General features: G+C 30.8%; 5 protein-coding genes across 5 annotated transcripts; 2 read left to right on the forward strand and 3 right to left on the reverse strand.

Annotated features, from left to right (window-relative positions):
* Nucleotides 1–19455: 19455 nt before the first annotated feature.
* Nucleotides 19456–21715, reverse strand: LOC110633997 (uncharacterized). The gene is made up of 4 exons (XM_021782860.2): nt 21191–21715; nt 20897–20961; nt 20393–20457; nt 19456–20290 (listed from the first exon to the last, which is right to left on the reverse strand). The coding sequence occupies exons 1-4, from the start codon at nt 21461–21463 to the stop codon at nt 19647–19649; spliced, it is 1047 nt and encodes a 348-aa protein (XP_021638552.2). The 5' UTR covers nt 21464–21715; the 3' UTR covers nt 19456–19646.
* A 4287-nt stretch (nt 21716–26002) lies between these two features.
* LOC110633994 (ribosomal protein S10, mitochondrial) lies at nt 26003–27395 on the reverse strand. The gene is made up of 2 exons (XM_021782856.2): nt 27222–27395; nt 26003–26549 (listed from the first exon to the last, which is right to left on the reverse strand). The coding sequence occupies exons 1-2, from the start codon at nt 27254–27256 to the stop codon at nt 26174–26176; spliced, it is 411 nt and encodes a 136-aa protein (XP_021638548.2). The 5' UTR covers nt 27257–27395; the 3' UTR covers nt 26003–26173.
* Nucleotides 27396–44991: 17596 nt separating this feature from the next.
* LOC110634037 (uncharacterized) lies at nt 44992–46704 on the reverse strand. The gene is made up of 3 exons (XM_058143224.1): nt 45460–46704; nt 45220–45310; nt 44992–45092 (listed from the first exon to the last, which is right to left on the reverse strand). The coding sequence occupies exons 1-3, from the start codon at nt 46702–46704 to the stop codon at nt 44992–44994; spliced, it is 1437 nt and encodes a 478-aa protein (XP_057999207.1).
* Nucleotides 46705–51876: 5172 nt separating this feature from the next.
* LOC131178488 (short chain aldehyde dehydrogenase 1-like) lies at nt 51877–53105 on the forward strand. The gene is made up of 2 exons (XM_058143453.1): nt 51877–52020; nt 52161–53105. The coding sequence occupies exons 1-2, from the start codon at nt 51983–51985 to the stop codon at nt 52894–52896; spliced, it is 774 nt and encodes a 257-aa protein (XP_057999436.1). The 5' UTR covers nt 51877–51982; the 3' UTR covers nt 52897–53105.
* An 11253-nt stretch (nt 53106–64358) lies between these two features.
* On the forward strand, nt 64359–65595 carry LOC110663844 (short chain aldehyde dehydrogenase 1). Its single transcript, XM_021823285.2, has 2 exons — nt 64359–64507; nt 64648–65595. Exons 1-2 carry the CDS (start codon nt 64470–64472, stop codon nt 65381–65383), a joined length of 774 nt encoding a protein of 257 aa, XP_021678977.2. The 5' UTR covers nt 64359–64469; the 3' UTR covers nt 65384–65595.
* Nucleotides 65596–72089: the final 6494 nt, after the last annotated feature.

Below are 72089 nucleotides of genomic sequence, written 5' to 3' on the forward strand. Positions count from 1 at the left end.
TAGATAGAGGCGCCCATGACTTTGACTAAGCCGGGGTTCCCTTGGGTGGAATGATTCCTTTCCAGTGATTGGATCAGGAGCTAAGCGCCCCGAGAAAGCGTCCTAAAAGTAGGACCAGAAGACTCTCCTTCCACATTGGAAGAGATCGAAGGAGGCGAGGGAGGCAAAAGTTCGATCTACTGAGGAGGAGGAATGACGACCTCTACTTCTGGGATTGGTTGCTCCTGAGGTCGGGGAGGGGAGCTTAGTACTCCTACCAATTCTCGCTGAGGAGTCTGAGTAGCAGTAATAGTGGCCTTCTTCATCGCCCACACCTTTTGGGAGACCTCCCTCTTTCGCTTGCGGCTCTCCTTGGAAGTGTCGCCACCCACCATACCTGCACAGAGAAGAAGTCGATGAGTTCGCTAAGATTCAGAGGCCAGAGATCGGGAATGTACCAGGATGGGTCAGAGAGCTAAATCTCATAGTTTTATTCGGTGACCAGCCGCATCATCCACCACTTCAGTTCGGCCATAACTATGTCTAAACATGAGAATTTGTGGGTGGATGCTTGAGTCTTTAACTCTTTCACCATGGCGTCTTTGTCCTTATTCAAAGTGATCTCCTTTAGAATAGAAGCGACCAAGTATTGCCAACTCCGAGGGAAACCTTCAAAGCCATTCGGAATCTTGCTCCTCAATATAAAAAACCGGTCCTTCCAATTCTTTAATGAAGAAGGGAGATCGATAAAAAGTGAGCAGTTTGGCTTAGCTTGAAAGAACCAGAACTCGTTATCCTTCCTTTGGGCAAGCCTATGTAGCTCGGCAAAGACTTTATCTGTGGGTTCCAGTCCCTTAGCTCGGCAGAGGCCCCAGAAGGCTATCAAAGCTCGCCAGGAGTTCGTATGCACTTGAGCTACCGAGACGTGGTAGAGCTTTAGGATGGCCTTGTAAAACTCGTCTAAAGGAAAACGGAGTCCAACCTTCAGCTGTTCTTCTTATACTATGAGGAGATCGCCTTCATCAAAGAAGTGATCGGCTAGAAGGTCTCCATGGTACTTGATCAGCTCAAAAGAGTCGATCCGCAGATTGTACTCTTGGCTTATAGATTGGAGATCGGTTTCCCTCAAAACTGAAGGCAACTCATCCACTGGCAGGTTTTCTCTTATGGAAGACGCTCATCGCCTTGGTCTGGCAGCTAGACCAGTAATAGGAACGATGGCTGTACTGGGGCTTCCGCTTGGCCTTGTTGCATCACTTTCTTTCGAGTTCCATGAAATATGGACGAAAGGCAGGCTAGCAGCTCTCTGACCCCCAGCACCGCTCATTTTCAGGAAAACAAAAGAAATTAACCAAGAAAAAAATCAAAATCCTTACCGGAATGTGATCGATGCCTGAAAAAAACTTGAGAAAACGAAAGAAAAAGCTGGGATTGCTAGAGAGGTTTTGAAAATGATATAAGGAAATGACTAACGTGCCTCTCCCCTATTTATACCCGTATGAGCATTAAATGTTCGTAAAGTCCCAAGCGACGTATCGGTTAGCGGAACCGGTGTGCCTCCTTGACACATCGCAAGAAGGTTAGAGAAAACATAATAAAATCGAATAAATGAGATCGGTTAGCCGAGGTCTTCGGATCGAACAAACTGTCGAAAACCACGGATCGGCTAATGGTGATTCGTTTAAGGATCAGATCGAACATGCATATCACATATCTGAAAATAACTAATGCAATAATAAAATAAAAACCTTTAAATAAAATTTCATTTCATTTCCAAATGATCGGATTACATTATTTGGGCGATCTCAAGAGATCGGATTACATCATTGGGAGAATCTTTAAAGATCGGATTACATCATTTGGGCGATCTCTAAAGATCAGCACTACACCTTACCTAGTAATGGCCTATGTCAAGGCCTAGTCTTGTGGCTGAATCAAAAGATGTGTTTGATCAGAAAGACAGCCACAAATGTTGGATAGATATGCAGCTCAGATGGGGTGACTATGACTCTCATGATATTGAGTGGAATTATCGCCGATGTCATCGACCAGAACCGAGCTACAGTCAGGACGCCCGATGTGGATGGGAGCCAAATGAACTTCAAGAGGCGGTCACCGATATTATGATTGAAATTAGCAGTCCTCTTGCCCGAGATTGATCCATCGATTATACCAGTAGATCGATTCGAGATCGGCACGATCGTCACTTTCGATCTTAATCAGTAAATTAGTCTGGTTCCCTCACTGTCATCAGATAATGTCCTTATGGTTCTCCGATTGCCAGGGTCATAAATTTTCAGGCGAAGGGTGAAGAAAACAGTCGGAAAAACATCAAAAGCAGCCACCATAATCAGAATTATCACAAGAGAAGCTAGAATTGGAGAAATATAGCATTGAAAAAACTTAAGGAGGAAAATTGAAGTGTGAAGGGGATTAGTGCATATATATAGGGCTTAGGCATTTATTGCATACAGAAATCGAAGTGGATGCATCGATAACTGAAGAATTAATTGCTTTGACTAAGGTAAGTCAGATAAAGAGGAAAAATGTAGAATGGTAGAGATCGAGAAATGAGGGGGAACCCGATACGAGGGAGATCAGAAAAGGAGAGGATCATAATAGGGAGATCAAAAGAAATAGAGATCGGAAAGCACAAAGAGATTAAATAACTTTCAATCAGCTCTCTTCATAATCAGAGCCGAGTTAGTTAAAGCATTGCAGGCGTGATCAAATCTTCACCACACGCCTCATTTGCAGAAACGCCTACCTAGCTGACAGACGCTAAAACAGTTATGGCAGTCCTGTACATTTCAATCTCCACAGATGATCATAATTATAAGGATGGACCCGGAGCCCTTAGATCAAAAAGCAGACGACAGGTTTGACGCTTTTTATTCTCAGCCTTTGGATTCATCTTGTAAGGCAAGACCCTGCATCACTGGATTAAAAGAAGAAAGGACGAATATTCTGAATGGAATCCCAACCCTCCATTTTGATTCTCTTTAATTCTCAGACATCAGATTATGTCCTTTTGAATCTAAACCCTCCATCTCCCCTGGTGAGATCCTGACCCTCCATGATGAGCACCCATTCCCTATAAATACCTGCATGCAATACTGTAGAAGGAAAACAAAAAAAAAAGGTGGTGGTGATTATAGTGGAAAGACTCTAAAATTTGATTCAGTCTTGCTACTTCACCATTTTGAGCTTTCGTAGTATTGAGAAACTTTAGAAACCAGTTTTCTTAAGTATCTTCATCGAAGGAGTTCTGAACCCTGAAATTTTCATTTTCAGTGCCTGTTCATTGCTCTGTAAGGCTTTTTTTTTTATTTTCATTCTCACTGCCTAATATCAGTACATTACTCTCCAAGCTTAACTTCATTCCGACCTGGTTCCCATTACTTTGAGTAAGTACTAGTCTTTCGCCCGTCTGCTTTCACTTCTGCAAGATTTGTGGATTCCGAAGTTATTCCATCCGTCTCCTCAACTTCCCACAGGTAAGCGTCTAAATTGTAATTTTGTTGAATGCCCTTATTTATTTTCTCCAGCTTTCTTTTGAAATTTCTTTTATATTCAGTCACACTAAAATCTCAAAGTAGATCATCCAGGCCAATAGTTATTTTCCTGGGTCTTCTTTTTCTATTCATTCGTAAACTCTATTTATCTCCTCTTAGTTTTCATTTCCTTCTAGAATAAACGTTCAGGTCGTGGATGACTTGTAGATAATCTAAAAGATATAAGTAGAAGTATCTTAACCTGAGAGCTTCGGGTTTCTCCAGCTTTCTTTTGAAATTTCTTTTATATTCAGTCACACTAAAATCTCAAAGTAGATCATCCAGGCCAATAGTTATTTTCCTGGGTCTTCTTTTTCTATTCATTCGTAAACTCTATTTATCTCCTCTTAGTTTTCATTTCCTTCTAGAATAAACGTTCAGGTCGTGGATGACTTGTAGATAATCTAAAAGATATAAGTAGAAGTATCTTAACCTGAGAGCTTCGGGCCTGAATGAATAAAAAGTGATAAAAGATAGGCATAGCAAAAAGTCAAATAGATCAGAAATAAGAATAGGTCAAATAAACAAGTTGTGAGATCGAGCCTCAGAACGAAACTAGGCAAAAATACAATAGATCGAGAATTAAGATGAGATCGGATACTGGACTAGCGACAAAAGAGATCGGATATCACTAATCGAAGAGTTTTAATAAAATGATCAGGTAGAAGATCGGCAAAGAGTTCAATCTTTCGTCCACTATCTAGTTATAAGGTCCCGTAGGCTAGGAAAAGCTTTACCCGGACTTCCTGTGTCTTCCGTACTCTATTCCCATAAAGGGGGAGGTCCAGAAAGACCCTTACCTGAATCCTTAGTTCTAAGTTCTTACAAAACTCCATTGTAATGAATACTGTAAGAGATCGGGAGAGAGTTCTTACCCGATTCTCATCCGAAATTTTAATAAAAATGTGGAGATCAGAGGAGAGTTCTTATCCGAGATCCTTTACTTAAAACTTTAAACAGAATACTTTAAGAGATCGGGGGAGAGTTCTTACTCGATTCTCGTCCGAAATTTTAATAAAAATGTGGAGATCGGATGAGAGTTCTTATCCGAGATCCTTCACTTAAAACTTCATACAGAATACTTTAAGAGATTGGGGGAGAGTTCTTACTCAATTCTCGTCCAAAATTTCAATAAAAATATGTGGAGATCGGAGGAGAGTTCTTATCCAAAATCCTTCACTTAAAACTTCAAACAGAATACTTTAAGAGATCGGGAGAGAGTTCTTATCCGATTCTCGTCCAAAATTTCAATAAAATATGTGGAGATCGAAGGAGAGTTCTTATCCAAATTCCTTCTCTTAAAACTTTAAACATAATACTTTGAGAGATCGGGGAGAGTTCTTACTCGATTCTCAGCCAAAATTTTAATAAAAAATGTGGAGATCGAAGGAGAGTTCTTATCCAAAATCTCCCACTTAAATTAATACATCAAGAGATCGGGAGAGAGTCCTTACCCGAGTTCTCTTAATTAAAGCCCATATTAAAATATCACAAGTTCAATACACAAAGTAACCCCTAAACAAAATCCGCTACACGATACCTACTCACTAAGGGTCATCTCATGTACTCATGTTCTTGGGCAGCCTTGAAAAGTGAAATATCAAATATTCCTTTTATCCATACGAAGGATTAACATCATCACTCCACCCCCCCCCCCCCCCCCCCCAATTACCTGTTTTAATTTATGAAGAGCATAAAGTTAAATCTGCTTACCCTCGTTGAGCGACGAGGTGGGGTGCCTAACACCTTCCCCACCCGTATACGGACTCCGAACTTAGAATCTCTGTTTTCAAAGTGGTTTCTTTTTAATTTACCTTTACAAATGGTTTTCTTTAATTTCTCTCAAAATTAAAGTGGTGACTCCTCACTTTTTTCACTTCGGTGAGAACTCGTCCAGGCGACCGCAAAAACCCTTGCGACATACTCAATATATCTTCAAGTATATCAACTCAATCTATTCAATCAATCATTCAATATCATGCATAGAAATTAAATTATACAAAAGTAAAGAGATTAAGGTTAGAGAAATCAAACATAATGATTTTTATAGTGGTTCGGCTTAACTAACCTACATCCACTCTCTCAAAGAACCCTCTTTGAGTCTTCTCTCTACTATTTACTCTTTTAAAGGCAAGAGACCAAAAGCTCTTTACAACTTTTTCAACACCAAGCCTTTACCAAGGTAGCTTGAACCCTTAACAAGTGCTATCTCAAGCACTCACACTCTCAAGCTTCAATAGGTGCTTGTACAACATCTCTTAAATGCAATTTAATGTTTTAACACTCACTCTCACTCAATACAAATTAAACTATAAAGAAGAGATGAGTTGATTTGCCAATGGTAGCTCAAACACTTTAAAGCTCTTGAATGAAAGCAATAAATGAAAAATCAAGATTGAAGTACAATTGTAAGCTTTCATCAAGTGTAAAATGAAGTAAAGAAGGTGTATTTATAGTCCCAAATCATTTTAAACCGTTTGAAACCTTTTTGGAACGTTATACACTCTGTTCTAGGCAAAATAGCCATTATTTTGTCTTTTTGTACGAAGTTGAGCAACTTTGATCATTTAGCAAACTAATGAAATTTTGGCGACAGTGGTAAACTAGTTAGCAAACTAATATTTTAGCAAACACATTAGCAAACTAATATTTTAGCAAACAAGTTAGCAAACTAATTTACCAGATGCCTGTTTCAACTTGTAATATTTAAAAATCTAATTCAGACCTTAAGAAAAATACATATTCTAAGGGGCAATATCCAAGGTCATGATGAGAGAAAATTTTATAAAGTAATTGAAAGAAAAATTAATTTTGAGCTCCATTTGACTAAACTTTCATTTATTCTTTTTACATAAGTTCTAGGACTCAATTCCTAACTCTATGACTTTCATACCTTTACTTTGAGTTTTAGCTTTCATAATCTTGTTCATTCTCATCTTGAGATGCCTTTGAGTATTCTTCTTCCTTAGATGCAACTTCAAAGATTCTTCATGGATAAGAGAAAGAATCTACACATCACTAAAAATTGAGTTAGATGGATTCTATTTGAGTTTTGTTATCATCAAAATCAATGCTCATTTTGAGCTACACGGGGTCAACAAATCTCATATCAAATGCCCCATAAAGAGTATAAGTACTAGCCGTGATCTGGTTAGAGGAAAATCATGTCATGTGTATGTGAAGATTAGACACATTTCTACCAAGAACAAACCTAGCTAGTCCATTGTAAAATAAGGTGTTGTAGTAATATTAGGTTAGGACATGTGATGAAATCTTATTTGAGGCTTATTTTATACCTCAAAATTTAAAACACTTATTGTTTTAATGGAGATTTTGAGTTATGGTAAATTATAAAATATACTCAACGTGTTGAAAATAATGTATTAACTCTTGGGGGATTGATTTAGGTGGTAAGAAAGATTCATTTATTCTGAGAAATCTCAAGTTTGAACTTCGTCATTGACATCTTGGTGTGGCAGCAAATCTACATCCGATTAACCTCATCTAGGAAAATATCCTAAACTTTGGCTCAAACATATGTGTGGTGGAGGTATTTCTAAATGTGTAAGGGTGTGAAAGACATAATGTTTCTTATCAACCTATCTATATACTCATTTTTATTTATGAAAAATAAATAATTTATTAATATTTATAAAAGTAATTAATTTTTAAATTTTAAACATGAGACTCACATCAATGTGAGTAAAGGTGTACATGCACCAAGTGTAATAATTTTTCATCAATCATGCCTTCCATACCATTGTCTCTATGCCTTTTTCTTGGAGAAATCGAATAATTTTTATTTAATATGTAATGCTCCTGCTCTAACCACTAGAGAAATTGTCCGCTTTGGCCCACCCCATCCTGAGCCTCATGGTTTTGTCCCATAGGTGGAATAGAGAACTTCCCAAGAGGTCACCCATCTTAGGATTTCTCTTAAGTGAGCACGCTTAACCCCGGAGTTCTTCTAACTCTCCAGGCCATTTCACCAAAAGGCACCTCTAATGATTAGTTTTCACAATTTCAATGCATGATTCGGTTAATTCTTACCCCCCATTTGGTCAAGGTCTCAAATGAGGCCTCGCCTCTAACCATAGATTATTTCCCCTTGCCACACAGGATGTTACAAGCCCACCAGTTTCTGCCTAGTTCATCCCCAAACCAGACATCTACTAGAGGGGGTCCGGCTCTGATATCATCTGTAATGCCCATGCTCCAACCACTACAGAAATTGTCCGCTTTGACCCACCTCATCCTGAGCCTTACGGTTTTGTCCCATAGGTGGATGGAGAACTTTCCAGGAGGTAGGATTTCTCTCAAGCGAGCGCGCTTAACCTTGGAGTCTTTCAACTTTCCAAGCCATTCCATCAAAAGGAGCCTCTAATGATTAATTTTCCCTATTTCAATATATGATTCGGTTCATTCTTGCCTCCCATTTAGTCAAGGTCTCAAGCGAAGCCTCACCTCCAGCCACAGATTATTTTCCCTTGCCGCACGGGATGTTATATAATAATTATATATATATATATATATAATATTAATATTCTCAATCATAAAATTTCACTCCTTTAAAAATAATAATAAAATAAAAATCTTATTCTACATAAATATATTCTTTTATTTAATTTCCCACTTAAATTAAAAAAAAAATATTCTCCAAATTTGATTAAGATTTTGATTCATAACTTATATTTGCAATTTCCTAAATCTCTCTACTACCTTGGGAAGTACTAATTAGAATAATGAATCCGTATATATACTTGACTAAGAATAATAAGGATATGGATTTCCAAATTTTTGGAAAATTTATCTTCTTTTTACCAAGCAGTATATATAGTCAAATTATTTATAACATCCACTATATTAAATTTTATTATTATAAGTATACTATTATATATAGAGAGAGACTTTAATAAAATCTCCAAATTAACCATCAAATTAGCTATGATTCTCTCATTTTGCAAGGGACATCATCCCCCCCATTTATTAGTTATTAAGAACTTTATCCTGAGCCTTCCTCTCATTCGCGTTAGTATGATATAGATACATATTTTTTTTAATTTTGTTTTATAGGAGAACTTTGATGAATTAAATAATAATTATTAATGAATTATATAATGAAAGGCAATCCTTACCTTTAAATAATTCTCACCACAAAATTAATAAATTTATAATTAATAATTAAGGAAATTTAAGTTAAAGAAAATAATGATGACTGTAGCAACTAATTATACAATATATCAGAAGCACTAAAAATAATACTTTTTTAAACATAAATTTTTTACTTTTTCATATTTGTAAAATGTAAAATTCATAATTTTATATAAAGGGATCATATATTCCAATAACACACAATAATTTCTTGCAAAACTATAATTTTTAGTTTCCAGGAATCGAAATTGAATTAGTAATAAATATTCCTTTCTATCTGGATCGATACCTTAAAACAAGAATTACAATGACAGAGAATGAGAATAAAGGAACAGCAGCACAATGATCATTATTTACGTCACCATAAATAGAATTAAAATTTTCAATTTTTGAGTGTTCTATATTATTTACTACTGAACTATATATAAAAGGATCATAATTAGGTGATCAATTAGATCCATAATTAATGTAGATTAAAAGATTTTCAGCAATATAAAATGTTTTGTTTATCCTTTATATTTTTTGAGGTAAAAATTTCCTCTGTCCTTTATTCTTTCCTCTTTCAATACTTTCCCTCTAACTACATCATCTTTTTCAGCAAATAGTAATAAACTATGCTTTCATTTTCAAGAAAGAAAAATAAATTTCTTCTCTACACTTATTTTCTTTACACAAATTGAAGAAAACATGTATAATTATCTAAATTTTAATAACATATACTTAATATTTAAATTTTAATTTTGAAAATTTATTTTAATTTTACTTTATTAAAGTTTTAAAGAATACAATCCACATGTACTTTTTCCTTTAGCCAATATTTGTGATGAAATAGTTTTCTCTTAGTCAATTTTTATCGTTTGGAAGCTTTTTTATTTTTTTTCCTCAACTCTATACCAATTGACAAAAATTATTTATATTGCATAAAACATGTAAGGTATAACATGTCTAATTTTTTGCCATTTAATCTAGCTAGTTTAGTTAAAAAAAAAAAAAAGGCCAGTTAATGTTAGGATTAATTTTAATTAAATCAAATTATTCATCTCACTTTTAATTTTAATTTCTTACTTTAATTAAATTTAATTATTTGATTTTTAAACAAAAATGATTTTAATTTAAATTAAATTAATTAATTATTATTTAATTTAAAATTAATTTAAATTTGACCTATGATACGAAATTGAGTTAGACAGTGACAGATAAATTAATGTGCTTGTTTGGTTTGAGTAAATCTATACGAATTCAATTCAATATATGTTTTAATCAATCAAATAAATTAAACACGTGATATGTCACATTAATTGTATCAATTGCAAAAATTATAATTTAATTGATTCAATTTAATATATATTTGAGTCAGCTGAATCAATTTGAGTATTTGATATATCATATTGATTATATATTTTAGTCAATTATGCTTTTAATTGAGTCAATTGAATCAATTGATTACGTGCAATATCACATTAATCATATATATTTAAATCAATTGTGAAATTATAATTCAGTTGATTCAATTGAATGTATATATTGATTCAATTGAATGTATATACTGAAGTCAATTGAATTAATTTGAGTATGTTGCATGTTACATTAATCATATATTTTAGGTGATTGAGTTTTTAATTGAGTCAATTAAATCAAATTGATTATGTGTAATGTCACACTAATTATATATATTTGAGTCAATTGTAAAAATTATAATTTAATTGAATATATATTTGAGTATGTGACATGTCACATTGATCATATATATTTGAGCCAATTGCGAAAATTATCATTTAACTGATTTAATTGAATATATATTTAAATTAATTGAATTAATTTGAGTATGTAACATGTCACTTCAATAATTTATTTTAGTCAATTGAGCCTTTAATTGAGTTAATTGAATCAATTGATTATATGTAATATCACATTGATCATATATGTTTGAGTCAATTATAACAATTATTATTTAATTGATTCAATATAATATATATATTTAAATCAATTGAATGAGTATATGACATATCACATTGATCATATACTTTAGTCAATTGAATATTTAATTGAGTAAATTGAATCAATTGATTATATACAATATTACATTAATCATATATATTTTAGGTTAATTGTGACAATTATCACTTAAGTGATTCAATGAAATATATATTTTAGTTAATTGAATTAATTGAGTATGTGATATATCACATTGATTATATATTTTAGTTAATTGAATCAATTGAGTATGTAACATATTACATTAATCATATATTTTTGTCAACTGAGCCCTTAATTGAGTAAATTGAATCAATTGATTATGTAACACATCACATTATGTTAACTGACCATATATATTTTGAGTCAATTGAATCAGCTAACCATATATATTTTGAGTCAATTGTGATGATTATTATTAGTCCAGCCCTTAATTGAGTAAATTGAACCAATTGATTACTTAACATGTCACATTATGTCAATTGACCATATATATTTTGAGTCAATTGAATCAATAGAATTAACTAACCACATATACTTTGAGTTAATTGTGACGATTATTATTTAAATATTTAATTGAATATATATTTTAGCTAATTAAATCAATTGAGTATGCGACATGTCACATTATGTGATATTATTCATATATATTTAGATTAATTATAACAATTATTATTTAAATAATTCAATTGAATATATATTTCAGTCAATTGAATCAATTAAATATGTGATATGTTAGATTAATCATATATTTTAGTGAATTAATTATTTAATTGATTCAATTGAGTAAAAATATATAATTTATTTATATGAATTTTTTTTTAATTAAGTCAATTGTATTCATTTGAAATTATAATATTAATTCATTATTTATTATTATATATACATTAATCGAATCAATTGAATCGATTTATATTGTTAGTTTAATTGAGTTAATTTAATCAATTTAAATTCATATTAATCATTTGTTTAATTATAATAAAGTAATATATATTGTATTTTTTTAATATTAATTTACACATAAAGTTAAAAATATATTATTTATTTTTATTTTTATTTTTAAGTTTTTTTTTTTAATTTACATAAATAACTTTTTATTTTCTAAATGTGCAAACCTAGTTTAAAAAAAAAAAAAGAAAATTATTGATTAAAGAAAAGAGGAGAGAAAGAGCAAGTAAATGAAACTTTTAATTTGTATTGAAATTTGTAGCTATAATAAATACAATAGACATAATTTAAAATTTAAATTTTAAATTTATGCATTCTCAAATAAAAATAGTTTAAAAGATATTTTAGTAAAATGACTTAATTTTTTTTACATAAAATGACTTTATTATCCCTATTGTTTCACATTTAATACAGATCCACTTGATCCCTCAAGCTTTTTCCTATATAAAAAAAAAGAATTAATTATTTTGTTGTATAAATCTTATGGAGATTATATATATGGATATAGATTTACTACATCTTATCTCTGCCTTTGGCAATAAGAGATCATCAAATCACTAGAACACACTCTATATGTAGAAATTAACTACTAATTAATGAAACTTTCACAAAATTAGTAAAAAGAAAAAAAATCCTAATATAAATTTTATACCAAATAAATATTCTAATATATAACTAGGAATTCTAATATATATATATATATATATATATATATAATAATTGAAGATTTGTTCAGTGCAATCGTTGTATGTAAAATAAGTACATTCTGATAATTGATTATGATGAGATTCACATGAAATTTACCATGATCATTAATGATCATAATACAATTGTTGTATGTATAACGATTTTATTTTAAGATTTCCTAAATTGAAAATAAAAAATTCTTATTTAAACTCGATCCATCATAAATTTAAATATGTGAGATTCCAATCTATCATAAATCTAAAATACTATGAGATTTAAGTATTTAATAAGTAAGTTTCACTATATATCTTATATCTTAAGTTTATAGTGAAATGGAATTTATAAAAAATTGAAGAGAAAATTGCTGAATATAGGCCAATAACAAAAAGAAATAGAAAAAAAGGAGTAAGAAATTTACAAACTAGTAATTAATAAGGGATACTGAGCTGGAAAAGAAGGAAGACAATTCATGAGAAGAAACTAAAGTGGTTTACAACTTTTGTGTGTATGTGTTCCACTACAACATAAACCATCATAATTAATATATATGCATGCTGGACTTTGTACTAAATATGACAAGAACATCATACGGATTTGGAAAATGCAATCTCAACTTAATTTTTCGCATGTGTAATAAACATATCATGTGTTTCAACTTTTGTTCCACTTCATTTCGGATATATATGGTGATAAGATGCTCAAGCTTAGGTATGAAAGTTTCGTTTTATTTATTTATTTATTTATTTTTAAAGATTTTTTCTTTTCTTAAATCTAATCTATACCATGCATAAACTCAAGACACAGAAATGTATGATAAGGTCTATCTATTAAATATATGAAATCCATATTTTTTTTTATTCATGGTAAATTGAGTTTAGACAATAATCTAGAGAAATTGTTATATGCTCAAGCACTTGTTCCTTTTATACAAAATTAAGAGTTTCACTCCCTATTAATTTGAAAAATATGAAAATTTATGTATGAGGGAGCACTAAAATTTAGTGCTTTCAATATATTGTATTACTAACCTAATTTCTATACTTTTCTTTGATATTAAAGTTCATCAATAATAACCAACAGAGGTTAGGTCAAGTGAAATGGACTCGATTCTCCTTAAGTAAGGTCTTGAGTTTGATCTTGTAAAAGGAAAAAAATCATACTAGAAGAGCTCCCTATAACTTGCCTAATAAGGATATTGAAATTATTTGATTTCAATGAAAGGTTGATGAATTAGAGTTTATAAAAAAAATAGAGAGAGAAATAAAAATAATTAATAAATGGACAGAGAGAAATAAAGGTTTTTTTTTTTTTTCATATTGTCAATTTTGTTTTCAGAAAGTGATTAAAGATAAAGATTTCACTAAATTAAATTAGAAGTTTAAGTGTGATATTATTTAAACAAAAATTATAAATTATTTTAAAGAAAAAAACTAAAATTCGATATTTTTATGGAATTTTTGTATTTTAAGGTTGATCAATATTATCAATATTTGCTTATTTCTCATTTGGAATGGGCAATAATCTAGTGATTAATTATTTATCTCATAAAATTAAAAATTAGAGATTGAAAATCCGATTTAATTGCATGACAATGACTATTTGATATCAATTTGCTAATTTTAAAAAGAAAATTATTATTTAGTTTCTATATTAAAAATTAATTATTTAATTCTCTATTTTAAAAATATATGATTTTAGTGCATAAATTATTTAATCACTTTTATTATTTTAAAATAATTTTTTTTCAAGTCAATTATTCAATCTATATAATTTAAAAAATATAACTATTTGGTTTTATAATTTTAAATTTATTGATTCTGTAATCAATGTCTATAATTATTTTCTCTTTTTTAATAAACTTAATTAACAGAAAAATTAATAAAATAATTATATAATTTACCATTAAAATTAGAAGGCTAAATAATATAATTTTTTAAATAAAATTAATTAAATTTGTGTGAATTAAATATTAATTTTTTTTCCAAATAGAAGAGAGAAATACAAAAGGGTTACAAAAATAAAAATATGGCAACAGCTGGGTGGTCCATAGGACCCACAACCCATTAATTTCTCCACCCTGGCGCTGTCGTACTAGTCGTTTTCATTTCCCGTTGGCCGGTTGCTCTCAAAATCGGTGCAAGCTCCGCCACACGTGCTTGCCCTTCCCTACCTTCCACTGCCCTTTCCTTCTTCCTGTGCACTGTTTGCGACTGTAATGCTTATGCTGGGGGAATAAAGTTGCAGAAAGAAAAAGAAAACAAATTATGAAGTTTCCCTTCAATTTTTTTTCTTTATTTTTTTAAAGAAATTTGTAGAATTATATTGAGAGAATACGGCAAGTGGGTCTTTATTTATCTTAAAATCGATTAGTTTAACTTCATAATTGAAACGAAATGGGTAATTAAGGATCCGTTGGAACTAGTGACTTACTCGACAATGCAATTCTTGAAAGCTGTGCTGCTTTTGTTCACTAATCTTTATGGGATATTCCACGTTCCTCCTTCCCTTCATCAGTTTCTTGGTCATCTTTTTCATGGAACAAAGATCTGGACCGGATTAGCTATTGGGTATCAACATACAACTACAGATCGAAGCTGCCATTTGTATAATATCTATATGGTGACGTCACTCAACGATCTTGGTAGGCCAGAAACTTAATTATCCTTTTGCCAGAAGCTCCGAGCCACCTTTCCTGGAGGAAAAACAAAAGCAAATGTCCTAACCCTTCTGATATTTTCGCTGCTATCCTATCTCTGATGTATCTTTTAAGTTTTAACCTTTAACACAGCTTTTCTCTGTGCAGATCCATAACCCTAAATGGATCGCTCTTGCTTGCTAAAACCATTGTGATAAATAGTACTGCAAACCCTAAACACCATAGGAGAGATGGATTTCACCGATTTGTACATGTTCTCGGGTCAATATATCAGACCCATAACAAGTTACTGAGGTAAGCAGGTGCAGGTTGCAGCCTATAGACTGCGTGAACCATATCGGATATACATCAGCTATTATGTCAGCTACCATCCCGTTCCCATAAACAAATTAGAACAGGTTTTTTTTTTTTCATAAATTAAACTTGCTGCTTTACATTGGTGATCTCCTCAAGATAGAATATGGGATGTTTTATATATAGAGAGAGTGACTAATTAAAAAGGATTTAAAGCATAAGGGTCCACGAGCAGCTAAAGTTGAATCAATCATCCAATGATTGTGATTTTAATGATGATTAACAGACAATGTCCACTTTTCTATTACATTTGCATTTGTATTTTGTGCTCAGCTCCAGCCTGTCTCTCTAAGCTATCACCTTTTATATATCTATGAAGGCTTCCCATTTGCTTAACTTTTGTATCTTCTGCTGGCTGCTACTTTAATTAATATCCACACCACAAACCATAAATATAAAAAATTAGCAAATATGGTGATTAATTAACCAATGTATAGATAACCAGGTTGTACTCATATATTTATCTACCTCTATTCTGGTTAAAGGTAGCTGTAGAGAGCTAGATATATGGAGTTTATCAATGTGGAAATGAGGTTCAGCTATGGTCTCCATCTTGAGAAATCTGTATAACATTTAATGGGCTAAGTCACGAGGGCAACTGTCTCAACAATTAAAACTACCAAATTTAATTCATATAGGGGACTTTTTTTTTAATGGTAAATTAAAATAAGGGAAGAAACACAAAGAAAAACTACATCAAACACTCTCTTAAATAAGAAACTCCATTCATGTCGTGAGCAAGCCATTGCAGAATACCATCCGGAGGCCGAAGTAGATCATGAACACTAACAGCTAGAGTAGACGCATATGTAGCCAACCAATCTGTACTAAATTTAGCCTGATGTCGAAAGACCTGCCGAACCTGCGCATTCCAATTCCCTCAAAGCAAACACTTGACCCAGGAAACTGAGTAAAGTCTTAAATTTGAATTTCAATCAGAGTCGATTATATTTTTAAAAGAAAAATCTTGAGCCTTTATACCGTTGAGTTGTCACGTACATTGAGATCATCATTTTATCCTTTGTGTAGCCTGCAATCCATGGAAATGAGAAAACAACACTTCAACTACAATGCTGACTTCTAAGCAGTAAAACTTAATAGCCTAAATGCAATCCAACAACTTATCTCTATGTGAACAATATATGTAGTGCAATTCACCGTCTCTTAAATGCTTCAAGTCATGAACAAACCCATTAGCCTAACACCTATATATACCCTTTTTTTTTTTTTTTTTTCTGTAAGAACATTAACAGCCAATGTGGCCCAAATTTAGCTAGGGCCCATCCATAGGACACATGATGGGTTAAAGAAAAAGGGTATTCTTAGGCATCACTCATACCACATTATCACAATGGGAGACAGAAATTCTTGTTTGGCGCTTAGATATGAAGCTTACTGTACTAGTCAAACCCTAATGAAACTTAATTATGACTAAAACTAACCTAACAATTTTATTATGTATTTTGTTAACTTTAGTAATAATACAGATTTTTCTTATTTAAATTTGATGTATTATAAATTCAAGACACAAAATATATGGTGAAATTCACCTATTAAATACATGAATTTCACATATTTCTGTCTTGAGTCTATGATGAACTCGATTTAGGCAAAAATTTCCCATTAAATATATAAACTCAATTTTCTAAGCAAGATTTTCCTTGCTTATATATATTTTATTATAAAATTAAGACATAAAATATATACTAAAATTCTATTATTAAATATATAAGTCTTATCTATTTATATATTAAATTTATAATAAATTGAATTTAGATAAAATTTTCTATATGTATACTCAGTCGGGTTGTTGGGAAGCATTTATATATCCCTTTAATTACATTATTTTAATTATGATGACTTTCTGTCTTAAAGTAGAAGAGACACCATCTTAAACATTCAACTCTCCAACTCCTAGAAGGATTAGCCTTCTTTTTTTATTTTTAATTTATTTCATCATATGATTTGATATAATTAATTTATGGAAATTTATTTTTATTTTTAAAGTGCATATAATTAATCTGTAGCGGTATTTCTCATAAGATCAATCTATATGTCATATATTAATCATGTAAATTTGAAAAAAAAAAAAACGGATATTTTGAACCACAAATCTATTAAAGGTTTTCGCATGCAGAGCCTATAGTAGCAGAGCTACCCCACCCACGTCTGGCCGCTGGTTGTGGAGACGAATTATCCACTAAAATGGTATCAAGGACTGAGCGCAATGTGTCGAGTTTTTGAGAAGGGCCCTTCCAGTAAAAATCTATTGGCTGGGTACATAACACTTCTAAATTTTTGGTGATGGAGGGCCCTTCCAAGTTCATCTCTTTCTTTGAGTCTCGACACGTTCATTTCCACTATCTGCAAGACTAATAACTAATATCAACTCTCTTCATGGAAGGCAAATTATGCTTGCATGATTATTATGTTGAAATATATATATATATATACGCTGCACGCTGAAATTTATCTCCAATATATATAGATAATGAAATTTGGAAGAGAAAATTAAAGTTCTTTTGAAAATGTAGATAATATTTTAATTGCATCGTGTAGTTGAGAATGAAATTATGAAGGAAAAAGGTCCTTACTAGTCTTAAATAAAGAACAAATTTATTATAAAATTCATAAGTTAGCTTATTATTAGTTGAATATAGGATCATTTTTATAGATTCTTTTAATTTTGTCTTATGTTTCAATTATGTACTTTAATTTTAATATGTTACTAAAAAATTCTTAAACTTTAATTTTATTTTATAAAAAATCCCTCCAACCTGTGATATTTACAAATATAGTTTCAGTACTTTTCAGTGAAGGGTAAATTTTCTATTTTTTTAAGAAATAAATCGCTATAATGACACTAATATTTTTATATTAGATCCAAACTGTGGTTAAAATGGTTGTTTTTTTTTAGTGTAGATAAAAAGAATTAAAAAGGTAATTTATTTTTTTTTAATTGAAAGCAGGTTAGAGAGATTTTTTATAAAATAAAAATAAAATTTAAAAGTTTTTTAGTAACAAAATAAAATTAAAAGATGAAGAGTGAAACACAAGGCAAAAATTCATAACAAAACTATAAAAATTGTCAATGGAATATATCATGCATTGTTGTGTAAGAGATTATAGATTTAAATTATGATATTTGCATTTTCCTTTAACTATTTTTGGAGTAAACAAAATTAATAAGATTTTGCCAAATTGACAATCATTTTAGTCTATTATTAACAAATCAATTTTGCGGGTGCGTCTATGTATCCTTAGCTTTTGTAAATTAATTAATGTATGTATGCTTTAATTTGTCTATTTATTTGTTTATTTTCTTTATTATGATAATGTGTTGATTTTTCTTTAATATATTTAACTATTTCGAATTATCAGTGATGAATTTATACTTTTAATTACTTTGGCCGGAGGAAGGAGATGATATGAAATTTAAATCTTTGCCCAAATTAAAAGGATGTAACTAGTTAACAATAAGATTTGTAAAAATAAATCTTTGCATCTCTATTTTAAAAATTAAAAATTTTAATGTTACAGAAGTTGATATTATATTTTATACTGTATGAATATATCTATAAAAATAATATATTAAAATTTATTTTAATGTAGGTACAGTAAAAATAATCTCTTTATATGTAATATAATTTTCTTATTAGAATTTTGCTTGTTTTACAAAAAAATAACTTATATTTATGAAAATTATTTTTTAAAAAATAAAATTTTTTTTCATTGTTGTGTTATATTTTAATCTGATTGTTATAATTTAAGAAATGACTTTTTTTTCTTTAAAAGAGTAAGTTATTTTTCTTAAAAAATGATTTAATTTTTTATTTAATCAAATAAAAAATGCGAATTAAGAAATACTCAGAGTCTAAAATATGAAATAATTTATTTATCTTAATTTTTTCTTAAAAAAAAAATTGCACTAACTAGGCAAGTTAAGTCTAGGAGTGCTTGGCGCACCTTGGTCAAAAGATATTGAAATGTGGTTCCCCACATTTTTATATAGTATTAATCATTGTATATAATAATAAATATTAGCAGATAAAGTGTATATTTACTCCTTAAACCTAAGATAAATTTCCAACTGGTACTTTAACTAATATTTTAAATCCCCATTGCCCATAAAGAGAGCACTAGACAAAACACTAACAATGGAAAGAAACTTATATTAAGAAAAACACTTTATCAAGCATCCATTTGTTCTTCTTAAAGAATCTCAAGCACCAAATGACTTAAAAATTGTTGCACTAGGTGCAATATGAGCCTCAATTCTTCACTTTCTTTCAAATAAGAACATGTAATGATCCTGATTCTGCGTTCAAACTTTGCTGCAAGTCCTACAAGTTATTCTCAGCTGCTGCAATTGCATGGTTTTCTTGGCCTAACAAGCTGCTTATTGATCTAGCTTTCACTATGCCTAGTTTCATTTTCTTCTTTGAAATAATTAATGGTTTCTTTTCGTCATTGCCTTCTTCAACTTCGCCATCAAGTTTATTGTCTGACAAAAGATGTTTTTGTTCTTTTTCTTCTGATGATAATGAGGTTCTTGCTGGTAATGGCTGGAATGACATGACCTTCTTTGATGCGGTACTTGCCACGGCTCGGCTACGTACGCTGGTCATGCTTCTTAGCCTTCCTTTTCCCAGATGATGTTCACAAAGAGAGTATCCCACAAGGGTTTGTTGGCAACATCTCCATCCTCTCCCATTCACACGACTGCACCTCGATCCCTCCATAAGTCCACCGCCTCTAACTCTCTTTTTAACAGTACTGGTATTAGCAGCATCAATACCCTCTTTGGTTTCCTTGTCTTCTTTATCTACTACTTCTGGATTGGCATTTCGTTGCAGGCATTTCTTGTTCATTTTTGTCTTCATTTTCTTATCTTTCGCTGCTGTTGTTTCTTCTTTTGATCTTTCAAAGTTCCCTCTCCTCTTCTTTAATGGAAATGCTTTCTCTCCCTCACACCACCTCCCGACTTCTATAGTACAACCAAACAGCAACAAAAACAATAACAATAATTAAGCTTCTTGGTAGTATTTTTGTGGGATATGGAATTCACAGCTTTCTACACAATCTCTACCTTGATGGGACGAATTTGATAGTTGATGAACCACAATTTCTCTTTCAGGAACCAAGAAACTTCCCCTTCGAAAGATAAAAAGAGACCCAGAAGATGGATTTTGCACAACCACATTCATTAAATTTTACAGCAACAAGAAAACAAATGCGAATCAGTGCAAGTGTAGAGCAAGATGCGAATATTATAGGGGACCAGCATACCATGTTAAAATGCAACGCATGGGCATCTCTTCACCAACCAAAATAGAGGGAGAGAGAGAGAGAGAGAGAGAGAGAGGAAAAATTAAAAAGAAAATTACTAAGATTGGATCAGATTGGTAAGGTGAGGTTTGTAGCTAACGCCGATAAAGAACAGCTAAACAGTATTTCCACTTACAGTATTTTTATTTCTTGGTAAAATTAATTTATGGGTCTCTCCCTCTTTTCACCTTTTTTCTTATTTTTACTACAAGATTTCATGAGAGAAGAGAAGAACAAGGATTTAACTTTACGCTTTCTTTCTTACCTGGTATTATTACTCCTTTCACCTTCTACTCCTCCACCTCCTCTCTCATCTTTCTGCAACAAAACCTACAATAAAACCACAACAGATAGAGGATCCACCCAATCAGACTTGTGATTGATGCAACTCTTGTGGGTGCAAATTAACCAACAAATTAAAGTAAATCCGACAAAATGTCTTTCTAGGTCGCGTTGAGGACAAGTGCAGTCCTACAGCTATAGGCATTAGGCACCCAAGAAATTATTCAAAGAACAGAAACTATAAAAGTGTTTAATTTGCAGTTGTTAATTCACTAACCGGAAAATCTTTGGCCTCCTTCTTGAGCTCCTGAGCTCCAGAACCATCAGAGCAAGCCTGGGGGTTGCTTCCACCTCCGATCGGTTGATTTTGTTGATGAAAAGACTGAGGATCGAAAAAGGCAGGTGTGTGATCTTGTTGACGGAGATTCTGAGGTGGGTTTATGTTAAGTTGAAGTTGCACCACCGGAGAACGGCTGAAGTGGGGATCTGAGACAGGCAGTGGAGAAAGAGGAGAGAGAGGAAACGGCACCTGTCTTTTCCTAATCCTCATGAGTGCAAGAAAGATTTCTCTCTATGAACAAGATTCGATCTCAGAAGGAAAGAAAGAAAGAGAGCAAGCTAACAAAGAGCACGAGAGAAGCCGGAAGTGATCTTTCAAGGTCAGATTTCATCAGAGAGAGAGAGAGGGAGAGAGAGGGAAGCTAAGTGTGCAAAACCAAACAATACCATAACAACACCAAGACCAAGAAAAAATATTTATCCTTGAATAAGTGAGAGTTTCTCTCTCTAACTTTTATTTGTTGCACCACAGAAAGGAAAGGGAATAAGAATAGTAAAGAAGTGTGGAGTGACGACGCACGTGCGATTGGGGGGGCACGTGTGGGGATGAAGTGGGTAAATAGGTGGCCCCTGCTGGCGACAGCAGATAAGTAAATCAAAGAAGAAGGAGGGGACAGGGTAAAGACGAGGAGTGCCAGGGTGGAAGAAAGAGAATTCAAAATGATGGGAGTTGGGCTGTTTTATCGTTTCTTCATTTTCAGTTGGCCCTGTGGGCCCCATCTTCCATCCTCAACAACAACGACCCTCTTGTTCTCTTTCTTCTTATGCTTAAAATAATAATAATTACTATTTAATTTTTATTTTAAAATTTTATTATTTTAATTATTATATTTAGTTCTCCACCAAATTTTATGTTAATTATACGAATCAAATTATTATTATACGAATCAAATTATTATTTTGTGTTTTTATTTTAACAAAATTAATTAATTAATTATATATTTTAAAAAATAATAACGCATTATTATATAAAAAATAAAAATTTTATTGTGTATAAAGATTATATTTGAATTTATATATTTTTAAATTGTTTAAGTATAATTCTATTTGATTTTTTATATATTATTTTTGTGTTTTATTTGGTGAGACTCAATTTTCTTAGATTATTGCTTTAATTACTTAGATATCTAGATAAGTATTATTTCTTAATATGGAAAATATAAAAATAATTTTCAATGAATTAAATGAAAATATTGAAATAATTTAAAAAATATAAATTTAGATTTAATTTCAACAAAACAAAATTTTTATTTTCCATTTAGGAATAATTTTTTTAAAATATAAGAATCTGTTAATTAGTTTTACTAAAATAAATTGATTAAATAGTTGAGTTTCTTCAAAATACATAAATAAATTAATTAATTTCATTAAAATAGAAATATTAAATAATAATTTGACTAAATAAAAATTAGTTAAATAATAAAAAATATATTGAGAGACTAAACCTTTTAATGGATTAAAATAAAAAATTAAATAGTATATTTTTTAAAATATATATATATTAAATAATAATTAAAAAAAACTGTTGAAAATTTTAATTTTTAATAGTACTAGTTATTACTTTGAACACAAAATAATGCCTTTTAGGGGAAAAAATTAAGATAAATTATAAATTAATTTTTTAATCATAAGTCAATCCTTTTATTTTGAATTAGAAACAAGGGAATCTCTGATATTTTATTTTATTATGAAAACGTTTATTCTATTAAAAATTTAATGAATTAACTCTTAGTAAAAATAATAAAAGAAAATTCTAAAATTTAGTTTCACAATTTAATCTTCCTATTTTTTTATGAGAAATAAATTAATTTTTAAGTTATTTTTCCATTATAAAACAATCTTTTCAATATATATATATATATATATATTAAAATAATAGAAATGAGTATAAAAAATAATTTTTATTAGAAAATAATCATTAATAAAATATTTAATGAAATATAAGTTTAAATTAATTAATATAAAATAAATTTATTTTTTTTTTGGGTTAACGTAAAATAAATGTAATCTAATAGTTAGAAAATTGATTAACTATTGAATCCAACAAAAAAAGAATTGAAAAAGAAGATTAAGGTAGTGTTTAGTATAAATAAATTCTATAAAATTTTATGTAATTTATTTTTAAATAAAGATTTTAGTATTTAATTTAAATAAAAATTTATTTAAAATTTTTAATAATTAATTTTATAAAATTTATTATAATTAAATTAAATTTCATCAAAATTGATAAAATTTATAAATAATTTTTAAATTTAAAATCATATATATTTCAAGTGATAAAATTATTATCTTATTATATATTATTTTATTTTATTTATTCTAAATATAAAATTTATTTTATTTTAAATAAATTTCATATTTAATATAAATATATTAAATAAAGAAATTAATTCGTAAATAAATTTTATTATGCAATTTATTTACCAATCAAATAAATTTTATTATAAAATTAAATTAAATAGAGTCTAAATATTACGAAATTAATTGAAAATTTTAATCACTAAAATTAGAATTTTTTTTAACCAAGTCTATAACTAATTTTGGTATTAACTGGTAGAATTTTATAAAAGTTAAATTTAATTATTTTTTTATTAATTTTCATATTTAAGTTGAAAAATTTTATTTTTTTAATAATTTTAAAATAAATAAAAATAAAAATAAAATAGAAATAGAAAACAGTACCTGGGACTACTGCTGCGTATCATTTGTCTCCTAAATTATTATTATTATTTTTTAAATGTCAATCAAAAGATTAGCCCAATAGTCAATCCCTACCTCATGGACCCATCTCATAACCTCATGGCCTATATATATATATATATGAAATTGCAAATAAAAAAAAATAAATGAGAAATTATTAGATTTTAATCAATGATTAGTAATGGAGAAAGATAAATGTTGAGTGAAAATGGATAAAATCTAATTTTGTCCTTTTTTTTTTTGTTAATATTTAATTTATTTAAAAATAAAATTTTTAATTTAAGTTTAAATTTGTTCTTTTCGGATTGAGTGAGTTACACGTGCGTAAATAAAAAATATTTAATTATTTCTTTTATTTTAATATGAAAATATTTTTTAATTTTATTAAAAATAATTTAAATATTTAATTTAATTAAATATCATTTTAATTTTTATTACCCAAGAATATTTTTATGTATAAATTATAATTTAATACCTGAAGTTTAATAAAATTTATAGATTAATTTTTACATTTTTAAAATACATCCATCTAGTCACTATATTTTAATAAATCCATAAAATAAACCCTGACAAAGTAAAATTAAAAATTTTAATTATATAAAAATTAAAAATTATAAATTACGTATTAAAATTTTTAACATAATTAATATAATTAATTCTACAAAATAACTATTAATTATAAAATTAATTACTTATTAAAATCTTAAAAATTAAATACATAAATTTTAAAAATACAAGAATTAACATGTAAATTTTACTTAATTTTAAAAATAAATTATAATTTATTCATTTTTAATTAGGGATTTACTTATAATTAAATAAAGTTTTTTAAAGATATTAAAATAATTACCATTTTAATTTTGATTAAAAAAAAGAAACAATGTTTTTAACCAACCAAAATTTTAAAAATTTTAAATAAATAATTCATATTTTAATTAATTAATATTAAAAAAAAACTCACGCACTGCTTAATCGCATGAGAGGTAAATTTGAACTTAAATTAAAATATTGGGATAAATTAAATTAAAAATTAAAAAATAAATAAAATTGAACAGGGCAAAAATAAGCATTCTTCCAGTGAAAATCTCTAACAATCCAAGCCTGGAAATTAATTTGCAATGGATTACCAGTGGGCACTCCTCATTTTTACTTGCTGGATGCTGGTACCGATAGAGAGTCCGTTTGATATTTCTGTTAAAATTATCTTTAAACAAATTATTTTTTAAATATATTAATTAAAAAATATTAAAAAATAATTTAAAATTAAATTTAATTAATTTTAAACATAAAAAAAATTAAAATAATAAAATAATTTTTTTCAAATTATTTTGTCCAACAACATCAACAACATCCAAAACCATACTTTTATTCAAAAAAGTAATTCTAATTTTCATCACTCATGCCATGCCAAACAGGCTGAGAGTAGAAGAGAACATTAAAGACAACAACGAGTCAACAAAATCAAAAAATGGTCAGACGAATATTTTAAAAGCTCTTAGCAGCTAAAATAATTATACTCAAAATTATGACATTGATTATGATATTACCCTTGCTCTTGTAATTTGAGTTGATATTTTCTCCTGATTCTTTCTCAACAATACTTAGTTTGAGATAAATCTATGCATCCTACAACAATTCCAAGCGTAAGAAATTGTGAAGCGTGCGGAACCTTGGGTATGAAGGGCAAGGAATTATGTGTATAGCCTTCTAAACAATCCTGCAAGTAATCACAGATTTCAGATAAATCCAGTCCTTCCAAATTTCTTATGATCCACAAACTCAGATTTGATTTGTTCCATAAAACCCATTGAAAAAAAATCAATTTCCACTAATTATTTCCCCTTCACTGGAGAACCAACCAAAAAACAGTAGAAAGTCATGGCAAAGAATACAGGAAAATCAGTTTAGACCTACTGTATTAGGCAGGAATGCCAAGGCAGGGTGGAGAAGGTGGAGACAGAATAATTTGACATCCAATTTTGAATCTTTCATCTAATTATTGCAGTCACATGAATAAGTTGAATAGATGTTTGGTTGAAATGCAACACAATAAGCAAATAATACCACCTATATAAAACTTGTTTCAGGAAAAAACAGAGCATTTGGTCAAATTTTACAAAGATTGAGAGCTTGGCTAGTGATCCAAATCCTTTCCTTATTCAACCCACTAATCAAGAACACCAACCCCATTCTAGTTCAGAAAAGGACCAACGCAAGGATCTTACTTACAAAGTAATTTTTGGAGTTTTTCCTTATCCAAAGTTGTCTTGCAAGACAATATGATTTCACATTGAGCTCCAAACAATCGCTGGCGTTTTAACCAAAACAACTTATTGCGCAATTCATGCGTTTCTGCTTTCATGACTACAAATTTCTTCTTAATTTCCATGAAAAATTGTTCTCTGGACTTTTTATCAATATGAGGTGATCGTAACACAGTATACAAGACTCGTGATTGAGGCAATCCAATCTTCGACGCACCTGGAGTATTAAAATAGGCATCTTCTGATTCACTGCTTTTTCCACCAGCTTGTGAAAAAATATTTCGCTTCACCATAGAGAACTCTGAACAACAAACTTGACTCAATCCCCGGAAGCTGACAATAGAAGCAATATGTTAAAATTATCACTTATAATTAATAAAAATGAAATTGAAAGATAAAATTGACCAAAAGACAAGTAATGCCAACAAAACAAAAAGGGGTTTCCAGGCAAAAGGCAAAACAAAGGAACTTTACCAAATGAGATACCTAAGCGTATCCGATTCTAATACAGGAACTGTTCAAAGTTCCAAACTTCATACCGAGATGTTATCAGAAATCATAATTACCGTACTCTAACACGGCACTACAGGTGATGAAAAAGCAATGAAGCCTTGCACATCCCCTTGTGTATCAAAAAGAATAAGAACTGGTTGTAATTCTGTCCAACTCTTTTTCTTTTTCATTCATAGAAATCAGAACCAAAATAAAATAAAAGCCTTACAGAAGAAGAACAAGCCAATTACAATAATTTACTGAAATATAATTAATTGTTGCAACTTGAAAAGAAAAGAACTAAAATTTTTATAAATTTTCTGCTCAAAGAAAATCCCACCCTGAAAAATCACCAAGTTTTCAAGAAGAATACCATTTACTTTGTTAGTAATCAAATCAAGATCAATCAAAAGAAACCCACAAAAAAAAAAAAGATCAAATGGTAAAATATAAATTTCTTCTAAACAGAGAAAGTAATATATGTAGACAGAGAAAGACAAGAGAGGAATTTACTTGAGAGGATTGGAAGCTGGACGAATAGCCCACATAGTGAATAGCTGGTTTCAATGAAGAGAGAGATTTGAAAGGAAAAGAAAAACAAAGAAGAGGAGGAAACAAATTCTTTCAGTTGATAGATGAGATGGACTTTGAGAGCGGCTAGGGTTTAGAAGTGTAATTGCAGACCATGGAACTCGTACCCACGATAAAAATTACAATTTAAGCGCTGATGCCACAATGCCATCAAAAATTTGGGCTTTCTTGTGTTTGGGCTTTAGCCTTGCATCTGTTAACCAATTTTATGATTGTATTACTATGCCTATTCAAGGCCCATCAATGAAATTTACCTTCAGAATTTAATAATAATAATAATAACAATAATAATAATATACTTTAGTGCAATGGTAGTTGTTAATAGTATGATATAGTCAATGCATTTAATTTTATATGTTTTAATTAATAATTTATATAAAAATATTTTTATTAATAATTTATATTTAAAATTAATTATATTATATAATATTTAAATTCTATTTATTTAAAATATAATATTTAAAATTTGTTAACATATTTTTTATATTTAATTACTTATTTATATAAATAGATTAGAGCGATATAGACACTTAATTCATAAAATATGAATTCAACACAAGTATTATTTTTAAATCTGAATAAGTTCTAAACTTATCTTAATAAAATTCATTCGAATAGAATCAATTATTTAAAAATATCAGACTCGTAATTATTTTTAATTAAATTCATTATATTATATTTAAAAGTATAAATTCTAAAATATCAGATATTTAATACATAAAAATTCATCAATAAGAAGGAATAACTTTATAAGAGCTAGAAATATATACTTAGATCTATTAATAAGGGTAAATTTAAAGATTTATTTAATCAAAATCTATAAACAATAATAGATAATAAATATAAAGAGGTATATTCAAAATCTGTGATAGATAATTATATGTATGAGAATTAATAAAATAAATAATAAAAAAACGATGAACGGAGGACAGGACACGGGGAAAATTTTCATTTGTCAAAACACGCAGCTGACTACCTGACACGGGGAAAATTTTCAAACATAACTAACGCTGTCTGAATGTCATTGTCATCAAGCATCGTCAAGATTAGTCGGCATGATAACTTGTAATTGTAATCTAATTATCCTTTGTAGTTCACTTTTATTTTTAATTTTACAATTACAAATCAGAAATTAATTTTCTAAAATTTATTGTAAATCAAAATTATCATTTTTTATTAACAGTGAGAGCGTACGGTTTTATTTTAATATGGATTTACTTAAGAATTAAAATCAAATTAAAATTTTGATATGATTTCGATTTTGTTCTTCATTATTTCGATTTTAATTTGATATAGTTCTCGATTATTCGATTCAATTTTTAATTTTTAAAATAATTTTATATAATTATTTTTTTAAAATATCATACTTGAATTAGCATTTAAGTTTTGAATCAGGTTATTACTGTATAGTATGTTGTATAATATATCTCTTAACTATTTCTAAATTATATAATTTTTAATTATAAAATGCATAGATAGTTTAGGATTAAATATATTATATATATATAATAGAATAAGTATATTATATAATAATATTTTAATTATTTATTAATTATATAATATTTAACTATGAATTAATATATATAGTATAATAATATATTTATAATTAAAAATTATATATACACATATAAATATATATAATTATATTAAAAAATTAAGACGTTATGTAATTTAATCGCGATTAACTTTTTAAAACATTATGCTATGAAAAATCTTACTTTCTCAAATTCTAACACTTAATTTTCACTTATATTAGTATGAAGATAAAAAAATTTAAAATTTGATACGTAAATATCAAATATTTTGAGTGCTTTATATTTAGTTAATAAATGATTAATGATATGTATTAAATGTTATTATTAGTTTTATGTGGCTTGAATTTTGAATATGTTTTTATGAATTCGAATTGAGATATATGAGTATGGGGCAACACTCAAACGGTATGAACCAATATAAATATTATAATATTTTACTATTTACAGTAGAGTTAAGAGATATTTTGAAAACACAAGTGTTTGAGAATTCTGAGTAATTATATCTTTTATTATAGTGAAATTTTTTCTTTTGTCTTACCCGTGGATGTAAACCTTATAGTCAAACCACGAAAATCTGTGTTATTATTTTTTTTTTCTTACACTATATAATTGTGCAATTATATGTGTACCTTAAATTTACGTAACAGCCATAATAATTATACACTTTAATTTATATAAAAAAATATTAAAATTTAATTTAAGATAATTTAATGTCCCTCTAGCCATATTCTTCTTTGATTTAGACATATTTAAGTGAATTATAAATAATAAAAAAATAAGTCAAGATTTAATTTATCTAAACATAAAAAAAATAAATAAAATTAAATATATTATAGTATCCACTATACTATATTTAAAAAATATAAATTCTAAAATATGAGATACTTAATACATAAAAATTCATTAATAAGGAGGAATAATTTTATAAGAGGAGAGAAATATACACTCAGATTTATTAATAAGGAAAGATTTGAAGATTTATTTAATTAAAATCTATAAATAATAATAAATAATATATTTCAAGAGACACATTTAAAATCTGTTATAAATAAATATAAATATGAAAATTAATAAAAATAATAATAATAAAAAAAAGGAGAAGATGACCATTAGCATGAACACCCAGCTGAGTACCTGAACGAAAATCAAAAGGATGAACGGAGGACAGGACAGGACAGGACAGGACAGAGAGAAAATTTTCAAACATCACAAACGTTGTCTGAATGTCATTGTCATCAAGCATCGTCAAGATTAGTGGGCATGATAACTTGTAATTATAATCTAATTATCCTTCGTAGTTCACTTTTATTTTTAATTTTACAATTACAAATCAGAAATTAATTTTCTAAAATTTATTGTAAATCAAAATTATTATTTTTTATTAAAAGTAAGAGCACACGGTTTTGACTTAATATGGGTTTACTTAAGAATCAAAATCGAGCTAAAATTTTGGTATAATTTTGATTTTGTTCTTCGTTATTTTGATTTTGGCTTGATACGATTCTCAATTATTCAGTTTAATTATCAGTTTTTGAAATAATTTTATATAATTATTTCTTTAAAATGTCATATTTAAATTAGCATTCAAGTTTTAAATTAGGTTAATACTGTATAATATGTTGTATAATATATATTTTATCTATTTCTAAATTATATAATTTTTAATTATAAGGCGCGTAGATAATTTAGGATTAAATATATTATATATATAATAGAATAAGTATGTTATACAATAATATTTTAACTATTTATTAATTATATAATATTTAACTATGAATTAACATATGTATAGTATAATAGTATATTTATAATTAAAAATTATATATACACATATAAATATATATAATTATATTAAAAGTATATCCTACATCTAAAAAATATTAAAAAACAAATGTATAAATTCAATTTTTGATTCGATATAGTTCTGATTCGATTTCGGTACAATTTTAATTTGGTTCTTAATGAAAAATCAAAATCAAAATCAAACTATCAAAATAACTTTGATTCAGCACGATTTAGAATCCTCAAAAACTGTGCACAACCCTAATTAAAAGTAGTTCATTTATATCACATAACTAAGTGATAGCATGAAAGTATAATGCTTCTTATAGTTTTTATTTTCCTTGTCGCTAAACTTATATTTTAGCAATGGGTTCCATATTCTCACTAAAAAAATGTTTTTGTAAATTTAAAATAATTTAATTTAACTTAAATTATTTTGAATAAAAATGTTAGTAAAAAATTTCATTTTTACTAATGAATATTAGTTTAATATCATTGAATAAGACTGTAATATCTTAAGTTTAAATTTTAATTGGAACTAATTGTATTAAATTTTAATTGGAACTAATTGTACTAAAAAAATTAAGGATATTTTTAATAAAATTAAAAAAAAATAACTAAAATTGAAAATACAAAATAAAATTTAAATATTTTTAATCTTTTGATATTTTTATAATACACACTTTGAATTTGCACTGTTCAAAATTGAAAATTTTAATCACCAATTTTTTTAAAAAATTCAATATTTTAGTTATTAATTATAAAATTTTAGTTGTATTTTAATTATAATGTTTTAAATTAGAAATTACAATGTAATTATAAGTTATGTAATTTAATCGTGATTTATTTTTTAAAACATTGTGTTATGAAAAATCTTACTTTCTCAAATTCTAATACTTACTTTTCACTTATATTAGTATGAAGATAAAAAATTTAAGATTTGATATATAAATATCAAATATTTTGAGTGCTTTATATTTAGTTAATAAATGATTAATGATATGTATTAAATGTTATTGTTAGTTTTATGTGGCTTGAATTTTGGATATGTTTTCATAGACTCGAATTGTGATCTGATTCGAAACCTTTTTATAGTGACCTGATTGAAATAAAAAGTGTAATATATGAGTATGAGGCAACACCCCTACGGTATGGACCAGTATAAATATTATGATATTTTACTTTTTGCAGTAAAGTTGTGAGATATTCGGGAAATACAAGAGTTTGAGAGTTCTGAGTGATTATATCTTGCTCTTTTCATTATAGTGTAACTTTTTCTCTTATCTTGCCAATGGACGTAAATCTTATAGTTGAACCACGTAAATCTGTATTATTATTATTATTATTATTATTATTATTATTATTATTATTATTATGATTGTGCGATTATATGTATATCTTAACTTTACGTAACTGCCATAATAATTATACAACTTTAATTTATATTAAAAAATATTAAAATTTAATTTAAGATAATTTAATGTCCCTCTAACCATATTCAATTTAATGTCCCTCTAACCATATTCTTCTTTGGCTGATTTGGACATATTTAAGTGAATTACTCAACTCAGCTCAACTTAACTAAGCCTCTATCTTAAGAATTTGGGGTCGGCTATATGGATTCTCTTTCTCCATTCTAAACGATTTTGGGTTAAATCCTCAGAAATTTGTAATGCTTCTAGGTCATGTTGTACTACTCTTCTCCAAGTCAATTTAGGTCTACCCCTTCTTTTCTTTCTATCCTCTAATCTAATGTGCTCTACTTGTCTAACTGGAGCCTCTGTATGTCTACGCTTCACATAACCTGTAACACCCCTATTTGCATGACCTGGTATATTTTACTGTTCCGGTGACCGGTGTCGGTCCGGACAATTGAGGGGATTAGAACCACACTTAAGACAACTAGATAAACTCTGAACACAAATAATTAGTAATTGTCAATTAGTTAAGTATAAATAAGAAAAACAGAACACAAGAAGTTAAATGAGCCAAGAGTCACAGCGATGAGTGACCTTATCGGGAAGGACTGCGAGGTCGATTTAAACTCAAATTTCGAACCGTAAAATGTGACGCCGCGGTCCTTAGGAGTATTGCGAACACAGAAGAAAAGAGAAAATCACGAAAAAGAATTGTTAAGCCAGTTAAATAATTAGGTCAGGGATTCGAAAGAAATATTGAATTATTTGCAAACCGGGTCGAACCAACGAGAGACAATTTGGTCAATTGACCTCTGAAGCTGACTCCTGACCTGACTGTCAAATAAAATCGGAGAAAAGAAAATTTTGGGATCAAGAATTAAATTAAAAAACTAAAGAAAAAAAAATGAAAAAGAAAAAAAAAGTGAAAAAAAGTTATTACATCATGCATGACATCATGCATGATGCAATAAACTTAATAATAAAAAAAAAATTTGAAAATTCATTGGATGATTGTGGATTAAAGTGGATTAAAAACACAAAAAAGAAAAGAAAAAAAATAATAAGTCTTCATCTTCTTCCATATGCCGTCTCCCATTTCTCTCTTGGCTCTCTCTCAACAATCCTCCATAACCAAGCTTGCTCAAGCTTTCAAACTCCTAACCTCACTCTAAAATTACATAAATTATCCACTAAACACCCTTAATTAGACTTTGGTGAGAAGCTTGGAACAAGAAAGAAGGGGAGAAAGTGAAAGAAATAGAGGATTGGAAATTCAAGAAGAGGTTAGTAATCTAAACATTGAATTTTTAGTTTAATTGTTGTGTTTATAGTTGCATTAACCTAGAAATATACTTAAAATTAAAAGAAAATTATCCTTGAGGGACCATATGTGAATTCGGCCAGCAGTAAATTTAGGTTGAAATGAGTGAATTTGATGTATTTAAATGGTTGTTTAAATTGAATATTGAAGATAAACTATGGATTGGTGTTTGGAATGCATTAAAGTTGAATTGCATGAAAGTTAGGGTTTGCACCTAGGGTTTGAAAGACAAAAGTGTAAAAATGTGTTAAATGGTGTATTTGACTTTGTTTGAGGTGAGAAATGGTCATTTGTGACCAATTGGTGTATGTTGAAAGTGTTAGAACCAATTAGAAATTCGGACTGGTTATGGGTAGTATGCAGGTAGCATGACCAAGGTTCCTTTCAGGGATCAAAACTGAAAATTTACAAGCCCAATTGGTGTGAGGCCAATTAGGAATGAAACTAGACACAAAATTACACATTTTTCATTTAGAAATCATGCCCAAAAAGTGATTAAAACCTAGTGAACAAATTGGCCAAATCCGGACATAGGCAATCTGACCTATACAAAAATGACCAAATGAATAGTGTTGTTCATTTGGCCATAACTTGGGCTAGGCAGGTCTAAATGACCTGAAATTTTACCAGTGGAAAGCTAAGATATAAACCTAAACTTTCATGAAGAACACAAACCCAAACCCAAATTATGCCCTTAATTAAGTCATTTGGCCACCCAAATTTGGTGACATAAAACTGCCAGAACCAGTTTGGTGCCCAGAAATATGGGTTAAGTCCATCCGGCAGCCATGATTCAAATGGCTATAATGTGAGCTACAAAACTCCAATTGGAGTGATTCAAAAAGGAGAATAAAGTTAAGACCATAAGAAACAATTTCTATGAAGAAAACTTAGCCAAATTGTAACAGCAAAATGACCAATAGAACAGTGCAACATAAGATACCAAAACTGAAAATTTGCAATTTTACCTAAAAGACCTAAGTTTTGAGAAAACAACCAAAACTAACAAAATTGGTGACTAAAATGTAGTATGTGAATATAGTTGGAGTTTTCATACCTTTTAAGTATAAGAAAGTCAATATTTTGACTTGAATAGTACCATAAATAGTAACCTCAACATGAAAATTTGTAAGAATGTAAGTTTAAACATATTGGAATTAGTTATTGGAATTGTTATAAAGTAAAGATACTGAGACACTATAAATTTTGTGTTTCAGCTGAAAAAGACTCGGAAGGTCTAAGAGACTGAGTCAAGGCCTAGAGGCGACTCACGTCAGGTTTATGCACAATAAACCTTATTTGAGCATTTTGTCATTGAAAAATTGATTTAGTATGATTTATGAAAATTTGATATTAATCATGAATTGTGTTGCCACCTTGTGAATGAAATTATGACTTTAGAAATTTATTGGATTTCTCATGAATTATTTGAATAAAATGTTTAAAATTGATTTCTGATTCACACTTAGCATGACAGTGCCTTATTATTCCTCCTCCACTTATGGGGTGAGATCGATTATTTTTCCTCCCTCTCTGGTTTACCAGTTGAGGTTGTAGATCGGATGAGTACTCATTAGCTAGCTAGCCACCTCCCTCATTGATTTTGATTAGTGGGGTTGTAGATCGCTTTGTCGTGGTGTACAACACGGCATTGATCGAAAAATTTGTGTCATGGGTTAAGTTGTGTATGAATTGGCAACACTATGTTTATTAAATTGTTTGACCAAAATTGTGCTATAATGAGTTTTGATGATTTGTGTAATATTTAAATTGTGATTTATCAATGAATGTTTTATGTACTGTATTTCAAATTTTTATTGTGCACCACTGAGTATTTTTATACTCAACGATAGCTTATTTTGCTGTCGCAGATAGGAGCAAGGAAAAAGCAGCAGAGTGAGCTGCTGAACTGGAAAAGCCTTCGCTGATTTTGTACGGGTATTATTTTATACCCAATGTAATTTAGTTTGATGTAAATAAATATTATTCATATGTATTAATGTAAAGTTAAGCAATAGTATTTATAAATTGTAATAATATTATTTTTGGATTTTATATCTGTAAATTAAACTTGTGAATGTAAATTAGCTTTATTAAATGCAATGTTGATGGAATTATTTTGAAGTGGTTTGATTTAAGAATTTTAAGTTGATTTGGGTTGACAATTGTGGAAAAATTTATTGGAAGTGTTTTTTCCAGGTATTTGAAGAACTGTTTTCTCAAAATACAGACGGCACTCTGCCAAAATTTTTATAAAATTTGTGAAAAAATAAAATGAGACAAAAATTTTAAGTAGTTTTAAAACTTCGAATAAATGTTTTTAATTCCTACCAAAATGCTTACTACTTTCAAAATATAAGAAAATGGTTTTAAAATCCCTTGTAGGACACTTAATGAGTTATCGGTAGGTGAAGTTCGGTAGTTCATTAGGTATTCTACGCGATCATGTTATGCCTTATAGAGGGGTGAGGTGTGACATGTTGTAGTGGCATCAGAGCATGGTTTTTAAATAAATTTTGACTATGTGTATGAATATTTCTTTGATAAGTACAACTGCTCAAGTGTCTTTAATTGATACATATGACATATTTTCATCATGAATATGCACTAACGGAGGTCAACCTCCTTGTGTTTGATCTCAGAAAGTAGAAATTTTTGAGAAATGGAATGGAAGAAGGAGATCATTCCATAGAATAATCTGTTGAGGCTGAGGTCCAAAGGGAAGCCCCAGCACTCCAGAACGTGTGTGGATCAGCTACTCCAGCTCCTACTTTAGCGCCGCAGTTTCCTACTCAGTTTGCATAGCAGATGGTTGTATTTTTCCAATAAATGGCGGGAAATGTTCCACCTCAAGCTCAGATGCAAGCACCCATAGCACAACCACAACTCTCGGCTTGGCAATATGAAAAATTAATGAAATTTGGAGCCACCAAGTTTAAGGGTAATGTGGATCCACTAGAGACTGAACAGTGGCTAGAAAGAATGGAAAGGATATTCAGAAAACTACAGTGTGCTGAAGAATTAAAATTTGAATATTCAGTATCTCTTCTACAAGGGGATGCATATGAATGGTGGAAGACCATCCCCCACAGCCTAGTTAAGCCACCTGTACTGACATGGACAGACTTCCTGAGGGAATTCAGGCAGAAATGGGTTCCTGATGCGTATGTAGATATAAAATTACAAGAATTCTTGAGTCTGAAGCAAGGAGACAGAACAATAGCGGAGTATGAGCGGGACTTTTCAAGGCTAAGCCACTATGCGGGAAGCTTAGTCTCCACCCCCAGAGATAGATGTAAGAGGTTTGGGGCTGGGTTAAGGCCGAATCTGAGAATGCAAGTTGTGGGATTCAGACACCAGAATTTTTCTGAGCTGATTTCACAGGCCCTGTAACTGGAAAGGATAGAATCAGAAGGGGCAGTGAAAAAGGGTACACCAGAGAAAGATAAGACTGAAAAGACTACTGGACAAACACCTGAAAGTGGTTCAGGGAAGAGAAAACAGTCTAGAGGATCCAGCTCTCGCAGATCTGGCAGAGGCAGATTCAGACCCAGCAAGCACCCCGAGGAGCTCTATCAGTACGACAGTGTGAAACTTGTGGTAGAACACACGGTGGGGTTTGTTTCAAGGCCACAGGTGCATGGAGGGAGCGAACATTTCACTAAGGATTGTACTAGTCCGCACTGGTCTGGACCTTCTGCTACATTTGAGGGATCAGCCCAAGTCTCTACACCTAGAGGGTCACAGCCAGCTGGTAGAGGTAGAGGCAGAGGTAGGGGTCCTGGTAACACTCCTGGAAGTCAAAGCACTGTTAACCAGCCAGTACCCAGTGGTGCACCAATTAGAGTGTATATAATGAGTTAGAGGGAGGAGGCTGAAACGTCAGACGTAGTAGCTGGTATTTTCTCCATCCTTGACCAAGATGTATATGTGTTGTTTGATCCTGGCTCCACACATTCATATGTCAGTGCTAGTGTGATGTATTCTACTGCTATTCAGTGTGTACCAATGGACTATGATGTGCTTGTAACTAGTCCATTAGGCCAGGAGGTCAGGGTAAATAGACTATATAGGGATTGTCCTCTGGTGATCCAAGGACACACTTTTCTGTCTAATTTGATTGAAATGCCCTTCAGAGATTATGACATTATCTTGGGCATGGATTGGTTAGCCAGGCATCATGCCATGATTGATCAGAGATCAAGACAAGAACTTTGGTCTCCTCGCATGGTGATGTACTAATACATGGGGAGAGGTAGTTATTGCCATCAAACATCATTTCAGCTGCACTGGCCAGAAAAATGATTAGGAAGGGGTGTGAGGAGTACTTGGCACATGTGATAGACACCCAAGTGGGTAGTCCAGCATTGAGGGACATCCCTAAGGTATGTGACTTTTCGAATGTATTTCCTGATGAATTGCCAGGATTACCTCTAGAAAGAGAAGTGCAGTTTGAGATTGATGTTATGCCTGGTGTGGACCTAATCTCCATAACGCTATACAGAATGGCACCAGCAGAACTAAAAGAATTGAAAGTGCAGTTGCAAGAGCTGCTTGACAAGGGCTTTATCCGCCCTAGTGTGTCACCTTGGGGAGCGCCAGTATTGTTTGTAAAGAAGAAGGATGGCACTCTCCGGCTATGCATTGACTATCGGCAGTTGAATAAGGTGACAATAAAGAAGAAATACCCATTGCCCCGCATTGATGACTTATTTGATCAGTTGAGGGGTGCAACTGTGTTCTCCAAAATTGACCTGAGATTATGTTATTATCAGCTGAAAGTACAAGAGCAGAGTATTTCTAAAACTGCCTTTAGAACCCGCTATGGCCATTATGAATTCTTGGTCCTGCCATTCGGGTTAACTAATGCTCCGGCTGCTTTTATAGATCTGATGAACACTATCTTCAGACCATACCTCGACCAGTTTGTAGTTGTGTTTATAGATGATATATTGGTTTATTCGAGGAATGCAGAAGAGCATGATAGACATCTGCGCATTGTACTGCAAACTTTGAGGGAGAAACAACTATACGCCAAATTATCGAAGTGTGAATTTTGGCTGAAAGAAATATCTTTCTTAGGGCATGTAGTATCGGTAGAGGGTATTAAGGTGGATCCTAGCAAGAAAGAAGTTGTCCTTAATTAGAAGCCACCTAGAAATATCACAGAGATTCGTAGTTTTTTGGGTTTAGCTGGATACTACCGTCGATTTGTGAAGGAATTCTCCATGTTGGCATCTCCATTGACCAAATTGCTTTGAAAAGATGTGAAATTTCAGTGGACGGATAAATGCCAACAGAGTTTTGATGAATTAAAGAAATGTTTGACCGAGGCTCTAGTCTTGACTTTACCTACTCTAGGTAAAGAATATACAGTTTACAACGACGCTTCTCACAATGGGTTAGGCTGTGTGCTGATGCAAGACCGGAATGTTATTGCATATGCATCACGCTAGCTAAAACCGCATGAGAGGAACTATCCAACACATGACTTGGAGCTTGCAGCTATAGTATTTGCTCTTAAGATCTGGAGACACTATTTGTATGGGGAGAAATGCTACATCTACATAGATCATAAGAGTTTGAAGTATTTGGGCACCCAGAAAAAGTTGAATTTGAGACAGAGGAGATGGTTAGAGTTGATAAAAGACTACGATTGTCTGATAGACTATCAGCCAGGGAAAGCTAATGTGGTGGCTGACGCCTTAAGTCACAAGACTATGGCAAGTCTACAGGCTACTCCTTTGTCTATGATACATGAATTGAGATCATTACATGCCAGCTTAGAGATTAATGACGAGGGGCAGACAGCAGTTGCATGGCATGTATAGCCAGTGTTGACTGATAAGATCCGAATGGCTGCTCAGAATGATCAAAAGTATCAGAGGCTGTTGGAAGAAGTCCGGCAGGGCAAGAAACCAGAATTCTCAATTAGAGATGATGGTCTACCGCTACACCAGGGTAGAATGTGTATTCCTAATGATATTGATTTGAGGCAAATCATTTTGAAGGAAGCACATGAGTCTCCTTTTGCCATGCACCCTGGTGGTACAAAAATATATAGAGGGCTAAAGAAGCATTACTGGTGGATGGGTATGAAAAGAGATGTGGCCGAATTTGTTTCCAAATGCCTAACTTGTCAGCAAGTGAAGGCAGAGCACTGGCACTACCGGGTTGTTACATCCACTATCAGTACCAGAATGGAAATGGGAGAGAATAACAATGGATTTTGTGATGGAACTTTCGAGGACACAAAAGAGTCATGATGCAGTATGGGTCATTGTTGACAGACTGACTAAGTCTGCTCATTTTCTGCCAGTTCGAATGGACTACAGTTTAGAAAGATTAGCCAAGTTGTACATTGATGAGATTGTGAGACTACATGGAGTGCCAGTATCCATCGTATAAGACAGAGATCCTAGGTTCACTTCTAGATTCTGGGGTAGTCTTCAGAGAGCCCTAGGAACTAGATTGAACTTTAGTACAGCATTCCACCCACAGACAGATGGCCAGTCTGAGAGGGTAATTCAGATCTTGGAGGACATGCTACGGGCTTGTATGATTGAGTTTGAGGGCAGTTGGGACACGCACTTGCCTTTGATTGAGTTTGCTTATAACAACATCTACCAATCAAGCATTGGGATGCCTCCATATGAAGCTTTATATGGAAGAAAATACAAAACTCCCCTGTGTTGGGATGAAGTAGGTGAAAGAAAGATGATTGGGCCAGAAATTGTTCAGCAAATTGAAGAGAAAATCAGATTAATCAGAGACCGACTCAAGGCTGCATCAGACCGTCAGAAGTCCTATATTGATCTGAAGAGACGAGATATTGAGTATGCAGTGGGTGAGAAAGTATTCCTTAAGGTTTTCCCTTAGAAGAAAGTTATGAGATTCGGCAGAAAGGGAAAACTGAGTCCACGCTTCATTGGGCCATATGAGGTTCTAGAAAGAGTGGGTCCTTTGGCATATCGGTTGGCACTACCTCCAGAGTTGGAGAAGATACATAATGTCTTCCATGTGTCCATGTTGAGGAGATATCAATCAGACCCATCTCATGTACTACCGATAGAAGAAATTGAAGTGAATCCAGACCTTACATATGAAGAAGAACCATAGAGATTTTGGCTTATGAGGTGAAGCAGCTACGGAATAAGCAGATCTTGTTAGTGAAAGTGCTATGGAACCATCATTCGGGCCAGGAGGCTACTTGGGAACGAGAGGAGGACATAAGGAAACAGCACCCACAGCTGTTCAGAGATTGATACCAGGTAAAATTTTGAGACGAAATTTATTTTAAGGGGGGGGGGGGGAGAATTGTAACACCCCTATTTGCATGACCTAGTATATTTTACTATTCCGGTGACCGGTGTCGGTCCAGACAATTGAGGGGATTAGAACCACACTTAAGACAACTAGATAAACCCTGAACACAAATAATTAGTAATTGTCAATTAGTTAAGAATAAATAAGAAAAACAGAACACAAGAAGTTAAATGAGCCGAGAGTCACAACGATGGGTGACCTTCTCGGGAAGGACTGTGAGGTCAATTTAAACTCAAATTTCGAACCGTAAAATGTGATGCCGCGGTCCTTAGGACTATTGCGAACACAGTGGAAAAGAGAAAATCACGAAAAAGAATTGTTAAGCCAGTCAAATAATTAGGTCAGGGATCCGGAAGAAATATTGAATTATTTGCAAACCGGGTCGAACCGATTTAGGCAATTTGGTCGATTGACCTCTGAAGTCGACTCGACTGATCACAAATAAAATCGGAGAAAAGAAAATTTTGGGATCAAGAATTAAATTAAAAAACTAAAGAAAAAAAATGAAAAAGAAAAAAAAAGTGAAAAAAAGTTATTACATCATGCATGACATCATGCATGATGCAATAAACTTAATAATAAAAAAAAATTTGAAAATTCATTGGATAATTGTGGATTAAAGTGGATTAAAAACACAAAAAAGAAAAGAAAAAAAAAATAATAAGTCTTCATCTTCTTCCATATGCCGTCTCCCATTTCACTCTTGGCTCTCTCTCAACAATCCTCCATAACCAAGCTTGCTCAAGCTTTCAAACTCCTAACCTCACCCTAAAATTACATAAATTATCCACTAAACACCCTTAATTAGACTTTGGTGAGAAGCTTGGAACAAGAAAGAAGGAGAAAAAGTGAAAGAAATAGAGGATTAGAAATTCAAGAAGAGGTTAGTAATCTAAACATTGAATTTCTAGTTTAATTGTTGTGTTTATAGTTGCATTAACCTAGAAATATACTAAAAATTAAAAGAAAATTATCCTTGAGGGACCATATGTGAATTCGTCCAGTAGTAAATTTAGGTTGAAATGAGTGAATTTGATATATTTTAATGGTTGTTTAAATTGAATATTGAAGATAAACTATGGATTGGTGTTTGGAATGCATTAAAGTTGAATTGCATGAAAGTTAGGGTTTGCACTTAGGGTTTGAAAGACAAAAGTGTGAAAATGTATTAAATGATGTATTTGACTTTGTTTGAGGTGAGAAATAGTCATTTGTGACCAATTGGTGTATGTTGGAAGTGTTAGAACCAATTGGAAATTCAGACTGGTTATGGGCAGTATGCAGGCAGTATGACCAAGGTCCATTTCAGGGACCAAAACTAAAAATTTACAAGCCCAATTGGTGTGAGGCTAATTGGGAATGAAACTAGATACAAAATGACACATTTTTCATTTAGGAATCATGCCTAAAAAGTGACTAAAACCTAGTGAACAAATTGGCCAAATCTGGACTTAGGCAATCTGACCTGTACAAAAATGACCAAATGAACAGTGTTTGTTCATTTGGCCATAACTTGGGCTAGGCAGGTCTAAATGACCTAAAATTTTATTAGTGGAAAGCTGAGATATAGACCTAAAACTTTCATGAAGAACATAAATCCAAATTATGCCCTTAACCAAGTCATTTGGCCACCCAAAGTTGGTGACCTAAAACTGCTAGAACCAGTTTGGTGCCCAGAAATCTGGGTTAAGTCCAATCCGGCAGCCATGATTCAAATGGCTATAACGTGAGTTACAAAACTCCAATTGGAGTGATTCAAAAATGAGAATAAATTTAAGACCATAAGAAACAATTTCTATGAAGAAAACTTAGCCAAATTCTAACAGCAAAATGACCAATGGAATAGTGCAACATAAGACATTAAAACTGAAAATTTGCAATTTTGCCTAAAAGACCTAAGTTTTGAGAAAACAACCAAAACTAACAAAATTGGTGACCAAAATATGGTATGTGAGTATGGTTGGAGTTTCCATACCTTTTAAGTATAAGAAAGTCAATATTTTGACTTGAATAGTACCATAAATAGTAACCTCAACATGAAAATTTGCAAGAATATAAGTTTAAATATATTGGAATTAGTTATTAGAATTGTTATGAAGTAAAGATACTGAGACACTATAAATTTTGTGTTTCAGCTGAAAAAGACTCGGAAGGTCTGAAAGACTGAGTCAAGGCCTAGAGGCGACTCACGTCAGGTTTGTGCATAATAAACCTTATTTGAGCATTTTGTCATTGAAAAATTAATTTAGTATGATTTATGAAAATTTGATGTTAATCATGAATTGTGTTGCCACCTTGTGAATGAAATTATAACTTTGGAAATTTATTGGATTTCTCATGAATTATTTAAATAAAATGTTTGAAATTGATTTCTGATTTACACTTAGCATGACAGTACCTTATTATTCCTCCTCCATTTATGGGGTGAGATCGATTATTTTTCCTCCCTCTCTGGTTTACCAGTTGAGGTTGTAGATCGGATGAGTACTCATTAGCTAGCTAGCCATCTCCCTCATTGATTTCGATTAGTGGAGTTGTAGATCGCTTTGTCATGGTGTACAACACGGTATTGATCAGAAATTTTGTGTCATGGCTTAAGTTGTATATGAATTGGCAACACTATGTTTATTAAATTGTTTTACCAAAATTGTGCTATAATGAATTTTGATGATTTGTGTAATATTTAAATTGTGATTTATCAATGAATGTTTTATGTACTGTGTTTCAAATTTTTATTATGCACCACTGAATATTTTTATACTCAGCGATAGCTTATTTTGTTGTTGCAGATAGGAGCAAGGAAAAAACAGCAGAGTGAGCTGCTGAACTGGAAAAGCCTTCACTGATTTTGTACGGGTATTATTTTATACCCAATGTAATTTAGTTTGATGTAAATAAATATTGTCCATATATATTAATGTAAAGTTGAGCAGTTGTATTTATAAATTGTAATAATATTATTTTTGGATTTTATATCTGTAAATTAAACTTGTGAATGTAAATTAGCTTTATTAAATGCAATGTTGATGGAATTATTTTGAAGTGATTTGATTTAAGAATTTTGAGTTGATTTGGGTTGAAAGTTGTGGAAAAATTTATTAGAATTGTTTTTTCCAGGTATTTGAAGAACCGTTTTCTCAAAATACAGACGACACTCTGTCAAAATTTTTATAAAATTTACGAAAAAATAAAATGGGATAAAAATTTTAAGTAGTTTTAAAATTTTGAATAAATGTTTTTAATTCTACCAAAATGCTTACCACTTCCAAAATGTAAGAAAATGGTTTTGAAATCCCTTGTAGGATACTTAATGAGTTATCGGTAGGTGAAGTTCGGTAGTTCATTAGGTATTCTACTGGATCATGTCATGCCTTACAGAGGGGTGAGGTGTGACATGACCAAACCACCTCAATCTCCCTTCTCTCAACTTATCCTCAATTGGCACCACTCCTACCTTTTCTCTAATACTCTCATTACAGATTTTATATAATCTAGTATGACCACTCATTCATCTTAACATTCTCATCTCTGCAACTCTTATCTTAGATACATACGACTTCTTCAGTGCCAAAGACTCACTACCATCTAATATGGTTGGTCGTATGGCTGTACAATAAAATTTTCCTTTTAATTTATTGAGAATCTTGTGATAACATAAAACTCCCGTGACACTTTTGCAATTCAACCATCCGGCTTTGATCCTATGATAAAAAATAAGTCAAGATTTAATTTATCTAAAAAAAAAATTAAATAGAATGAAACCGTTATCATCAATGTTTCAATCACAGTTAGAGAGGTTTTTTTTTTTTTTTTATGTGACAGAGGCATGATTTATGGCAAGAATACTAATAGAATTTGATTAGAGAGATTTTGGACAATATTAAATTAAAGTTTGAATATTTTTATAATATAAATTAAAGTGAAAAATGATGAATAATCTTAAAGTTGAGCCTCAGAGGGGGGGGAGTCCTTTTGGTTTACCTATCTTAATAAAGTCTATAATTGGTTCGAAGAACGTCTCGAGATTCAGGCAATTGCAGATGATATAACTAGTAAATATGTTCCTCCCCATGTCAACATATTTTATTGTTTAGGAGGAATTATGCTTACTTGTGTTCTAATACAAGTAACTAAGGGATTTGCTATGATTTTTTACTACCGTCTGACCATTGCTGGGGCTTTTGCTTATGTTCAATGGTGGATAAAATTAAGCCAATATTCACCCATTGATTTAATATAATGCTTTTATTATAGGCAAGAATTTTCCTTAGCATTTTGTTAATGAACAAATAATTACCGACTAGCCTCCTTCAGCCTGCAGGCAATGTTATAACCTTTTGTTTTATTTGATGCAACAACACGATTTCACCCTTTTTTTTGCACAGGCTTTGAGAATGCATTTCTTTCATTGCTGACAACAAGAATGAATTGTAAAATTACCAAGTGATAGTCCCCTGATCCAAGTTGAACTTCACACATTAATTAACAGCGGTTTTCACAGACCTCCATTCTTGAAGCTTTTAGAACATTTCTCATACCTTGAATAATAGCAACACCTAAGGAGCTTCCACCAACATAAACAACTCCATCTGGCCTGCAAAGACCGAAAGCACTACAATGATGCTTGTTCTTTGTATTAGTAAAATCACTTCGATTTTTGTTTTAATAATATTATTATTATTATTAATTACAGGATTAGAATACAAAAGTCCCTACTTATCATGTAAAAATTTTGGCTAAAATTCTAAAAAAATCAAGTGATCATGCATGGAACTTACCCTATTCGATTTAGCACCATGCTCTTTAATCCCAGGCCTGCCTCCATTTACTGTTCTATTTTCCCCATTTTGTCCTAATTTCATCCCATCATAACGATTAACACCTTCAAGTAAAGATGCTTCTTTCAGCCAATTTTCTGGAGCCTTGTAAAGGGGATTGAAAACTGGCTTATTACTTGAAGTCTTATTATCAGGCATTGTCAATTTACCACAGCTAATCCTTGCTTCATCTTCAGGAACAACATCTTGATGATTAGATTCCTTCTTTGTCTGGCTTCTATTGTCTAGACTTGAACAAGATTTCATCAAATCTATTGAAAAACATTGGTCACTGAATTGGTAACTTGGGATTGTCAGGTCTTCAGAAACTGAGACTGATGGATCTTTATTTCGCGATCCATTTAAAGGACTTGTACCATTGCTAGATATTTGTGGTTCTCGTTGATGCAACCGAAAGCGTCCAATCCCACCATTTCCAATTTCAAGGTTCTTTCGGGGACTTCGCAATCTCTCATCCCATCCTGCCACTGCACTATCATTAGCGATTTCTTGGCAATTTGTGTCTTGATGATTGCCTCTTGTAACTCCCTGGACTACTAATTGCATTAGTTCATTACTCTCAATTCCATAATCTATCAGTCGGTTGGTCTCCATTATGGATGCCGAGGAGTATACAATCTGCCTTGTTAAAGTGTTAGGCAGTGGCCCAGGTTGAGCCCTTTGGATGGAAATGGCACAAGAAATATGTGCATCAAACTCACAGAAGCGACATCTGTAGAGCCATCCTACATAACTTGGTTTATCACATAGATCACAGCAGAAAGCATATGGAGGCGAAAATTCTATTTTGAGTGTGTGAGGATGGGAACAGATTGCAACTGAGAGAGGCAGTGCTGAGCATAAGATATGATAGTAAATGCCACATTCAGCACAGTTGTAGTAGAAGCCAGAAATAAAATGTCCACAAGCCTTGCACTTGAAGGTGCTATTAGAAGACGGAGGTGAAGTCAAGAGGGATAAATAGTGATATGGATGTGCAGGGTGTCGGGTTTTTCTAGGCATGTTGGAGCATATCCTATGCAGGGAAAACAAGCAAGTTTTACAGTCGTAGTAGTCCTTACCAGGCAATATTCTGAGATTGCAACCGTAGCAGGTTTTGTTGTCTGTTGTGGAAGGTAAGGTAGAAATTTCCAGCGGATGCTGATGGCTAAAATGGTTAAAAGAATGCTTCTCCGCTACTTCCATCGTCTCTTGCATAAATCTGTGATCGTCTCACAGAATTTCCTTGTGTATTGAAGGTTATATTGAATGTCTTAGAAAGACTGTCTTTTTCTTGAGGTATCCGCTCCTACTCCAAGAAATGGTCATTGATTCTTTGCCGTATTATAATATTTGACAATAAAAAGGGAATTTGAAAAGGGTGAAATAGAATGAAGACACAGCTGATCTTAAGAAATTCAGAAATGGACAGCCGGCACATCACATAACCATCCCATCATTTGAGGAGAAAAAAAGAAGAAAGAATTTTGTCTAGCTTACATGCCTGCACAAATTATGTGACAATATCTTTCTAAATCATTATTGAATTTTTTTCAAATTACATTTGTAATTCTTATCATCTGACCCATGAATTTGCAGTGTATACGTTCTGTCAGGTTTTAGCATATTTCAGCTTTCTAATCATTATTTCTGACGTTTTTTTCCAGCAAGCTGAAGAGAATTAAACTGTCAGGTGGCCTTAAATTGTACAACGCCCAGCAATTCTGTTGTGCTGATCACTATATTAATGTTCTTCCAGGTCAAGGATCCACAGTTTTTGGGTTTAATGGAATATTGGTTTGGTCTTTGCAAGGTTTATTGTCATAGGAAAGGAATTTAATTAGTCATTTTATTTTAATTCATTTCTTAAACTAACACCATAATAAAGGACCGAAAATTTTAACTGGATTCTGATACAACTAACTGAACAATTATAATTGTTACGAGTAAAAGACGTAGTTCCACACACTCTGATCTGAAGTACCCTGAACCATCATCAGCAAAACCATTGAAAAGGCCCTGGACAATTAATCTCTTGTTCTATACCCTCTCCGATCCCAATAAGAACTCCCGTTGCCACAAGTGCAGCCACTCCAGTCCCCATGACCACTTTAGCTGTTGGCATTGAGATTGTCTTTGGAAACCAATCAGATCCTCATTTTGTGGAATTATGTACCTCGCTCCTTAAGTTCAGCTTAAGTTCAGCTTTAGCTTTTCTTGTAATCTTAATTACAAGGTATGAAGAGAATCTTCAATTTAAGAAATTTCAGTGCTTATCCAATTTCAGGATTCTTGTAAATCCATGAAACTATAGTAGCTGAAGTTAGGTATTGACTTATTTTCAAGAAGCTTTATATAAGCTCTTCCTTGTAACTTTTTCTATAGAATGAATATAGAATGCATGAAACAATGATATTAAGCTCTAATGATCCTTCTGTGACATGTAAGTGAGAGAAAACCAATCAACAGCCTTCCCTAAAAAAGCAACCTTTAAAGTTTAAACACCTTGAGTGTATTCATGGCTTCAAGTAGCTATTCAGCTCCTTCTCCACCATTCTTTATGGGCATTTGGGCAGTAAAAATGAAAGCATATTTAAGAGCCTTTGACCTGTGGGAGATTGTAGAAACTGAAGGAAACCTGACACAGATCAAGTATCACTCTGAAAATTGTGCCAAGAAGTTAAGGCTCTCTCCTGCATTCATCAAGCAGTTTTTAATGTCATTTTCACTAGGATAATGGCATGTGAGTCAGCCAAAGAAGCCTGAGACAGATTAAAAGCTGAGTTCCAAGGCAATGTCAAAACAAGTGGCATGCAAGTCCAGAATCTGAGAAGAGAATTTGAGGTTCTCAGAATGAAGGATTCAACTGACGGATTGTTGGTTGTACTGAAAAAAATCAGAATGCTGGGAGAAGAGTAAACTAATAAACGAGTTGTAGAGAAGATTTTGGTCAGTCTGCCAGAGAAATTTGAGTTAAAGATTTCTTCTTTGGAAGATTCCAGAGATCTTAACACCATTATTATTTGCCAGAATTGCTAAATTCCTTGCAAGCACATAAGTAAAGGAGGACTATAATATTGAAGGAATCCTCTAAAGATGCTTTTGTTCCAAAACAAAAGTGCATAAAGACTGAAGAAAGCATGAAACTTGTAAATGACAAAGCAAACTTGTAAATCCTGTGTTATTCTTCTATTTTCTTATACAGTGTATTCTTCTATTTTCTTATACAGTGTGATTATGTGATTGTACATGTGCATATAAGTCGATTTATTTTATTTAAATTAATTATTGAGAAATCTATGCATGGGACAAATGAAGAAGCCAAAGCTGGTTGTATGTATGGATACTAATTATAACCGTCTTGATGTCACACCATTGAAGTTACCCATGAAGAATTTTAAGTTGTCATCATTAGTAACTTGTATTCTGATTATATTAGTTTAATCTCTTAATCTAACATTAGGCGTACATCAATCATTTTCTTGTTTTATGGATCATCAGCAATCTTCTTATAATAATTAGTTGCTTTCAGAAGAAACTGCCAATAATTTGCCTCGGATAATGCCAAAAGGAAAATGTAAATTTGAAACAGAGGAATTCTAGCATGATGTGCTTGGAATTTTAGGACTAGGCTAAGACAATGTATTGGAGGGGAGACCTCGTATGCAAATTAAGGTGTGATGTCCCACGGTCGATGAATTATGGGAGTGATGAGTTGGCATTTACTGTTGTTCCTGTAACTTCGGCTACCAATCCATGTATGACGAAAAATTTTAAAATACAACTGTTATATAAATAATGGTGTATTTTAATCATTAATTATGATGGGCCTCATATAAGTCTCTTAAACGATATATAAGAATAACGATATATAAGAATTTCATTCAGTTTCCCTCTCAATCCTTCTCTATTGAATCTTCCTTGTCAATTCTTTCCTGTCTTCTTCTCCTTGTTCCTCTTCTCTCTCTCTTTGTTTCTTTCTCTTCTGCCAAACACCTTCACAATTTAGGTCTGCATTCTCATGTTTCAAGGTCATAACAAGGCTAGAAATTTTGATGCATGAGCCTAGCATTGAAGTCAGATTGATATTTAGACGGCAACTGATTATTTGTTTATTATTTTATGTAAGATATCCCATATAGTTGTACTATATAATTACTCGATTTAAGGGGTTAAAATATAAATAATTAAAATTTTAATTTTTCAATTGTATAGTTATAATTTTGTCTATTTAACTGCTGATTTAATCATTTACTTAGTTTCTAATGTGAAAAATTAAAAAGATTAAAAAAAAGAAAAAATAAATAAAATTTTTAATTGAGTCGATTTCGATTTGAAATCATCTTCGAATCAAATGATTTTGAGCCCAGTTCAAGAAGAAAGGGTCCTAAACTGACCGTTAACTTCGATTTAAAGCCGGTTCAAGGCTTGAAATCGTTAACTCAAACCAATTCCAAATTATTTTTTCATTTTTTTCTTGAAATTTCATATAAAATTTAAATTAGATTAAATTTTACAAAAATTTGTTATTTTCATTAGTATAAATAAAATAAAATAACAATTTGTACAAGTGTAGCTCATATTAAACTACAGTTTAATAAAAACATGTTTGTCTTAACTTATAAACTAGTCAAATTAAGTTATAAGTTCTAAAATAAGCTAACCTATTTATTTATAATAATTTTTGAACTTATAAGTTGACTTATAAAAAATAAAAAATAAACTAGGAAATCCAATTTTCCATTTTGGTGCTTATAAGTCATGTACTTATAAACTGATTTAATCAAATATTATATCTATTATATTATTCTTATTTAATTTTTAAAATTTCATCATAAATCTTATCTATTATTCTTTTTGGCCATTTTAATAATAAATGTGCTTATTAGTTATTTTTTATTAAACACATTAACTGTTTATCAGTAACTTATAAGTACTTTTATGAAACATAAAATTGATTAAATTTTAAATATTTATAAAATCAAATTAGTTTATAAGTATTTGTAAACTGATTTTCATAAGTTAAGTCAAACACTATACTATATATTTTAAGCATTTGTCAATGTGATATTTAAGGAAAAAAAAAAACGAAATTTTTCCTTAATTTCTTGCAAAAGAAAAATAAAAGACAAATTAATCTACTAAAAATATCACGAGTACGTATTCTTAACTTAAAAATGCTAATAAAGTTATCATTAATTAGGAAAAAAAAAGTTAATAGAATCGTAAATTTGTTTGAATTAAAATCTTATAGAATGATAGTCAAATTATAGTGAATTAATTATAAGTAATTACTTATAATATATCAAAGTAAATATCAAACATTTAAAATAAATATATTCACAAAAGAAATGTTATAAAAATATGCGAGATGAATGTATAAATTTTGTGCATTTAAAATATAATATACCCGTAAAATATAATAGTTTGCTGAAGTTGTTCTTTGGAAGAAGCTTTGAGAGAGAGGGAAATTGAGAAAGCGAGGATCTGAATATAGTATTTACAGAAGAGTGATATGATTTTAATCACTGACTTGAGTAAAGTAAGCTTTTCATTTTCTCTTTAATTGAGATGACTTATTTAATTTTATTTTTATTTATTTATTTATTTATAACTGAGATGGCTTGTTCAATTGTTGTAATGTCATCTTGCCATGTTAGCTGTTCAATGAAACTATCTTTTCCCTAAAAAAAAAGAAAAATTCTATAGTCTGAATCACATGTCCATTAAATGCACCAAATCGCACTTGAGATATGGGAGTTTGTATATTATTCCATATAAATCACTTATGAAAAGTATGTATATATGATAATTAATTAACATATATAAATATAAGACTGAAAGCTAGGATCATAATCTCACTAATTCCAATTTTCTTTCCTTAATATTAATAAAAAAAAAAACTACAATTATGAGATATTTATTATCAGAAATTATAATTATCATATAAAAGCTATCACTTTATAAGTAATTTTTTAATTAATAATTGTTTTACATGCATAATAAAAGTATAAAAAAACATTTAAAAAAAAAAAGAATTCATTAACCTCTACAAAATATATATTAATTAGATGAAATTAATTTGAAAGAGAGTAAAGTCAAAAGAATAATTAAAAGGGTCAAGAAAGAACTCCCAAGGTAGCACAATTTTCTTGCCTCAAATTAAGGATCCTGTAAGACTTTCTTTGTAATTTTCTTGATTTCCACACTTTTTTTGTAATAATAATTCCATTGATACCATTTTTTAAGAGCATATGCAGCTGGTTTTTATATAAAATAATTAACTGGTCATCAAGTGCCAGCAAGAAATCCATGTTCCATACCAATTTTTTAAAGTACTTCACATGATGGATGGTTGATTAATTAATATCTGCCTTATTGTTTCTTTCTATCAGTTTCTGCTATAAAATACCTTAAACATTCGTAAAGTGTCCCATAATCAGTCATTCATATCTTGAAATTAAGCGGATTAAGCCAAAAGATCATGGAAGCCTCATCCCTGCTAGCTCCCATTGCCAAGAGGTGAGCAAAACATGCAAATCTCCTCTATTCAGATGCATGACCTTGTTGATTCTTGATACTTTACAGTGCTGAAGACGATTAACATTGAGCTAAAACGCTTTGTTATTTGTAAAGAAAGTGAAAAGTTTCTGTTTATGCAGGTTACAAGGCAAGGTGGCGTTGATAACTGGAGGAGCCAGTGGCATCGGGGAGAGCACTGCAAGACTCTTTGCGAGGCATGGAGCTAAGGTTGTGATTGCAGATCTCCAATCGGAGTTGGGTCCTTCTGTAGCTGAGAAAATCTGTTCGGAATCTGGAGAATCAGTTTCCTACGTCCATTGCAATGTTACCAATGAGTCAGATGTGGAAAACGCAGTGAATACAGCCGTTTCGAGTCATGGAAAGCTTGACATTATGTTCAACAACGCAGGCACCACCGGCAAGCCTTATTACACAATATTATCAACTGAACATGAAGATTTCAGGCGGGTTTTCGATGTTAATGTGTATGGTGGATTCTTGGCAGCCAAACATGCCTCCAGAGTAATGATCCCTGAAAAGAAAGGCTGTATTCTGTTCACTGCAAGTGTTACTTCAGCGATGTATGGCGGGGCATATGCTTATGCAGCATCAAAGCATGCAGTTGTTGGGCTAACCAAGAACTTGGCTGTAGAATTGGGGCAGTATGGATTAAGAGTTAATTGCATTTCCCCTGGCGCATTACCTACTGGTTTAACTACTTCAGCAGCTATGGATCCAACTCAAGTGCAGAAGTGGTTTGCTGCTATGTCAAATCTGAAAGGGCCCATCTTAAATGCAAATGATGTGGCAGAGGCTGCTTTATACCTTGCAAGCGATGATTCCAAATATGTTACTGGCTTTAACCTTTTGGTCTAGCAGCTTGGCAAAGTTACTTACCTTCCATATAGATTTAGATTAAGTCACGTACACATGAGAACTCTTGCAGAATAATCCCTCAAATGAATGTTGTTTTTATTTAAATTTTCTTTTGATGCTTCGTATATGAGGATTTTCATCAAAAAATCCTAAATATTGTTAAAGATTTCTCAAATTAAATTGAATAACACCTGACTTAATTCAAGTGATGAGTGTATTTCTCAATTTGCATAAATAATTTATTAAATAATTAAATTCTCTATTTCTTCTTTTTAAATAACGGTACATAAATTATTTACTTTTTTTATCTTTATTTATCCTACTTAAAAACAACACTGGCCCATGTACATCAGCCCAAGACGGGTCCAACAGGCAACTCCAAAGCGCGCGGCTGGAGATTTTTTCTTTTTTTAATAATTTACAACTAAGTTCCTCCACAATAACAATTTAATTCTTAAATTTAAATTTCATTAATAAATTATTTTTTTACCTTTAATTATTTTTAATTTGAGATAATTTAATATGGGAACTTTTTAATTAATAAAATACTTAATATATCTAAATTTTATATTAAAGTAATTATTTATTTTATAAAATATTAATTATTTTTTCTACAAATAATATGTTTTACTAAATTTTTAAATTTTTTTACATTATTTTTGTAAAAAATTTATCTTTTTTCTTGTAAAATTTTTTTAATAAATATAATTACAAAAATTCCTTTAACATGATTTTCAATAAAAAAACATAAAAAACTTTATATTTATATGATAAAATATAATTTATTTTGACAATACATAGTCATATATATATATATATATCATTTAAAGTTATAATTTATTTATAATTTATAAATATTTTCAAAAATTAAGTTCAAAGTTAAAATTGTATTTAAAAATTAATTATTTAGAAAGCATATTATTATCTATTTAATATTTTATAAAATATATATTTATTTAAATATAAAATTTTATATATAAGAACTATTTTAATTTGTTAATAAAAATAAAAATTCATGAACTAGATTATTTAAAATTAAAAAGAAGTTATTTAGGGATCAACTTATTAATTAATAACAAATTAAGAACTGACATGTTGATTTTGTTTTATCTTTTTGATGGTAAACTACAATATTTTCTAATTTATTGGAGTAGGCCTAATTTTACTCGTGTCAGGGAGGCCCATTATGGGGGGTAAAGTATTCGCAGTAGAGATTTTCTCCATTCATAAAAATAAAACACTCGACTTTACTTAAAAAATATAGAGTTTTTTTACCACTTGTACCAATTTCATTGGTGATTTTGTTACATTTTATAGACTTAATTATAAATTATCTCTTTTTATATAATTAATTTCTATTAAGACTAAAACCTCTTCACACAATTTTAAAAAGAATTTTAATATCACTGAACTAAAGCTTATTAATAGAGAATCAATGTTGATTAGAGGTTAGGTAAATGGCAATTTGATCTTGTAAGTTAATTATGTCAAAATTTTAACCAAAAATATTGTCACATTTACTAAATGGATAACACAACAATATGCAATCATATGATAACGGTTCAATTTATAAGTTTGATTAAATAACATTATATCCATTTAACACCTTACAACCTAATGCAAATTATTCGTGCACAATAAAATTCATTTAAATAGTGTTTAATATAAATGAATTTCATAAAATTTTGTAGAATTCATTTACAAATCTAAAATTTTAATATTTGGTTTAAATAAAAATTTATTTAAAACTTTTAATAATTACTTCCATGGAATTTATTATAACTAAACCAAATTCTATCAAAATTGATAGAATTTACAAATAAATTCTAAATTTAAAATCATATGTATTTTAAGTGATAAAATTATCCTCTTATTATATATTATTTTATTTTATTTTATTTTATTTATTCTAAATACAAAATTCATTTTATTTGAAATGAATTTCATATTAATATAAAATATATCAAATAAGGGAATTTATTTGTAAATAAATTTTATCATGAAATTCATTTGTAAATGAAATAAATTTTATAATAGAATTGAACTAAACAGGATGTTAGTATATTCTAAAACTAGTTTAATAATTATTCTTCTTAATTAAAATTAAAAATAAAAACTAAGTCATCTAATTACATATCAACCAGAATTGAAAATGAAATGTAATTTTTTTTAGTAAAAATTTGATATGTTTTAATATTTGAATAATTTTTTTAGAGAAATTATAAATTTTTTTTTTCAAAGAAATTGCAAGAAAGTACCCTAATGTTAATGTGGCTGATATGTCATTAAATATTTAATTAAAATGTTTATTAAATTATAATGTTGGATCCACTTAAAAAATAAGGTAAAAACCTTAATTTTACTGTGCACTGTCGTCATGGGCGGAGCCATGTGTGGGGTAATGAAGTCAATTGACCCACTCATTTTTTTTAAAAGAAAATTTTTATATACATTATCATATAGAATGTTTTAAGTGACTCATTAAAATGATTTTTGACTCCACAAAATGTTTTAAAATATTATTGTATGTAATAAATTTAAATATATTGAACACTTCACTATAGACATTTATTATTCTAATATTTTAAAATAAATAATAAAATCTAAAAGAATTTAAAATCTATTTATTAAAAACTAAAAAATGTAGCTTTTCCACTCTAACTTTCTTTTTTTTCTAATTTTTATCTTCTCATCTCGCATCATATCCACATAATTACAATTTTTTCTTCTGTCATCTCTTTTTTTTTTTTCTTTTATTATCTAATGATGGACTTTGTCTTTTTTTTTTTCCTTTTCATTTTTATGTGTCATGCCTGATTTGTGGGCTGGAACGGCACATAAAAGTAGTTCAATTTCAAAAAAACAAACGAATAAAGTCCGACCATAAATTAAATTATCAGACGGGGACATTATTCACTTGACCTATAAATAAATAAAAGCACTAATATGGGGAGCTGAGCTCAGCTCACCCTCACAATACTCAATATAAATAAATCAACATTTGGGAGTTCTACTCCCTCCATCAACAGTAGTAAATATTACATGTATCCAAGCATTCTCACATAAATAAGTTTACAACTCCAAAAATTAAGTTATTACAACCTCATTTAAAAATAATATACTACTGGTACATGCAGAGTTCTAAAATTGAACAAAAGATAATAAATATAAAACTAAAGTTTTTTTGTTAAACCTGTGAGAAAAGAAAGCAATTTATTCTCAATAAGTCCACCTATTACCTGAGAAAAAATAATTGAACAAGGGTAAGCGTTTGACTCATAGAGTAAGATATTGATTTTAAATATAATTTCTATAACTATCCAAGTCTAATATATTTCTTATGTATGAAATGCAGCATAATCACAATTTAGGTCTGCATTCTCATGTTTCAAGGTCATAACAAGGCTAGAAATTTTGATGCATGAGCCTAGCATTGAAGTCAGATTGATATTTAGACGGCGAATGATTATTTGTTTATTATTTTATGTAAGATATCCCATATAGTTGCACTATATAATTACTCGATTTAAGGGGCTAAAATATAAATAATTAAAATTTTAATTTTTTAATTATATAGTTATAATTTTGTCTATTTAACTGCTGATTTAATCATTTATTTAGTTTCTAATGTGAAAAATTAAAAAGATTAAAAAAAAGAAAAAATAAATAAAATTTTTAATCGAGTCGATTTCGATTTAAAATCATCTTCGAATCAAACGATTTTGAGCCCGGTTCAAGAAGAAAGGGTTCTAAATTGACCGTTAACTTCGATTTAAAGCCGGTTCAAGGCTCGAAATCGTTAACTCAAATCGATTCCAAATTATTTTTTCATTTTTTTCTTGAAATTTCATATAAAATTTAAATTAGATTAAATTTTACAAAAATTTATTATTTTCATTAGTATAAATAAAATAAAATAACAATTTGTACAAGTGTAGCTCATATTAAATTACAATTTAATAAAAACGTATTTGTCTTAACTTATAAACTAGTCAAATTAAGTTATAAGTTCTAAAAAAAGCTAACTCATTTATTTATAATAATTTTTGGGTTTATAAGTTGACTTATAAAAAATAAAAAATGAACTAGGAAATCCAGTTTTTCATTTTAGTGTTTATAAGCCATGTACTTATAAGCTGATTTAACCAAATATTGTATTATATTTGTAACACCCTTAATTTTTAAATTTATTATTTTATGGGTAAATATTAATATTTTATTTTATTTAAATTTTAGGAAATTATTTAAAATTTTTCGAATTTTAGAAATCAGGTTCGATTTTTCAAAAATATAAAACTTTGATGATTTTTAAAAATTAATTTAAAGATCACGTGGTAAAACTAAAAATATATTTGGACTCTACGAATTTTTCTGAGTTTTCTAAAATTTTTTTGAAATTTTTGGGCCTCGTTTTCGGTCCCAAAGCAGAGTAAAAATTTAAAATTTTGTATCTTGAATCAGACCGGCCAAATCGAACCGGACCTGATCGGATTGGTCGAATCAGACCGACATTTTCTTTTTCTTCTTCCTTCTCTCTCGTGCGCACCCAACGTCTCCTCTCTCTCTCTCTCTCCCATTTTCTCTCTCCTCTCACTTCCCCTCGCCGCGCCGCCGCCTTCCCAGCCCTCCCCACTCGCCGGCGCGCAGCCCCAGTCCCTTCCCTCCACCGTCCGACGCTCTAGGCTGTCGGAAACGACGCGCGAAGTTCCCCCCCTGCACGAGCGCGATGTTTCGGCTTCCCAGCCAAAATTCAGTTGATCCGGCCACCGTTTGGGTCGGGTCTTGTGCCAAAACACATCTACACCTTGAAAGCTTTCCATAGATACCAAGAACACCAAAATTCATTGAGCGGTTTGCCCAATTTTTGTCCAGGAAGTTTTAGCCCATTTCGACTTTTGGGCTAGATTTCTCACAAACCGTGAACCCTACGAGAAAACCGAGAGTACCGAAGCGCTTCACTCGTCGAGAGCTTCGCGGCAATATAAATTTCAAAATTTTCGACACCGTTTTTCGGTGGGTCTCATGAAACTTCGTAGTATTTTTTCGAGCACTAAATGAGCTTAGAAAATTTCGTAAAAATTATATACTAACCCTCGTGTTGTGGGTTTCGCGTAGATACCTTCAATTTGTGGAAATTCCACAGTTGCTCGGATTTGTAATTTCGGGACCAGGCAAATAGGCTATCGAAAAAGCCTTTGAATTGGATTGAGATTTTGGCTGCCCAACCGTTGTCAGACGTCCCGAGCGCATTCCCGAGGTTGGAATCGGCATAGGTAAACCCGAACCTTACTTTTTCTTAATTATTTAGTACTTAAATTGGATTAAAAATCCATAGAATATTCGTGATAGCTTAGAAAATTATAATTCTTTTTGCATTAGCTTAGTAATATTGCTAAGGACCGCGAAGCGAAATTTTAGAATTTTTAGAGCTCATTTGAGTAGTTTTTGCAAAAGGGTCAATTATAAGGACTAAACTGTAATTTTACATATTGTAATTGATGACTGTTTGGATGGGCCCAGGAGGGGCTGTGTGATGTGATTGAGTTGTGGGTGTATGGTTTTTGGATATAGAAATGCGTTTTAAGCCATTTTGCAGGTTGGGTAGGTCCTAGGTATAGGGGAGACTCTGTCGGATTTTCGGCACGACTTAGGACATCTTTGGTCTTTTTTCAGTTTGTATTGAGTAAAATTTATTAAATAATTGTAATAAAATTATCAGGTGAGCTGGGACAGCCTTCCTCCTCTGCCCAGCCGCCACATTGACTTCGGTTGAATCTGTGAGTAAAATATTAATTTTAATTATAATTTCAATATTATTATATGTTCAGGTATGCTCATGCATTACTTATATGTATATATCTATGTAGTTAAATACTAGGAACGTTTTATATTACATTCTTAATTGATGAATTGCCATGGGTGTTGTTTGTGGTAATTTGTAGTAGTGTGCGTGCGTTGGCGTGCGTGTGGTATGGTGTTGGATATGGACAGGATGAGTAGACACGGCTTGAGGGATACTCGCTGGGACCCGGTCCTTCAGGGTAGACACTATAACACCCTCACTATAGCAATTCTGTACATTCTACTATTCCGGTGACCGGTGTCGGTCCGGACAGCTAGAACGTCTGAAAAAAATATTGAAACTAAAGTGAGGAATCATAATTAACTCAAATAATAAAAAGAAAAATATTAGAAAAATTTTAGAAATAAAATACAACCAAGTTAAATGAGCCGATGCCCTAACGATGGGTAACCCAGTGGGAAGTTGCGGTCCTCGCAACTAGGAGCCCTAAACCCAGGAGAAAATTCATAAAATAATTTTTGGGACTTCAGAGAAGAGTCATTGAGGATTATATGGCATTAGAATGCCAAGAAAAGGCTTAGAAAAATTTTTCAATCGGTACACACAATTTTAGCTCGTTAAGCCAAAGGAGGGCATTTTGATCATTTTGTCTTCAGATATGATTTTTGACCAACTTGTTCATTTATGTAAGTGAATTATATGACATAAAATATGAACAAATATTGATGAAAAATTATTTAAAAATGAATAGACAATGAATGAAAAGAAAATAAAAATAAATGGGATTTATTACTTCATGCTTATGTAAGCATGAGGTAATTAAAATGCTTTGGCCAATCAAAATAAAGAAACACCATATAATACATTAAAAATGAGAAAAAGAATTCAAATTCTAGAAAATTTCAGCAGCCATTTTCTTCTTCTTCAAGCCGTCCCATACTCTCTCCCTCACTCCTCCATTTTTAAGTTAACCAAGCTTCATTTCCTTAGTCTTCTCCCAACAAAACCCTAACTTAGCAACATAAAACCTTGATATTTCATCTTGGTGAAGCTCTTGGGAGCAAAAAGAAATGTAAAGGAAGAACTCTTGTAAGTTTGAGATTAACTCCATGAGAGGTATGTGACCAAACTTAATCTTTCTCTTTCAATTCATGTTAAAGGAGTGAAATTGAATGTAAATTTATAAGAAAATTGAATAAACATTATGTGTATGCCTTGCTTAAAATTTCAGTAGCCTTGGGCTTGGTAGGATTTTGAAGATTTTCTTGAATTAAAATGGTACCCTAGCTACCCTTAATACTAACCTATTGTTTAGGATAGTGAAAGGTAAGTGAATGCATGATTTGAGATGGAATGGGTTAGGGTTTGGATATGAAATTCAGACTTTGATCATGTAATGGTGAAAGTAAGTTTTAATGGTCAATTAGTGATCATTTGGTTATGTGTGAATAAGAAATGAAGTGGTTTGTTTAGTGGGAATTGAAGTTAGTGTTGCTGCCTTGGCTAACCTGCAGAATTGAGCATGAGTCCAGCAGGTTTGGGCAGCAATAACTGGAGTTGTAGAGGTTCAATTGGTGCAAGACCAATTAGACATGAAACTAAACACATAATGACACAACTTTGTTGAAGAAATCATACCCAGAAAATCAAACCAAGTTGACCTAAAGATTGCCCTAATCTGGGTGACCTACATTCTGCCTGGGCAAAATGACCAAATGAATAGTATTTATTCATTTGGTCATAACTCAGTTTAGAAAGGTCCAATTGACTTGAAATTTTACCAGAAAATAGCTGAGATATAGGCCTACAACTTTCATGAAGAAACCTAACCCAAATTTTGAACATAACATGTTCAAAAAGTGACCTGCAATCATTGCACAAAACACTGTAGATTTGGTCAGTCCAGAAAATCTGGAAAGTTTGCAATCCGGCCAGTCATAGTATTTAGGCCATAACTTGAACTACAAAACTCCAAATAGAGTGATTCAAAAAAGGAAATGCAACTAGACACAATAAGGAATAACTTTCATGTTGACAACTTCGCCAAATTCCTACTGTAAAAATGACCAATGGAACAGTAAACACAAGACTTGAAATATGAAAATTTTGAATAACTAACACTAAGCTTAGAAATGGTATTGGCAACCAATACCAACAATTTTAGAATGCAAAATATGGTATGTTGGGAGTATTAAAACCAATGTACCTATTGTCTATGTAAAAGTCAACATTTTTATTGACTAATGAAATGAATAGTAACACATAAACTTAAATTTCAAGAATTGTACAATTTAAGAGTGTAACATGTCCTAGTACACTTAGCAAGATTGGTTTAGATTGGTTAGCATGCCAATAGGGTTCTGTTAGCAGTACTGCATATGGCTTCATGCCATTTTGTATTTTATGGCCTCACGTGCCATTCTGTGTTATAATAGCCTTTGGCTATGTTGATTGAGTTGTTCTACTTGGCTTTTATCCCTAATAATTATTACAGCTTATTAGTTGTTTTGTTGCATACTGAGAGATACAATGTGACCGATAGTGTGATGGTCCGAGTTACTTAGTACCCAGTGCCAGTTTACCCGTTTATCCAGTCCAGTTGACTAGTATGGGTTACTCGGGCAATGAAAATAAATCTTACCAATTTTTAATCGAATAATACTGCAATAAATGCCAAATTAAGTCTACATAAAATGTAAATATGCATTCTGCATATCCATTTTATTTTAGTTATTTTATTTTATATTGTCACCACTAAGTAGAATTGCTTAGCGCGTCGCTTTTGCCACGCGCAGGTACTGGAGACATAGCTGGGGAGTACTGGAGACATAGCTGGGGAGTCCAGCAGACCTCAGACCGGGTGAATTGTTAGATCTGCACACAGACTCCAGAGTCACCTCACATTTGCAGTGCATTGGTAGGACATTAGGCTACTTTTGATATTTTGTATTTTGTAAGCTTTTGTAATCAGACCTTTATTTTGTCATGTATATTAGAAACTCATGTAATTATGTTTTGATGTAAATATCTATAAATCATGTTTAGTAATAAATTTGAGTATTTCTTGTTGAGTTGAGTATGATATGAAACGAATTGAATTGTGAGATATTGAAGTCATTTGAGAAATTATTGAAAATATGTTAGTGGTTGACTGAGATTGATATTATGATTATATTGGAAGTGTTTTTAACAGATTCAGAATAACTGTTTTTCTAATTTATAGCCGACACTCTGCCGAATTTTCTATAAAATTTGCGAAAAATTCAGATTAATCAAAATTATAAATAAATGAATTAAAAAGGGTAAATTATAATGAAAATATGATTTGGTGCTCCAGCACACAGTGTGGCATATCTTGCTCGGCTACACTGTAGACGGGTGAGGGGTGTCACAGACACGGCTTGAGATCTTCGCTAAGACCCCGTATTTGATTTATTAAGTGAAAGTCCGACTTGAGATCTTCACTAGCAGAGGTTGGATTAAGAGGGTTGTATAGGGATCAGCTCCCATATATGTATTGTTTGATATTATTGGGTGTGTGAGCGCTCCAAATTGCCTTTTTGATGTGATTTGTATGAAAATTATGACGATGTTGCATTTCACTTCACAGGGTGCATTAGCTTTAGATAGCTATAGAGATTATAGTTAAAATTGATATTTTACTCTCTGAGTCGAACGCTCACTCCTGTTCACCTTATTTTTTCAGGATACATGAGATTTCTTGTTAAGTTCTTACCTGCCTCTCTCCCTCGCAGGTCGTCTATTAATGTCTGTAATGTTTGTATAATTCTGTTAACTCCTAGAATTTCGCATGTGTTAGAAATATTTATTTGATTTGGGTCTGTAATACAATTGCCATGTTGGACCTGTAAACTTATTAAATGCATGTATGTTGGACTGGATGAGTGAGCTGAGCTCCCATTTATTTTTATGGCATCATGATTATATGGAGGGTGAGTTGAGCTCCCCAGATGATTATGTATTATGTTTACAGGTCAGGTGAGTCAAAAACTCCCCATTGTATGGTCCATTTTATGGCCGGACTCTGTCCGGTTGAATTCTTGAAATTGGGCCCAAATGGGCCTTAGAGTTGGGTTGAGGAATAGTTAGGCTTATTACGGGCCTCGGGGGCTTTAGGCTGGCCCACGTCCTAGTGCCGGTCCGACCCATAGGTTGGGTCGTGACAATATTATTCTTCTTTAATTTTTAAAATTTCATCATAAATCTTATCTATTATTCTTTTTGGCCATTTTAATAATAAATGTGTTTATTACTTATTTTTTATCAAACACATTAACTGTTTATCAATCACTTATAAGTATTTTAATGAAACATAAAATTGATTAAAATTTTAAATGTTTATAAAATCAAATTAGCTTATAAGTATTTGTAAACTGATTTTCATAAGTTAAGTCAAACACTAAAAATTAATCTACTAAAAATATCACGAGTACGAATCCTTAACTTAAAAATGCTAATAAAGTTATCATTAATTAGGAAAAAAAAGTTAATAGAATCAGAAATTTGTTTGAATTAAAATCTTATAGAATGATAGTCAAATTATAGTGAATTAATTATAAGTAATTACTTATAATATATAAAAAGTAAATATCGAACATTTAAAATAAATATATTCACAAAATAAATGTTATAAAAATATGCAAGATGAATGTATAATAGAAATTAATAGATAAATTTTGGGCATTTAAAATATAATATACCCGTAAAATATAATAGTTTGTCGAAGTTGTTAGGGAAATTAAGAGACCTAGGATCCGAATATAGTATTTACAGAAGAGTGATATGTTTTTAATCACTGAATTGAGTAAAGTAAGCTTTTCATTTTCTCTTTAATTGAGATGACTTATTTAATTTTATTTTTATTTATTTATTTATTTTTAACAGAGATGGCTTGTACAATTGTTGTAATGTAATCTTGACATGTTAGCTGTTCAATGAAACTATCTTTTCCTTAGAAAAAAAAGAAAAATTCTATAGTCTGAATCACATGTCCATTAAATGCACCAAATCTCACTTGAGATATGGGAGTTTGTATATTATTCCATATAAATCACTTATGAAAAGTATGTATATATGATAATTAATTAACATATATAAATATAAGACTGAAAGCTAGGATCCTAATCTCACTAATTCCAATTTTCTTTCCTTAATATAAATAAAAAAAACTACAATTATGAGATATTTATTATCAGAAATTATAATTATCATACAAAAGCTATCACTTTATAAGTAATTTTTTAATTAATAATTGTTTTACATGCATAATAAAAGTATAAAAAAACATTTAAAAAAAAAAAGAATTCATTAACCTCTACAAAATATATATTAATTAGATGAAATAAATTTGAAAGAGAGTAAAGTCAAAAGAATAATTAAAAGGGTCAAGAAAGAACTCCCAAGGTAGCACAATTTTCTTGCCTCAAATTAAGGATCCTGTAAGACTTTCTTTGTAATTTTCTTGATTTCCACACTTTTTTTGTAATAATAATTCCATTGATACCATTTTTTAAGAGCATATGCAGCTGGTTTTTATATAAAATAATTAACTGGTCATCAAGTGCCAGCAAGAAATCCATGTTCCATACCAATTTTTTAAAGTACTTCACATGATGGATGGTTGATTAATTAATATTTGCCTTATTGTTTCTTTCTATCAGTTTCTGCTATAAAATACCTTAAACATTCGTAAAGTGTCCCATAATCAGTCATTCATATCTTGAAATTAAGCGGATTAAGCCAAAAGATCATGGAAGCCTCATCCCTGCTAGCTCCCATTGCCAAGAGGTGAGCAAAACATGCAAATCTCCTCTATTCAGATGCATGACCTTGTTGATTCTTGATACTTTACAGTGCTGAAGACGATTAACATTGAGCTAAAACGCTTTGTTATTTGTAATGAAAGTGAAAAGTTTCTGTTTATGCAGGTTACAAGGCAAGGTGGCGTTGATAACGGGAGGAGCCAGTGGCATCGGGGAGAGCACTGCAAGACTCTTTGCGAGGCATGGAGCTAAGGTTGTGATTGCAGATGTCCAATCGGAGTTGGGTCCTTCTGTAGCTGAGAAAATCTGTTCGGAATCTGGAGAATCAGTTTCCTACGTCCATTGCAATGTTACCAATGAGTCAGATGTGGAAAACGCAGTGAATACAGCCGTTTCGAGTCATGGAAAGCTTGACATTATGTTCAACAACGCAGGCACCACCGGCAAGCCTTATTACACAATATTATCAACTGAACATGAAGATTTCAGGCGGGTTTTCGATGTTAATGTGTATGGTGGATTCTTGGGAGCCAAACATGCCTCCAGAGTAATGATCCCTGAAAAGAAAGGCTGTATTCTGTTCACTGCAAGTGTTACTTCAGCGATGTATGGCGGGGCATATGCTTATACAGCATCAAAGCATGCAGTTGTTGGGCTAACCAAGAACTTGGCTGTAGAATTGGGGCAGTATGGATTAAGAGTTAATTGCATTTCCCCTGGCGCATTACCTACTGGTTTAACTACTTCAGCAGCTATGGATCCAACTCAAGTGCAGAAGTGGCATGCTGCTATGTCAAATCTGAAAGGGCCCATCTTAAATGCAAATGATGTGGCAGAGGCTGCTTTATACCTTGCAAGCGATGATTCCAAATATGTTACTGGCTTTGACCTTTTGGTCTAGCAGCTTGGCAAAGTTACTTACCTTCCATATAGATTTAGATTAAGTCACGGATACATGAGAACTCTTGCAGAATAATCCCTCAAATGAATGTTGTTTTTATTTAAATTTTCTTTTGATGCTTCGTATATGAGGATTTTCATTAAAAAATCCTAAATATTGTTAAAGATTTCTCAAATTAAATTGAATAACACCTGACTTAATTCGAGTGATGAGTGTACTTCTCAATTTGCATAAATAATTTATTAAATAATTAAATTCTTTATTTCTTCTTTTTAAATTAAATTAGAGCAGTGCTAAGATGTTGATCTCTTAGCATAAAAACAACACTGGCCCATGTACATCAGCCTAAGACGGGTCCAACAGGCAACTCCAAAGCGCACGGTTGGAGATTTTTTCTTTTTTTAATAATTTACAACTAAGTTCCTCTACAGTAACAATTTGATTCTTAAATTTAAATTTCATTAATAAATTAATTTTTACCTTTAATTATTTTTAATTTGAGATAATTTAATATGCGAACTTTTTCATTAATAAAATACTTAATATATCTAAATTTTATATTAAAGTAATAATTTATTTTATAAAATATTAATTATTTTTTAGACAAATAATATGTTTTACTAAATTCTTAAATTTTTTTAGATTATGGTTTATAATTTTTGTAAAAAATTTATCTTATTTCTTGTATTATTTTTTTAATAAATATAATTACAAAAATTCCTTTAACATGATTTTCAATAAAAAAACATAAAAAACTTTATATTTATATGATAAAATATAATTTATTTTGACAATACATAGTCATATATATATATATATATATATATATATATATATATATATATATATATATATATATATATATCATTTAAAGTTATAATTAGTTATAATTTATAAATATTTTCAAAAATTAAGTTTAAAATTAAAATTGTATTTAAAAATTAATTATTTAAAAAGCATATTAATATCTATTTAATATTTTATAAAATATATATTTATTTAAATATAAAATAAATATTTATTTAAATATAAAATTTTAGATATAAGAACTATTTTAATTTGTTAATAAAAATAAAAATTCACGAACTAGATTATTTAAAATTAAAAAGAAGTTATTTGGGGATCAACTTATTAATTAATAACAAATTAAGAACTGACATGTTGATTTTGTTTTATTTTTTTGGTGGTAAACTACAATGTTTTCTAATTCACCGGAGTATGCCTAATTTGTGACACTCCTTACCAGTCTATTGTATAGCCGAGCAAGAAATATCACATTCGGTGCCGGAGCACCCTATCTTGTTTTATCATATTTATTGTAAACTTTTGATGTCATTTAAAATATGTATTCTATGTGTAGAATTTTTTTTTATATCTTATTTCTGTAGAGACCCAGATAGAGTCTCCTCTGTTTTATTAGCATCTGGCGGGTTCCACTATTACCTATTAACATATTCATAGTCATCTCATATTTTTTCATATCATATTCTCTTGTATCATATCATTTATAATTATTTATGAGATCTCAAAATGAAGTATCATCTATTGCATTTATATAGAAATTCATATATAATAAATTACAAGTTTTCATTTCAATCTCAAAGTTTAATTACAAGTCAAAATGAAATACATTATGACTAGACATAATGAACCAAAATACTAGTCTATATATGGGCCCTACCAAAATATAAAAGACCGGTGAGGTGACTCGGGCGATGGCGGATCCGTTAGAGCTCATCGGTGCACCATCGTGGTCTTCTTTGCGGCTGCTAGGACTGATCTCCAGTACCTACGCGATGGAAAACCAACGCGCTAAGCATAACGCTTAGTGGTGCATGTAGGAGGGGGGCGTGAGGCGAAATATCATCCATTAGAATTATATAAAATGCACCAGGTAATGCCCAGGAAAGATGGTGGAGTCATAATGGTCTCATTTAAGTACCACCTCCTTAGACAGCATTTCCTAGACATGCACTTCATACAATCCTAATAGAATCAAACTACTGATAAGTACCGTATTCCCATAACACTACCACGGTACTAAGGATTTATGCCACAAAGGCATAGATAGACAGGAGTCACCACCCTGGTAATAACCGGAACATATTCAATGTTTCTTCCGAGGGTCATGAATGGCAACTTACTCCTTGTAGAGTTTCTACAACTGTCATTACTATAGCCCAATGTCTAGGCTCGGGATAGTCGGTACATAAGGGGAAGGTGTTAGGCACCCCTTACGCTTGGTCTAACCTCGTTAATTCGAGTGCCAATCCTCTACTAAAGTTTTTAGAAGTCTTGTTTATTATTCCTTTATTAAAATTTATCATAAAAATGCAATTCTAATCCTACACACGCAAGTAATTCACAAAAGGGTTGTTGTTTACACACAATTTCATGCACAAGTAATTCCTATCTATGGGTTGCTAATTATTTAAATGATATTTACCAGATGACTAAAATTAATTTATTATTGAAAATTTAATTTACAAATAAATTCAATTTCAAATAACCCTACATTTCTATTTAACCTAATTAATTAATTTTCACCAAGTTACCCTAAGAATAATTGAACTAAGTTAATTATGTACTTGTGTAATTTATTCTAATATCACATAAGGTCAAACAATCACAACCTAATAAAGATTTCTAACATACAAATTTATTTTATAATTACCAAGTATTAAATTAAATTTATTTTACATGCCAATGTTAGTTTAATTTACAAACAAGATTAATTTTAATTTACAAAGTATTTATTTTAATTAATTACATGAAAAAGTCAGTTAAATTAAAAATAAAATTAATTTTAATTTACTAAATAAAAATTCTATTATTACTACAATTTAATGCCAATTGTTATTCGAGGAGGTTAGGACTACTTACCTGTTGGTAAATGCAGTTGCCATTGAGGTAAGCTACCCTTAAAAAAGGGTCTTCTCTTCTAGTATGGCAATGATATCCCTGACTTACTCCCGTTTAGCTCCACATAAGCTCCACGCAAATGCCTCTTTGGTACTTACCTTAGGGCTACTTACCAATTTTGTTTGTAATAAAAAATAAAGAAACTAAAGAAAATAAAAGAAATAAAGAAAATATTAATAACAATTTACATTGGATTCTAACTCTAGTCTCCTAAAGGGTTAAGATTCCTAATGAGTTACAACTACCTAATGGTTTAAGTCTTCTAATATGATCCAAACACTTCATAACACTTCTTGAATTAAAAGAACACAGAAAAATAGATCAAATATCAATTAAAACCCAAGAAAATACAAGAACATGCATAAATATACAATTTTCAAATTCTAGTAGATTGACGGTAGCAAGAAATCTGATTTTTTAAAAATAGTTAGACATGCCTAAAAATCATAAAAAAATTACAAAAGACAGCCTACATATCATACAAGATCATAAAATTTATAAATAAAAAAAACCCTAGCCGAATGGTCTATATAAATCGTAACTTTTCTAAGTGATAGAATCGTACTACTTTTTTGTAAAATTCATAACTCATTAACCACAACAGATATGAATGCAAAACCAATTGGAAAAGATTCACAAGATTCCAAACTTAATTTTAGACATCATATTTACACAAAAATATTAAGAAACAAGAGAGATATGGGCTCCACAATTCGGATTTCCTGCAAATCGAATTTTACAGGAACCCTAATTTTAAATAGCCATAACTTACAAAATACAAAAGCTTTTTCAGTGATTCTTGAGTCTAAAATTAATAGAATTTTGTGAAGAATAGGAATAAAATTTTCCTAAAATTTTTACAGATTCAAAAAATAACAAAAAATAATAAAAATATGAGAGACTGAAAACTGAATATGTGCAGAGTTATTTATTCCCTCAAATTAAACATGACTACATAATCTATATGAACATACAAGATAAATTGAAAATAAGGAATATAAAATTAAACATTACATGACATAGATCTTGAAAAGAAAATAAAAGAACTAACCTTTGAGAAATATCACTAGAAAGAAAGAAGAACTAAAAGAATTTTGGCTATTCGTCTTTTTAATTTTTTTTTCCTTTTTTTTTTTTGTCTTCTCCTCTACCTTCCTCCTTCCCCTCCCCCCTCCCTTTTTTTTATTTTTTATCAGTGGGGTATTTATAGGGTTTTGGGAGAGAGGTGTGATAGGGTTTGGAGTCATAGGGTGATAAAGTTCAGATAACTTAAACAACTAGGATTGCAGAATTTAGGTGAGATTGAGATATGGATAAGGTGTTTCAACCAATAGGAAGAGAGGGGAAGGGGAAGGCACCAATAGGGGTTGAGGAAGAGGTGTGGTAGGGTTTAAAGTCCTAGTGTGATAAGGTTTAGATAACTTAAACAACTGGAATTGAGGAATTTGGGTGAGACTGGGATATGGGTGAGGTGTTCCAACTAATAGGAAGAGAGGGATGGAGAAAAAGATATTTTCTTATTTTAATTTTTAAAAAATAAATTAAATAGGTCTTATTTAAAATTCCTAACTAGGTTTTCTTAGGCCCATGGGGCCCAATTAAACTTAATTAGGTACATTTAAAAATTACCCATATTAAATTTAAATAAAACAAAATTTTATTTAAATTTAATTAAATTCGCTTCAAAAAAAAACATATTATTATTATTTTTTTAATATCATGCCACAGAATTAATAATTCTGCTCCATGCCTCCAATTACATCTTATAATCATATAATTTTTCATCATCGAGTTTCCCACAGCCTCAATGCACATACTCATCATGAAATAAGGGTCTGCAGTGCATAATTTATAATAACAATAATTTAACAATTGAAATAATATCTACAAATTATAATTTCTAGGTCTTTTATATTTTTATTACTCTTGGAAGCAATTAACATTATCAGAATCTTTTATGATTACTTATTATATTTTAAGTCTTAATTAATTTTTATCAGTGCCCAAGAAACCTATAACAAATTATAAAAGCTGGATGCACGGGTGTATACTGGTTAGATAGCTATATGTCTATCCAGTATAAGTCTGTCAGGCATGAGGCCAGCTGTCGGGAATGAGACTCGCTGTCAGGCTTGTAAAGCCAGAAATAAAGTAGGCACAATGGCCAGTAAGTAGGCATATAGCCTGTAGAACAATCATACCAGACATATTTTATCAGTTCATGATTTTCTCGATAGGCAGTACTGCTATCTGTAGTCCCTAATTGGTATACCAATTTATCCAAACTAAATAAATAAGTCTAGGTATACTATGGGCAATTAAACATTTTTAATTATTTTAGCACTATTCACTGTTACTATTTTCTGGTACTGTTCAGTAGTACCATTAATTTTATATTAATAGGACATTAGTCTCAATTTACATATTCATATCATTTTTAATATTTAATTATTCTTATGAGTATTTTAGTTATCATATATAGCATTTTTCCCATGAACATTTCTTTAGGTTCATTTTAATGTGTTATCTTTATCTAGGAATTTAACTAGGTTAGGATGTCTATTTGGTCATACTTCCTTCATAACAGTTGCTCCTCTATGTTTAAACTTAAATTTCAGTTTTTGAATCACTGAATTTGGGGTTATAGAAGTCAAGTTATAGTCAAAATACCATAACTGGTCCCTTTGCCTCTAAGCTGTCCAGAATTTACAATTCCTGGTCAATAAACTTTAACCAGTCATTTTATTATTTTATGGTCATTTTTAGACTTAGGTTCCTTCACAAGATATGTTCCTCTATGTCTTAGGGACTCCCAAGTACAATTTCATAATTTTTCAAGCTTAGCATAGTGAGTTATAGTCAATGTATTAACCTGGACTCTCAATCCTATAAAGGCAATATCCAAACTTCAGAGCAGTATGTTTGACCCTTTTTTTAGGGTCTTTACACTTAGAATTTGGAAAGGTGTCTAAACCAATGTTGTAGCCCTAAGTATCATGTTTCCAGATCATATTGGCACATCTTAAATAGAATTTCCTAGTGGGAGTTATGGCTAAATGAACACGCAGGTATCAATTGGCATTATGGGTTCAACTTAATATTTTTCAGATTTCAATTCCTAAATTTAGCTAATATTTTTCCTAGGATGCAATGGTTTCTAGAGCTTAGTCAAAACATAAAAATTGTTGTGCTATGTCTTAAAAAACTTTTGGCACTAGTTTCACTCAATTTGCAGCTTTGGAGACCATGTTATGGCATTTTTACCAAAACTGGTCATGCATACCAAAGAAACAGTGTTTTGGACAATTTCTGGGTTGGCAGTTTTAGTGACCCAACTTGTGCTAATAATTTGACTCAGTTAAAGGCAAAACTGGGTCAAGTGGTCTTCATAAAAAGTGTAGCCCTATGTCTAAGCTTTCCATTGATGTAAATTTTTGGTCATTTGGACTAGTATAGAGAGAGTTATGACCAAATGAACACGTACTGTTCATTTGGTCATTTTCTGGGTTTCAGTGTTTGGTCATCCGGGTTTGGGTAGAGAATTGGTCATGATTTTGGCAAAATTTGAGCATGGCATCTACATGAAAAATGGGCTAGTTTGAGTCTATTTTCACCTCCAATTGGCCTTATACTAATTGGAATCACACATTTTCAGTTATGGGTCAATAAACCCACTAGACTCATTGAGTCCAAAGCTGCAGAAAATTGAACACTCCCAATATCTCAATTCCTTCAACTTCCTTACTTCAATTTACATGCAATACACTTCTATAAGCAACAATCT

This window comes from Hevea brasiliensis, chromosome 3, assembly GCF_030052815.1.
Source record: "Hevea brasiliensis isolate MT/VB/25A 57/8 chromosome 3, ASM3005281v1, whole genome shotgun sequence".
NCBI classification, from domain to species: Eukaryota; Viridiplantae; Streptophyta; class Magnoliopsida; order Malpighiales; family Euphorbiaceae; genus Hevea; species Hevea brasiliensis.

Excerpts from the sequence above, each read along its gene's own strand:
- LOC110633997 (XM_021782860.2), bottom strand. The coding sequence starts at position 21,463 with ATGAGGATTAGGAAAAGACAGGTGCCGTTTCCTCTCTCTCCTCTTTCT. Across the intron at positions 20,962-21,190 it reads AGGAGGCCAAAGATTTTCCG|GTTTTGTTGCAGAAAGATGA; the intron begins GTTAGTGAATTA and ends GTTTTATTGTAG. Across the intron at positions 20,458-20,896 it reads GAAAGGAGTAATAATACCAG|GGGAAGTTTCTTGGTTCCTG; the intron begins GTAAGAAAGAAA and ends TATCTTTCGAAG.
- LOC110633994 (XM_021782856.2), bottom strand. The coding sequence starts at position 27,256 with ATGTGGGCTATTCGTCCAGCTTCCAATCCTCTCAA. Across the intron at positions 26,550-27,221 it reads CCAGCTTCCAATCCTCTCAA|CTTCCGGGGATTGAGTCAAG; the intron begins GTAAATTCCTCT and ends TTCTATTGTCAG.
- LOC110634037 (XM_058143224.1), bottom strand. The coding sequence starts at position 46,704 with ATGGAAGTAGCGGAGAAGCATTCTTTTAACCATTTTAGCCATCAGCAT. Across the intron at positions 45,311-45,459 it reads ATGGTGCTAAATCGAATAGG|AACAAGCATCATTGTAGTGC; the intron begins GTAAGTTCCATG and ends ACTAATACAAAG. Across the intron at positions 45,093-45,219 it reads AGGTGTTGCTATTATTCAAG|CAATGAAAGAAATGCATTCT; the intron begins GTATGAGAAATG and ends TCTTGTTGTCAG.
- LOC131178488 (XM_058143453.1), top strand. The coding sequence starts at position 51,983 with ATGGAAGCCTCATCCCTGCTAGCTCCCATTGCCAAGAG. Across the intron at positions 52,021-52,160 it reads CTAGCTCCCATTGCCAAGAG|GTTACAAGGCAAGGTGGCGT; the intron begins GTGAGCAAAACA and ends CTGTTTATGCAG.
- LOC110663844 (XM_021823285.2), top strand. The coding sequence starts at position 64,470 with ATGGAAGCCTCATCCCTGCTAGCTCCCATTGCCAAGAG. Across the intron at positions 64,508-64,647 it reads CTAGCTCCCATTGCCAAGAG|GTTACAAGGCAAGGTGGCGT; the intron begins GTGAGCAAAACA and ends CTGTTTATGCAG.